Source organism: Lithobates pipiens, unplaced genomic scaffold (genome assembly GCF_037356315.1).
Source record: "Lithobates pipiens isolate NorthernLeopardFrog02 unplaced genomic scaffold, aLitPip1_a1.2 Scaffold_22, whole genome shotgun sequence".
Classification (NCBI taxonomy): Eukaryota; Metazoa; Chordata; class Amphibia; order Anura; family Ranidae; genus Lithobates; species Lithobates pipiens.
In genome coordinates this window covers 178,468,266-178,540,354 of record NW_027507784.1, presented here as the reverse complement: position 1 = coordinate 178,540,354, position 72,089 = coordinate 178,468,266, and the positions used below count along the sequence as shown (strand labels likewise).

The following is a 72,089-nucleotide window of genomic DNA, read 5'->3' as shown; positions in this document are numbered from 1 at the left end:
CTCAGGTACTCATATGGACTGTGACAGGTATTCAGAGATGAACTGTGACAGGTACTCAGGTACTCAGATGAACTGTGACAGGTACTCAGGTACTCAGATAAACTGTGACGGGTACTTAGATGAACTGTGACAGGTACTCGGGTACTCAGATGGACTGGGACAGGTACTCAGGTACTAAGATGAACTGTGACAGGTACTCAGGTACTCAGATGAACTGTGACAGGTACTCAGGTACTCAGATGAACTGTGACAGGTACTCGGGTACTCTGATGGCCTGGTGACAGGTACTAGGGTACTCTGATGGCCTGGTGACTGGTACTCTGATGGCTTGGTGACTGGTATTTGGGTACTCTGAAGGGCGGTGACAGGTACTCAGGTACTCATATGGACTGTGACAGGTATTCGGGTACTAAGATGAACTGTGACAGGTACTCAGGTACTCAGATGAACTGTGACGGGTACTCAGATGGACTGGGACAGGTACTCAGGTACTCAGATGAACTGTGACAGGTACTCGGGTACTCAGATGGGCTGTGACAGGTACTTGGGTACTTTGATGGGCTGTGACAGGTACTCGGGTACTCTGATGGACCGTGACAGATACTCGGGTACCATGATGGACCGTGACAGATACTCGGGTACCATGATGGACCGTGACAGGTACTCGGGTACCATGATGGACCGTGACAGGTACTCGGGTACCCTGATGGACCGTGACAGGTACTCGAGTACTCTGATGGATTGTGACAGGTACTCAGGTACTCAGATGGGCTGTGACAGGTACTCAGGTACTCTGATGGACTGTGACAGGTACTCGGGTACTCTGATATGCCATGACAGGTACTCGGGTACTCTGATGGGCTGTGACAGGTACTCGGGTCTTCTGATGGGCTGTGACAGGTACTCGGGTACTCTGATGGGCTGTGACAGATACTCAGATGGACTGTGACAGGTACTCGGGTCTTCTGATGGACTGTGACAGGTACTCGGGTACTCTGATGGGCTGTGACAGGTACTCTGATGGACTGTGACAGATACTCAAATACTCTGATGGACTGTGACAGGTACTCTGATGGACTGTGATTGACAGGTACTATGAGGGGTGGTGACAGGTCCTCTTTATTGGGGGAGGCAATCAGTGTGATTGGTGTACACTATAGGAGGTAACGAGATGTTACCGCAATCTCCTCCTCACACACGATCAGTGTGTGAGGGGGAGAACCCGGTAACATCTCGTTACCGCTGTTTGTTTACATTTTAGTGATCGGCTGTGAAAGGATCAACGCCGATCACGTGGGTAAACAGCCGGCCAATGGCTGTTTACTAGCGTCGGTGACGAGCAGTGTTCCCGGGGAACACGCCGCCACCCACGTGCACGCGCAGCGCGCTCACGCATGCGCCGTGCACAGTGGGGGTGTGACCATCTGTGATCACCCGTGACTTCATCACGGCCAATCACGTGGTAAACAATCATAACCAATGGCTGTTCACCCCCTTCGGTGGCGAGAGGTGTCTCCGTGACACGCCGCCACCGAAGAAACAGGGATGTGCGTGCACGATCGCGCGCATTCCCTGTTTAAACGGGAGGCCGCCTGGCCGTCATTTGACTGCCGGTGGTCAGAAAGTGGTTAAAGGATATTGCACCTTTCACTACAGCAGCAGTCTACTTTTCACATTGGTATGTATTCAGCTCAGTATAAAGATAAGTGACCGTAGGGTGGCACAGGAGGCAATATGACAGCAGATATGAGAGACTCAGGAAAAACTAGTCAAATATTTGTAGCGGTTGGTTACCACTAGTTACTAACATGCACCAAATCACCCTGCTGCCAGACCCCCATCTATCACCTTTGAGACAATAAGCAGTCATTTGCATAGTTTTGTTGCGTTTATTGTGGGATACAACTTGGTTGGGGTAAAGGAAGATATGGGATACCCATAGCACTTATTGAATTGTTGTCACATTTGTAGAACATTGATTAGAAGCTTTAGCCCTGAAAAATAATGCACTTCTAACATTCAAAGTCTATTTCCTCTACAGATCTCCACTGCAGACTATTGCTCCTCCTCCTCTGCACACACTCCTGCAGATTATCACTCCTCTAGATTCCTCTCTTCTTGTACAAATCCTCTACTGAAAAACTGTTAGATTCCTGTTGCTTCACTTCCAGTAAGACAAGAAGGGATCACTCTGAATAACCCCAGCTTGCTGGCTGTACTTTGTCACTGTACTAAAGTCCCTTAATGGTGTTGCTTGAGCAAATCAATAAGCCATAGGCATACAGTACCTCTCCCCGGTGGCTCAATGAATTTGGTAGCTACACAGTTTCTTGGAAGGTATTACCAGAATGCTTTACCAGGCAAGATATACTCGGTACCTCTCCCCGATGGCCTAGCACACGGTAATAAGCAGACTACTGTTCCCACCCAGTCCATAACTGCAAACGCTGCGTTCCCCGACCACAGAATTCTGCACTACTCTCAACAATTCTCCTTTTGCTTCTTTCCCACTGACCTTCTCCAAGGGGCAAGTTCTGTGTTCCTCGGTCATAGAACTTTGTTTTACTCTCCTCAGTCTTACTGTTGCTTCTTCCTCTCTGATCTTCTCCATAGTGCAAGTCCTGTGTTCCCCGGTCACAGTAACTTGACACTAATTCCATGATGAAGATCTTTATCCAGGAATACATCCTAGTAGCTCCTCCATCCCTCCTCCGTCAAAACCTCCCAGGCAGCATGTGACCCCCAGCTTATATGGGAGGCCTGCCCCCTGCCAGTACCGAATGGTAATTGGTCAGAGCTCCTCACATGAGCTGCCTGCCACTCAAACCTCAGGTCCAACCTCTATTCCAGAACAATCTTCCGAGTCAGAGCACAGGTGGTCACACCTACCACTACACTAAACACTCCCAATCTCAAATCAAAAACAAACAGGCCTAACCTAAAGCACAGGCCTGTCTAAATTTGCCTACACTGATATCCTAGACCCAGAAAAATCCTATTCTAGCACTTACCTTCTGGTAGAGGGTGCTACATATATAAATATGCTAACAAAATAGCAGTTATGGGGAAAATGTATAAATAAACTATTTGTCAAATCTTGTTTAACCTTACCTTTTTTTTTACTGTAATATATTATAAGAGAAGTATGGCCAACGTTTTATTGCCCATACTTCTCTTCTGGGTCACAGAAGTGCACTTATTTTTGCCCTTTTGTAATCCAAAATCAGCTGACAGCGGGCTAAAGCCCGCTATCAGCTGATGTCACAGAGTCGCTCCAGGCCCTAAAAGGATCCCAACCATTTTGGCAGCTGGTTAAGCCACTCTGTGCACTACTGAGAGCCTGGAGCCAGTTTCCCCTGACCCTCGCCGGTCCAATACTCTAGTGAGCACTGGAAGAGCAGAGCAGAAAGTGGAGATTGGCAGTCCCAGAACTCTAGTGAGCACTGGAAGGGCAGAGCAGAAAGTGGAGACTGACAGTCACCACTCTCTGCTCAGAGTGGACCAAGATCTGAGCAACCATTGATCATGTGATCACTTAGTTCTCGGGTTTGGAGGTAGCGGGGCAGTTGTCACATCACAGCGATGCTGCAGCATAGAGGTGAGAATGTTGGTTTTTTGTTTTGTTTTTCAAATCCCACACTTTCCTTTAACCACTTGAGATCCGCGCTATAGTCAATTGACGGCTACAGCGCGGATCTCCTTTTCCGGGACTACGTCTATTGACGTAGTCCCGTGTACGAGCGGCCTGCGCGCCCCCTGGGGGGTGCGCGCGGCGCGCTCTGTGATCGGCGAGTCCATGAGACTCGCCTGATCACCGATCCGTGCAAGGGGTCGATCCCGACCCCTTATCACGTGATCAGCTGTCAGCCAATGACAGCTGATCATGTGATATAACGGAGCCGGTAATCGGCTATTATTCCTCCTCGCGCTAACAGCGCGAGGAGAGAAAAAAAAAGCCGATCACCGGCGGCCGTGATCGGGACATCAGTCCCGATCACGGCCAGCCCTGATAGCGACCACCTGCCCCCTGCCAGTGCCCACCTGCCCCCTGCAGTGCCCCACTTATTAAAAGTAAGTGCCCCCCGTCAGTGCCACCCAGCAGTGCCCATAGTGCCACCCAGCACTGCCCACAGTGCCACCCACAGTGCCACCCAGCAGTGCCCACAATCTGCCTCAAAGGTGCTGCACCCCAGTGCCGCCCATCAGTGCCCAGCAGTGCCGCCCATCAGTGCCCAGCAGTGCCACCTATCAGAGCCACCTATCAGTGACACCTATCCGTGCCCATCAGTCCCATCTATCAGTGGTACCTATCAGTGCCCATCCGTGCCACCCATCCATGCCATCTTATCTGTGCCCATCTTTGCCCATCAGTGCCGCCTTATCTGTGCCTATCGGTGCCGCCTTATCTGTGCCTATTAGTGGCGCCTTAACTATGCCTATCAGTGCCCACCAGTGCAGCCTATCAGTGCCCACCAATGCAGCCCATCAGTGCCCACCAGTGCAGCCTATCAGTGCCGCCTAATCAGCGCACTTCAATGAAGGAGAAAAATGACCCGTTTGCAAAATTTTATAACAAACTATTAAAACATGATTTTTTTTTTTTGCATCTTTTTTTGTTTGTTTAGCAAAAAATAAAACTCCGAGCTGTAATTAAATACCACCAAAAGAAAGCTCTATTTGCGGGAAAAAAATGATAAAAATTTCATTTGGGTACAGTGTTGTATGCCCGCGCAATTGTCATTCAAAGTGCATCAGCGCTGAAAGCTGAAAATTGGTCTGGGACTGAGGGGGGTTTAAGTGCCCAGTAAGCAAGTGGTTAAATAATTCATATTCATTTTTAAAAGGCATCCCTAATTTAAAAAAAAAAGTAAAACGGTACTTTGCAACCAGTGCTGCTGGTGGATCACTAATATACACCAATAGACATGTAAGGAAATGTACATAAGACATCTGCACAGCAATTTTTTTTTAGAAATAGACCCCTTTGTTTGAAGGTTTCTGACAAACCATATTTGTACAAAAGTATATACCTTACCACACAAGTTACAACAGAATTGCATAGCCCTATCAATTCATGAACAGAGCTGAGGCCTGGACTATTGTATATTTTTCAGTATCCTCTATAAAGCGATGCAGAATATATTGATATTATATGTAGCACTAACCACAGAAGGAGTTGTTAGATTTGGGCTTACCGTTTCCTTCTGTTTTCCTTGTTGCACGTCTAGGGGTGTCCCGTGGTAAATGGCCCAGTAACTTGAGAGACCGACAACAGATCCACTTGCATGGATTTTATTTGCAAAACATAGACAATGAACAGTCTCTTAAATTGGGATCAGAGAGTTGGAAAGGAAATTCAAATACTCTTAGGCCGCGTACACACGGGCGGACTGTTCGCCCAACTTTGTCCGCTGAACAGTGTTTCAGCGGACAGTCCGCTCGTGTGTGGGGCTTCAGCGGACAGTTTCAGCGGACTGTTTGACGAACAAAGTCTTACGGAATTTCCGCAAAACGGTTCGCTGAAACTTGGTTTCAGTGGACAGTCCGCCCGTGTGTGGGCCAGTCCGCTGTACTTTCGAAATGAGCGGACTGTTCCCGCCCGGAGAAAAGTCTGCTCATTTCGAGCGCGTCTCCAGGTAGGCGGAGCCCGCGAAGGAGACGTCGCGGGCTCCGCCGCCTGGTATGGACTTAAAGGGGAACTCCAACGCCGAAAAAAATCGGCGTGGGGTCCCCCCAAAGTCCACAACAGACCCTTGTCCGAGCACGCTACCCGGCCGGCCAGGAAAGGGGGGCGAGCGAGCGCGCCCCCCCTCCTGAGCCGTACCAGGCCGCGTGCCCTCAACATGGGGGGTGCCTTGGGGAAGGGGGGGCCGCATGGTATATGTCACATGGGTTGGTCACATGGGTTGATGTCACATGGGGACTATGACATCGTAAGGGGGCGGGGTCACCATGTGACCAACCCATGTGACATATACCATGTGACACCGCCCCATTGTCACTATATAAGTGGCCGCGCAGCGCGGCTCTGGCATTCCGGCCGGAGAGAGCGACGTGTCAACATCTCCTGGAGAAGAAGAAGAAGAACGGAAGGCGACGGCGACAGCGCGACAGAAGACCGGGCCACCGCCTGCAAAAGAGCTATAAGAAGGCGCGGTGGCCCGGCAGAAGAACCAAAGAGGGGGACAAGACCCCCGAAGTCGGGAGAAGAGGCCGGCGGCGGGGAGGAAGAAAGCCGGACTCCTCCGCTAGCAAAAGAGCTACAAGAAGATAGCGGAGGAGTCCGGCGAGAAGACCCCCGAAGACGGAAGACCCCCGGAGCTGTGCAATAAAATATTTTATCTCGTGGGTTGTGTTTTTTTTTGGGTACTTTTATTTTACAGGTGAATGGGTAGGGGTACATTGTACCCCATACTCATTCACATAGGGTGGGGGGCCGGTATCCGGGGGCCCCCTTATTAAAGGGGGCTCCCGGATTCCGATAAGCCCCCTGCCCGCAGACCCCGACAACCAACGGCCAGGGTTGTCGGGAAGAGGCCCTTGTCCTCATCAACATGGGGACAAGGTGCTTTGGGGTGGGGGGGGCCGCGCGGCCCCCCCTTCCTCAAGGCACCCCCCATGTTGAGGGCACGCGGCCTGGTACGGCTCAGGAGGGGGGCGCGCTCGCTCGCCCCCCTTCCCTGGCCGGCCGGGTAGCGTGCTCGGACAAGGTTCTGTTGTGGACTTTGGGGGAACCCCCACGCCGAATTTTTTTTGGCGTTGGGGTTCCCCTTTAAGTCCATTCCAGGCGGCGGAGCCCGCGACGTCTCCGACGCGGGCCCCGCCTACCTTGACATGCGCTCGAAATGAGCGGACTGTCCTCCTCGTGTGTGGGCGAGTCCGTTCATTTCAAAAGTTGCGCGGACTTAGTACGACGAACTTAGTCCGCTCAAAAAGTGCCGTGTGTGGGCAAGTTCGTTCATTCAAAAGTTTGAGCGGACTGTTTGACGAACTTAGTTTCGGCAGACAGTCCGCCCGTGTGTACGCGGCCTTAGTGTCAAAGTCAAAATGTTGAAGAACTTGCTTACTTTGACTGCATCCAGAGAATAGCCATTTGCAACTGGATGATCACTCAGGTTGTACAGCCCCTCTCTCACAAGGCCCAGCAGCCAACAAGGTGCTTACTCAGGAACAAGTCTCTGCCACAGACGTTGTTGTAGAACGTACAAGATAATGTCTCTGCCACAGACGTTGTTGAACACGTAGGGAAACTAAGCTTGAAAACACTCGTAGGATACCTGGATCTTTCAGCCAGCTTGGCGATATCCACAAGACCGGATTCTCTCGGGTACTTCATGGTCTTCTTCTGAAGAGACCTCCCCTGGAATGCTTGAAGTCACTGGGTCACTCCCAAACTGGAGACAGCACCCAACCACCTCAGAATCCTTCTTTAGTTTTCTTGCCTCGGACTAGCCAGCCCTGAGACATCAAGATCAGGTGGATCCGCACCCCAGGCCATAGCCTTCCTGGGGGCTGGTCAGGAGGACCAGGACCATGAAGTCAGTACATCATTCTGGACCGGAACCCCAAACCGCGTGACATCCGCATCTTAAATACCCTTTCCCAGAAAGCACAGTGAGAGTGCCACTCCCACTGGGACGGGCTCCGAGAGAGAGTAACTTAAGCCCCTAACCAGACCATAGTTCCCTGCCTGCCAGAAGAGACAGCGCCCCCTGTGGCCAGGCTGAACGTCTCACAGTCCAGTCAGACTGATGCTGGAGTCTAAATTTAGACAATTGTACCCAAAGAAAACTGCAGTTTAGGCATAACTTTAATTTTGAAAAACGCATAGCTGGTGCTTTTCAGGAGCCGCCGCTACATATACAAATAAGAACTGGACAACTGCGCTGTAGTCGTCTTTCGACTATAGTGCGGTCAAGAAGTGGTTAAAGGTAAGTAATGTCCCTTGTGCTCATTTTGTATTTTAGTTTAAACTTAGGCTTTAACTGCATTATGGAACAATCGGGTCACCAGGCAGGGATGTACAAATCTGAAAGCTGCTGAAAGCTGCTCCTGTGGCAGATAAAACAGCTTCCAAATAGGTATTTTATCTTTGTATTTAGCTGCAGTTCAGCCTAAACCTTCCCTGACCTTCCTAAATCAAATTATCAGTGCTGGGTATGTGACTTGATTGCGGCAGGCAGAGCATTTTCAGTGATTTTAAGGTAATTGTGCAGGTCATCTCTTTCCCTCTTCCCTCTTCATACATAATAATTAGCTAATTACCTCACATATAGATTAATAGCTTGACCTGTATTGATATGAATGAGCTTATTGGGATATGCTCATTTATTTCCCTCTCAATCAGCCGCAAATAACCTAAATCACATAGAAGATTTTAATTGTTGAGTTAAATTAGATTTTGATTTTTTTAAATCCTTGAACAGAAATATGTGTTGTATATATTGGTTAGTAATAATGATCAAGGAAACAGATACATGTGTAGATAATATTTACTTCCAGTACGTCAGTGATAAAGAAATGAAACATTACCCCCTTATGGACATTCTTTGAACTGCTGTATCAATTCACCTATCCCTCCGGACCCTCCATCTCCCCTATAGAGCAGGGGATGTCAGTGGACACATTTCCGCTGATACCCGCCACCATCTGATCAGATACTGCCTGTAAAAAACAGAGGGATGGTGGTCCTATTTTCCATCTGTCCGGCAGATCAGATGGAAACAGACATACAGTCCGTTTCCATCCGACTTCCCCATAGAGGAGAGCGGGACTGTGTCCGTGTCCGCTCTGCACAGTGGACTCGTGAAGTGGAAACGAACCTGTCATCTGCCTGCTCAGGGAGGATCAGAGGAGCGATCCCCCATTGAGCAAGTGGAATCTGCTACATGGCAGCACCTGTGTGAAAGGGGCCTTAGACAAAAGGAATTTTTGACAAAAGGTACATTTTCATGGTACTATATAGGCACAATTAGCATTTCTAATTATTTCATAGAAAATGTGTGCTTTTTGGGTTCACATCCACTATACAGGGGATCTTGTATGAAAATTATTTTCTGCTAGCCTCCCACTCAAATAAAATCAAGCAATAAAAATGGCTAAAGCAAAAAAAAAAAATGTGAGATAAAGTAAAATATATGATTTAATTCCCTGTACTTTCTTGCATAATCCCTAGAATACAGAGGATCTCAAATTCCACAAGAATTTACTCCTGTATACCGCAGTAGATAATTAATTAATAATGTAGTTTGCAACAACTCATAGTAACCGCACAGCAATTCTAAATTAGCTGTGGACTCCTGTACACGATGCTATATTATATACGCTTGCTAAGTAATAATACTTTCCCATGCTTCATGAATGACTTTCACTACCTGAAAAGCCATAAGCCCCTTTAACCCTAGCCATTTATTCCTTTCAAATGAATTGTAGCTTATCTTTTAGACCTATATGTGATCAGCATAACTTTTATTCAAACAATTGCTTTGTCATTCTCTAATACAATACTTTTTGTCTTTTTCATTCTTTGTTTAATCTCAAAGCTACCCATCTTCTGCAGCCTATTTGTAGCCATAAAACCTGAACTGTAGCTGATAGCTGCCACTGAACTTCTTCCTTTGTTGTTGCTTATCTTTCTACAGTCTGGACAGGGTTAAACTGAATATTCATTAACCACTTAAGCCTCGGACCATTTTGCTGGCCAAAGACCAGCGCACTTTTTGGGATTTGGCACTGCGTCCCTTTAACTGACAATCACTTGGTCGTGCGATGTGGTTCCCACAAATGGAGCTTTCTTTTGGTGGTATTTGATCACCTCTACGGTTTTTATTTTTTGCGCTATATTCAAAAATAGAGCAACAATTTTGAAGAAAGATTCATTATTTTTTACTTTTTGCTATAATAAATATCCCCAAAAAACATATTAAAAAAATGATTTTTTTCCTCAATTTAAGCCGAGATGTATTCTTCTACATGTTTTTGGTAAAAAAAATCGCAATAATGACTATGGCAGACACTTTGGACAATTTTGACACATTTTTAGGACCATTGTCATTTTTACAGCGATCGGAGCTATAAAATTGCATTGATTACTGTAAAAATTACACTGGCAGTGAAGGGGTTAACTACTAGGGGGCTAGGAAAGGGTTAAGTGTGTCCTGGGGAGTGTTTCTAACTGTTAGGGGGATGCTCAATGGGGGATCGCTCCGCTATGAAAGACCCTTCACTGATCATAGCTCTCGATCACAGGGAGCTATGATCAGTGACAGTGTCACTAGGCAGAACGGGGAGATGCTTGCTTACATTAGCATCTCCCCGTTCTTCAGCTCTGAGACGATTGCGAGTATCGTGGGATCCGCGATCCGACTCACGGAGCTCCCGGCAGAGTGGCACGCACGTGACCATACGGCGGAAAATTCAAAGGGACGTACCTGTACGCCCATTTGCCCAGCCTTGCCATTCTGCCGACATAAATGTACATGCGGCGGTCGGCAAGTGGTTAATGCACAAATGCAACAGCCATCTTTAAGTAGACTGCTTGGCAATGCTTGTCTATGGAGTGGTGCATGGGGCAGCAATCTTGGCTGCATCTGGATTGATACTGAAGGACAGTGATTGGCTGATGCAACAAAGCAAGTTAAGTTAGGTCTAAAGGCTGCTGAGAGGAAGAGAGGGAGGACAATCTCAAAGTTGGAGAGGTGTGAAAAAAGACTGAACTGCTGGCTGAATGGAACTCTGCTATAGCTGACCACAATTGGGAAAGACTGCTCATTGTGCAGTGTGAGGTGTAATTTAGATGTCTGGCATGGCCAGACTGTGCTAGAGAGCACTACCACCAATTTTAAGGAAGGAAAAGAGGGACTGTCTCGACAGGATTGAAAGAGAGCGATCACAGCAACTCCTATCCCTGTCTTACTTATATTGACTTTTACTGAACCAGAGCATATGTCCAGAGACCCAGAAGATACCCTGGGTCTGGTAAGAGACTAGCATCATACAAGCTAATATCTTGTTGCTAGGTAAATGCTGTTCAGTTCTGTTAATTTTTGTTAAAGCAGCCATACATGTATTGAAATTCGACTAGTCCTGTGGGGACTGACCAAATTTCGATCCATGTAACCCTGGTTGTACAGAATTTGACTTTCTGAGCACAACAAAAAAAATTAATTGTCTACAGCAGCCCTCAAATTTTCCACTTGCCTGCTCACATTAGGCAATTGGAAATAAGCTGAGGACGAGTGTGGAGCCGCATGAAAGGGGGGGGGGGGGGGCGGGTGCCACCCAGGGTCGTCTTAATGCCCCTACCCTCACCCTGTCCTCTTGCATCTTGACCAAGTCAATTGGGTCAGCAGGCGGCTCTGTGACCCTCCCCTGTCATCCAATCAATCAATGTCTCCAAAGGGACAGTCAGAGTTGTGGGCGGGGCCAGGGTGAGGCTGACTCCTCCCAAAGACTCATTCACTCAAGCTGAGAAGAAGAGACCACAGCAGCCCCGGGGGTGTACATATCCAGCAATGCTGTAAGTGACTGAGCACATTGTCAGGGAATACAGCCCTAGCTGATACTATTTTACCCTATACTCTCCAAACCTGCCACTATACCACCCTATACTACCCAAACCTGCCACTATACTGCCCTATACTACTCACACCTGCCACTATACTGCCCTATACTACTATACTACTAAAACCTGCCACTATACCACCCCACCACTATACCACACTATACTACCCTAACCTGCCAATATAACGCCCTATACTACCCAAACATGCCACTATACCGCCCTATACTACCAAAACCACACTGCTACTTTACCACACTATACTAGCCAAACCTGCCACTATACCACCCTATACTACACAAACCTGCCACAGTACTACCCAAACCTGCCAAACAGTGCCTAAAGTAGCCAATCATATTGTAGCCTTATTTTATTTAGATCAATGAAATATGCTTTATGCTAATATAGTTAAAGTTGTTGTTTTAATTTTAGTTTTTCTAACTTAATTCTGCATAAAACATTTAACAGTGTCATTTCATGAGATAATTTACAAGGGCATGTTTAGGGGCGAAATTAGGGGCAGGGCAGGGTAGGGGTTGGGTGGGGTTACTGGTGGCGAGTAACACTTAAGGCCTGGCTAGTAGCTCAGGACTTGAAATTTTGAGACCTGGTCTATGGGCTGATTTAGTCAGAATTTTGAAGGTGATTACCATATCTATCAGAGTAATATTGTCCTATCAATAGCTTGTATAAATACACTAGCTAATCATCTCTTCTTTTAGGCTTCGCTTGGACTAATCATTTTCTTTGAAACCCCTCAAGGTATGTTGGTAGATGCTGGGTGAGCGACGTGTGTCCTCTTCATGTGTTCAAAGATATCATAAAACAATTCTGCAGCTCCTCTGGGGCTAGAGTCATTTCCTGTCATAATTCACTTCGGTGATGGCTGCATCACATTTCCCAGGGTAGGTTTCCTGATCTTGACAACAGTGGACCATGTTTCAGGAAAACAACACAGGAGAAAAATAAGGCATTGTCACCCTATAACAAGAAGCGCCTTTAACAAGGACTTTCATGGAAGGATGACATGCTGAGATGACATCAATCATCTCATCACATCAAACCAACAATGGTTTTCAAATTTATTTTTAAATAAATATGTGAAAAGTGTGGTGTACATTTGTATTCAGCCACCCTTAGTCAATACATTTTAGAAGCACCTTTCACTGCAATTTCAGTTGCAAGTCTTTTTGGGGATGTCTCTACCAGCTTTGCACATCTAGAGAGTGACATTTTTGCCCATTCTTCTTTGCAAAATAGCTCAAGCTCTGTCAGATTAGATGTAGAGCATCTGTGAACAGCAATTTTCAAGTCTTGCCAGAGATATTCAATTGGATTTAGGACTAGGCCATTCTAACACATGAATATGCTTTGCTCTAAACCATTACATTGTAGCTCTAGCTGTATGTTCAGGGTCGTTGTCCTGCTGGAAGGTGAACCTCCACCCCAGACTCAAGTCTTTTGCAGACTCTTATGCCGTGTACACACAAGCGTTTTCTCTCTGAAGTTTTCTCCGATGGAATTCCGACGGAATTCCACTCAAGCTGTCTTGCATACACACAGTCACACCAAAGTCCGACCATCAAGAACGCGGTGACATACGTCACGTATGACGGGACTATAAAAAGGAAGTTCAATAGCCAGTAGCCAACTAGCCAATAGCTTCTGTCTCGTACTGGCTTCAGAGCATGCATCGTTTTTGGTACGTCGGAACAGCATACAGACAAGCGGTTTTCCCGATAGGAATTTGTTCAGTCGGAAAAATTTAGAACATGTTCTCTTTCTAGGTCCATCAGAATTTTTGATGTAAAAAGTCAGATGGGGCATACACATGATCGGAATATATGATGAAAAGCTCCCGTCTGACTTTTTCTGACGGAAATTCCGCTCATGTGTACACGGCATAACAGATTTTCTTCTAAGATTGCCCTGTATTTGGCTCCATCCATCTGCTTATCAACTCTGACCATCTTTCCTGTTCCTGTTGAAGAAAATCATCCTCACAAAATGATACTGCCACCACCATGTTTCACGGTGGGGACGGTGTGTTCAGGGTGATGTGCAGTGTTAGTTTTCCGCCACACATAGTGTTTTGCTTTTAGGCCAGAAAGTTCCATTATGATCTTATCTGATCAGAACACCTTATTCCACGTTTGCTGCATCCCCCACATGGCTTCTCACAAATTGCAAACAGGACTTCTTATGACTTTCTTTCAACAATCGCTTTTTTCTTGCCACTCTACCATAAAGGACAGATTTGTGGAGTGCACAACCAATAGTTGTCTTGTGGACAGATTCTGCCATATGAGCTGTGGATCTCTGCAGCTCCTCCAGAGTTACCATGGGCCTCTTGGCTGCTTCTCTGATTAATGCTGTCCTTCCCAGGCCTGTCAGTTTAGGTTGACAGCCATGTCTTAGTAGGTTTGCAGTTGTGCGATACTCTTTCCATTTTTGTATGATGGAATGAGCAGTGCTCTGTGAGATGTTCAAAGCTTGGGATATTTTTTTATAACTGAACCCTGCTTTAAACCTTTCCACAACTTTATCCCTGACCTGTCTGGTGTGTTCCTTGGCCTTCATGATGCTGCTTGTTCACGAAGGTTCTCTAACAAACCCCCAGGGCTGTATTTATACCGAGATTAAATTACATACAGGTGGACTCTAATTACTAATTAGGTGACTTCTGAGGGCAATTGGTTCCACTAGATTTTAGTTAGGGGTCAGAGTAAAGGGGGCTGAATACAAATACATGTCACATTTTTCAGATATGTATTTGTAAAAAAATGAAAACAATTTATCATTTTCTTTTCACTTCACAATTACTGTATGTGCCATTTTGTGTTGTTCTATCACCTAAAATCCCAATAAAATACATTTTTATTTTTGGCTGTAACATGACAAAATGTCAAAAATGTAATTTTGAATACTTTTTCAAGGTACTGTATCTGCACATGGGCTATAATCATGGTGCCAGTGAGGGGCAGAGCCAGAAAAACAGGGGCTGAAATAGCTTTTTAACAAAATAGCTTTTTAACAAAAGTCTATTGTACAGGGCCTAATAATGTATTTTAACTCATTTTGGGGAGGGAGGTAAAGCTTTTCCTTTTACAACGCTGGAAAAGGTGCACTAGAATGGCCTCTCTAATGTCTACAAAACAAAAATAGGTGAAGACTACGGCTGAGCCAATAGTTCAGTCTGAACCAAACAATGCTGTTCAGGCGCTCAGATATCACCTCTATGTTAACCCATTAATCCGCCTGTTCGGTGGGAGCCTAACAATATATACAGAAGTAGAATTTTTACTGCTTCTATCTATGGCTGCATCTCTAAGTCAATGGTTCCGAAGGAAGCAGCAAATGCTTGCACCCGCTGAGCTGCTAGCAACTGTCTGTGTCATCGGCACCTTGACATACATGGCCAGGGGTACATTTGGATAATGATGTCATCACTATCCCCACCCCTTCACTTATATACAATAGCTATTGACAGCTCATTTGGTGGGGATTATCCTCGGGATCAGTTAGTGCACAGGGATTTTTTCTTTTTTTCTTCTTAAGATGGCAGGTGGTGGCATCATGATTGATAATGGATTTACAATAAGGTACTATTTTGGGATTTTATTTTTTTAAATAAAAAACTTGTCAAATGTTTGGGTGTTTATATTTATAGTTGAAATGTTTTAATCTTGTGAACGGGTACTCGTTTACGTGGGGGGGTACAGAGTCTGGGTTCCCTTATTTTTAAAGGGGGTTTTCAGATTATGATAGGCTGCCAGCCCACAGACCTCCACAACAACTGGGTGAGGGTTATGAGGAAGAGTCCTTTTGTCCTTTTCAACATTAGGTCAAGGTGCTCTGCCAGGGGGCTGGCCATATAAGCAAAAAAGCTAGGAATAGTTGTGTCAGGGCTTTCCTATAATTCATACCAGTCTCTTCAAGTTTGGCATTAAATTTAAGGGGAAACCTCATGTAAAAATCAAGAAAAAAAAGTGGGGTCCCTCCTAAAAATATTGTTTGCTGTAGTAGGTTGTATACATTGCACAGATGCACTGCTTCACATGCAGAATCATCCTCCAGCTATGTTACTTAATTCGTTTTTGCTTTTTACTAATGTTTTATTTTAATCATTACTAAAATTGCTACTCCTTGCTAAATGGAATTTTTTTTAACAGAAGAGATTTTATTAGAAAAACAAAGACAGTACAAACATATCCAGGACAACAAACAAAAGCCTGGCATAACATTACAAATCATGAAAATATAAATATTGACAGGGAGAAGGGGGAGTAAGGAAGAAAAATAAAAAAAGGAATAAAAGAACCTTCACATAAAAAGACTTCAGAAAAAATGTGGGTTCAATTGGACTTTTTAGGCATAAAGAAAGTTGTGAACACAACCAGTATATTCAAAAAGAATTATTTCTATTTATTTAAAAAAAATAAAAGAAAGACAATTTAAAAAGAACAGGGAAAAATTCAATTTCCTTTTTACACAAAGAGGGAAAATGTTTCCTCCTTAAAACTACACATTTAAGACCTAATTGACATCCTATCAAACATAGTAAAATCCATTTCAAATTTCCAAAAGGGAAAGAGAAAAACAAAATATATATCTATACAAATGAGGGATCAAGGATATCAATAATACAGTCAACGATTACATATATTTTTGGTGCTCTACATGTTTCGTGTCTACGATGACACTTCTTCAGGAGCTGATAATAATGTTCTAAATTCTAAGGAGAGAATATAAATAAGTAAAAGAAAAAAAAAAGTATAACTCGCTACAAAATCCAACTTCTAAACATTCTCAATGGAGGATATGAACAAGGCCTGATAGATCAGGATACGTATAAATATCTTAATAATGTACATCCACGAGAAGCAACTTTTTACGCTCTCCCAAAAGTACATAAAGGAGTCACACCCCCCCCCCCCCCGGACGTCCCATCATTTCAGGGATTGGGTCTTTAACTGAAAACACCAGCAGACTCATAGATGCTACCTTAATGCCACACGTCATAAGTCTCTCCTCATATACTAGGGACACTCTTGATCTTCTGAAAAAATTGGAGGGTTTGGTGGTTCCTCCCGACGCCCTTCTCGTGACTCTTGATGTGGAAGCTCTATATTCCAGCATCCCTCACGAGAAGGGCGTCGAGACGATACGCACCTTCCTCCATGAGGAACCACACACCAATTGGAAATATAATGATTTCATCCTCACCCTTCTTGATTTTGTCTTGACAGACAATTGGTTCAGTTTCAACGGGTCCCACTACCTCCAGGTGCAGGGTGTCGCCATGGGTACGTGCTGTGCACCGTCCTATGCGAACCTGTACCTGGGGGGGTGGGAGCGGGAAATTTTCTCAAATGAATCTTTGTCAATATTTACCGATTGTGTGATGTCGTGGATGCGTTATATCGACGATATTTTTGTAATCTGGACGGGAACAACTAGGAGTCTGATAGACTTCATTAAATCCCTTAACATCAACACATACAATTTGAAATTTACCCTAAATATGGATCTTCAAAAAATAACGTTCCTAGACTTAACAATCTTTAAAGACAAAAACAACTGTCTAGCTACAAAACTATATCGCAAGGAAACTGCAGGAAATACTTTACTTCACGCAGCAAGTGCTCACCCCAGTTCATTGGTAAAAAATATTCCTTATGCACAATATGTCAGAATACGTAGAAATTGCACTCATGATAATGACTTTCATAAAGAAGCAGATCTCCTCCGTATACGGCTACTAGCTAGAGGGTATAGTAAATCTCAACTACGAAGGGCGTACAATCGTGCGTACAGAAAACCTAGGAACACTTTATTATACTCAAAGAAAGAATGTAACCCTGAAATACAAACCAATACAAGATTGATAACACGCTTTTCATCTCAACATGAAGAGGTCCGTAATATTCTTACAAACCATTGGCATATTTTACACCAAGATTCGGTAATCAAAAAATACATAGGGAAAAGACCCCAATTGACATTTAGACGCACTACCTCGCTGAGAGATCATTTGGTATCAAGCTTTTATTTACCTAAAGGACGAGATATCAAAAATGGCAGGGGTTTGTACAAATGTGGAACCTGCGATTTCTGCCCCTGGGTCAAACAAGGTGCAGAAGTCGCACTTCCTAATGGTGAATTTGTCTATTTAAAATCCAGGGCAGACTGCAAAACACAGGGTGTCATTTATTTAATGACATGCACATGCGGAGCTTTCTATGTCGGAAAGACTATGAGATGTCTTTGGCAACGCATCAAGGACCATGTATATGTATCCTCTAATGGGAAAATGTTAACAACAGTGAGTAGACACATTGATTTATGTCATGCTTTTGATGCAACATGTGTCCTTTTCAGTATTTTAGAGATTATTCCAAAGGATCCACGTGGAGGAAATTGGGCATTTTATTGGGCATTTTACAATGTGAAACGATTTGGATTGAGAAACTCAATGCTACCCAAGCCCCTGGCCTAAATGAGACTCAATCATACAAGTCTTTTTTGTAGAGTACATTTGTCCCCCCTCCTCCCTTCCCCCCCCCCTTTTTTTTTTTTTTTTCTCTCCTTTCCCGTCTCTCGCTTATATACACAACAACCCAATGCGGAATGTAAATACTTTTTGAATATATGGATGTTTTTTTTTGTTTGTTTTGAATTTTATACATACCGCATTTGGATGTAATTAATAACTAATGATCTGGCTGATCAACCCAAATTTGATCTGCCTCTTTGTAACAGTCTAATTTGCTTATAAAGAATTATGTATATTTAGAGTTCACTGTAATTATTACTTCATCAACGCTTGGGTGTTTTTTTTTTTTTCCTTGACCACAATGTGCGACCACGCGAGCGCGACCCCTAATTACCCCATTTGGGATATGGGGTTTGGCGCTCCACCATAGGGATTTGTGGGTTGTTCTCACAGTCCCTTCTGGTACTGTCCCCATTCGCTGCATCGGAACGAGGCCCCTCATTCTACCTTCGCAGATCGGGGAGGAACCTTTTAGGTGCTCCTCCCCTATCTGGTGCACGTCTGTTCGTTATGGTGGCCAGACGTAAGTGTTTTCTTTGGCCTTACGAACGTACACACGTGCTCTATGCGAGGACGTTGCACGTTCGTGTGTAGCGCCGGTATCAACCGAACGCATCGTAGGAGACGTTGGTCGGGTAGATGAACGTCACTTCCGTCGAGTGCGGAGTGGCGTCACTACCGGGACGGATGTATATAAAAGGACACACGTGGCTAGTGTCCATGAATGGCGGCCATCCTTTACACACAAAAAACAATATTATAGGGGTGAATGGGCCGATTAGTCTGCCTCTTTGATTCCCCCTTTACTTTCCTTCTTTACCCATTGGGAACTTGATCCGTTTTTTGCAACCTGAGGTAATTGGTCTACACAATTTTATATATGCTTTTATTTGATATATCTTTTTCATCTCTTTTAAATCCATTATGGTGTAGGCACTATCAATAGCTTGGCTTTAGCATACACTGCACAATTCTTCTTTGTTGGCTCTCTTTCTTTCTTTGCTGTTTAAATAATTGATGTTTCACCTATATAGTGAGTCCATATATATATATTTTTTCTTATCCTTATGGATATATTTCTTTATGTTTTTGGATATTATCTATATATTCTAAAAATCCCTACTTTTTTATGTTTTTTTCTCTATCTCTTAATTATACAGCTCAGGGGATACTAAAGAGTATCCATCACGGACTTACTTGTGTTCACTTACGCCTCAAGAATTTTTACTAAAAACACTGAAGATTTAAACTTTATGAGGTGAATACACCTTTATAGTGATTCCACTAAGTTCAAAAAATATATTTCTTTATTCAATTTTTGTTTATATACTTGCTCAACAATTGTTTTTCTTTTTTCTTCCTCTCTCCCTCTTTCTCTTCCTTTTTTGTTTCCCTTTGTGGAGAAAAGTTTTGTGTAATCAATCGTACCAATTTCCTCCTTTGGAAACGGTGATCTCCCTATTTGGGACACACTTTTACGAAGGAATGTAAGTATCGAGTGGTTGATACTATATGGTATTAAATAGGAATGTTATATCCGCCCCCACATTGTGGTCTCAGGAAAAATCCCCCCCCCCTTTTTTTTTTTTTTTTTTTTTTTTTTACACCTTAGTACCTTGATGGGTGATATAACGAAATATGTTATATATACTTGGATATATGTATTTTATTTATACGAATGTTTATAGATGTATGTTTTTTTTTTTCTTTCTAGTATTTTATACATATATATGTTTTTTTTTCTTTTACTTATTTATATTCTCTCCTTAGAATTTAGAACATTATTATCAGCTCCTGAAGAAGTGTCATCGTAGACACGAAACATGTAGAGCACCAAAAATATATGTAATCGTTGACTGTATGATTGATATCCTTGATCCCTCATTTGTATAGATATATATTTTGTTTTTCTCTTTCCCTTTTGGAAATTTGAAATGGATTTTACTATGTTTGATAGGATGTCAATTAGGTCTTAAATGTGTAGTTTTAAGGAGGAAACATTTTCCCTCTTTGTGTAAAAAGGAAATTGAATTTTTCCCTGTTCTTTTTAAATTGTCTTTCTTTTTTTTTTTTTAAATAAATAGAAATAATTCTTTTTGAATATACTGGTTGTGTTCACAACTTTCTTTATGCCTAAAAAGTCCAATTGAACCCACATTTTTTCTGAGGTCTTTTTATGTGAAGGTTCTTTTATTCCTTTTTTTATTTTTCTTCCTTACTCCCCCTTCTCCCTGTCAATATTTATATTCACAAAGTGATAATTAGGACGCGGCATTTTTTCTATCAGTGTATCCCCAGACACCACCCTGTGATAGATACACACTTGTTCAATTTTTAAAAATCAAATCATGAAAATAGCACAGAGGCAAAATCACCACTCAGGTCAAAAGTCATACACAAAGCAGAATCATGCTATGGTATATAATGCAAAAGATATAAAGAACTAATGAGTAGGGACATTGAGCTGATAAGTAACACCAAGAGATATGGGGGGGGGGGGGGGAGTCAGGACGGGGGGGGGGAAGGTTAGAGGTTAGCAAGCAGGGAGGTAGAGTGTAGGGAGTAAGAAGGAAAGAGGTAGGACTAGAGTTTGCCTTAGGGGAAGATGGGGGGAGGGGGGAAAAGGAAGGAGGGGAGGGGGGGACCAGGAAGCATATATCCGAAACATGGCACTGGGAGGTAGGGTCGCATATATGTTATCGGGAATCATCCACAGGCACAATCTAATTCGACCAGACCTTATCAAACCTCCCTGGGCAAATTCTACTCTCATACGTGATCCGGTAGAGCAGCAACACATTGTTAATTGTCTTCTGCCATGATTTTTTTGAAGGAACTTCCTTCAGTTTCCACCTCAGCAAGATTTCCCTCCTAGCATAAAATAGAATGTAAGTGACACATAACTTGGCATAACGATCACCTTCAATGCCATGCAAATAGCTCAGTAATAAAATCAAAGGTTCCAGAGGTATGTCTATGCCCCAGATATCACCTAGGGTGTTCACCACCACCATTCAGTATGGACGAAGCTTGGGAGAGGAGCAGACCCTATGAAAAAAAGTTTCCAGTTCAAGGGAACATCTAGTGCACAGCAGATTAAGGTTTGGATAAATGCTAGCTAGTCTTTGCGGGGTGTAGAATGCTCTATGAAAGAATTGTATCTGGATGAACCTGTCTTTGGCCTCGATCATAGAGGAAATAAATGTTGAGATACAGTCTTCCCATTCCTCATCTTCCAGAGAGGGAATATCCACTCCATCTATTCAAGGATTGATTAAGCTCAACATCATATGCCACTGTCAAATACAAGGGTTTGCGTATCACTCCAGAGGTCAGGAGGTGCTCAATCGAGTCAGGCTTTGACTGGAATTGAGTCGGGATAGGAAACTGGGCCCTAAGGGCCTGTCTCAGCTGCCTATATCGGAATTGAAAGGATCCGGGAAGTCGATGAGTCCGTCGCAGCTCCTAAAATGAAACAATTTCACCTATCGGCATCACATGCCTGAGGGTAATGAGTCCTCTTGTAGCCCACAAGGTCAGGGATTTTTTAGAGGAGAGGAAGCAGAGGATTACCCCAGGGCGGTGTATACAGGGAAATACAAGATGGTTTCAGGAATGCTGCCCTAAAACACCACCATACACGGATTATGGTTTTCATGGGGCCCGTCACAGAGGGGTGAGCCTTAAAACCCCGGCAGACCAGATTAGACAGCACCGCATAAGAACCCAGAAGAGTAACCATGGGGTTTGCCTGGGTTGGGAAAACCACCACCGCACAGTGACAAGTACCGCCGCCCAATAGTATAATAAGAAAATTGGGACGTGATAAGCTGCCACCAGATAATTGAAGGTAAAGTATATGTTTTGCCACCCTCGGGGGCCTGCCAGCCCAAAAGAAGGATATCACGACACTTTCCAATCATCGTAAAAAAGACTTAAGAATAGGGGTCGTCCTAAAAAAAAAATACAAAAGTTTTGGCAGGTATATCATTTTAAGGAGATTCCCTCAACCAATCGGAGTCACAGGGAGTTTTCGCCCATCTGAGTGAGTTGCACTAACACTGGGTACACATTCCTGTCCAGATAACCAACCACTGCGCCACCCACCCACACTCCCAAGTAAGTAAATTTGTCCACCCAACGTAAAGGCCTGTGTGCGTCTATGAGGGCCAGCGACGGCTGAAGTGGGTATAGCACAGATTTGTTCCAGTTTATTCGGATACTGGAGTATCCGCTAAATTGGTCAAAAAGGGTTATGGTGTCAGGAAGTATTTCCCTTTGCAAGGACTTGGTCAGTAGTGATTGGAGCTTAGGGGCCAGGTACCCTGTGTACATCTTATAAAACTTCAACAGGGATGCCATCTGGGCCAGGTGTCTTGCCCGACTGCATCATTTGTAGTGCTTTCTGAATCTCCTCTACTCTAATGGGGGCATCCAGCTTATCTCCATAAGTTTAAGTAAGGACCGGGATATCTATGGCTTCTAAATAAGCCCTCAAGTTACTAAGCTCATAATTAACCCGGAAGATGTGAAGTGTTTAGTAGTAGGAAGTAAAGCATTGGTTGATCTCCGCTGAGGCAGAAAAGAGGGTACCATCAGTACCAAGAATCAGTCCAATGTACATTCCTCCCGATTACTCCCTGGAGAGACAGGCCAGCAGACGCCCAGTTTTTTCCCCCTGATCAAATATACGTTGGGTCTGATGGAGTAATTTGTTCTACGTAAAGGCCGTCCTTATGAGGAAGATCTCCGCCAAATGGAATTTTAATTTTTCTTTTGCTTTGGTGCATGTCCTCCAGGGCAGTGCCGAGGCTTCATGCCATTTGTTTGACAATCCCTTACCTATTAGCCTAGAAAATAGTCATAACTGATGTTTAACATATGGCTCCTATTGACTTCAATTGAGTCTGGATTCAGCAGCTGAACTTTACAGTAAAACCTTGGTTTGAGAGTACCTTGGTTTGAGAGCTTTTTCCAAGACAAGCTAAATTTTTTTAATAAATTTTGACTTGATATACAAGTAGCGTCATGTTACAACTACATATAAAAGAGAAGAGAGGCGCCTGTAATGCCCTGTACACACGGTCGGAAATTCCGACAGAAAAGGTCCGATTGGGTTATATTGTCGGAAAATCCGATCGTGTGTGGCCTCTATCTGACTTTTTCCGTCAGAAATTCTGACGGAAAAAATTTGAGAGCAGGATCTAAAATTTTCCAACAAAAAAATACGGACTTTTCCCGATCTTTTGTAGAGAATTCCGATGGACAAAGTGCCACGCATGCTTAGATCAAATTACGAGACCAAAGCTACTGGCTACTAGCCTCAACATAGTCCCGTTGTATGCAACAAGCGTCACCACGTTCTGAACGATCGGATTTTCTGACAACTTTGTCCGACCATGTGTATGCAACACCAGTTTCAGACAAAATCCATCTGAAAAAATCAGACAGATTTTGTGGTCGGAATGTCCGACCGTGTATAAGTTTAGCAATGTGGTTACATTTAAAGCGGGAGTCCGCGTTTTTTTTTAAAAGCCAGCAGCTACAAACACTGCAGTTGCTGACTTTTAAAATAGTGACACTTACCTGTCCAGCGCGCCCGCGATGTCGGCACCCGAAGCCGATCTCTCGATCGTCTCTCGGGTGCTGCCGCCGCCATCTTGGGTATGGGAATCAGGAAGTGGAGCCTTTCGGCTTAATTTTCCGGTTCCCTACTGCGCATGCGCGAGTCGCGCTGCGCAATAACGATGGACCCGCTGCCTCTGGGATCTGTGTGTTTCCCAGCAGGCAGCGGGGGACTTTCGGAAAGGGGCGTAATCTACGCCCCTTTCTGCAGAGAGCTATCCCGGAAGTGGATGCAGATACCTGTACTGTACAGGTACCTGCACCCCCCTCCCCCCTGAAAGGTGCCAATTGTGGCGCCGGAGGGGGGAGGATTCCAATGAGCGGACGGTCCACTTTAGGGTGGACCTCCGCTTTAATGAAGGTACGTTTAGCAAAATATTGCTACACTTAGAGGCGCTTCTCTTTTCTTTTATACTCTGTAGCTCCTGCTGGATTTGCTTATAATCCCCTTGTGGAGGTTGCAATTTGTGGATGGACATTTTATGGTTACACAAACTATCACACTGCTACTGTATAATCTTTTTAAATGGGCTATAAACTGAAGGACCTATGAATAAATGGTTGTGGAACGAATCATTTGAGTTTCCATTATTTCTTATGGGGAAATTCATTTTGATATACAAGTGCTTTGGATTACAAGCATGTTTCTGGAATGAATTATGCTCGCAATCCAAGGTTTTACAGTACTTACGTTTGCCAAACCACTGCTCAAACCAGACCCAGGTGTTTTTGGCTCTTTACTAGTAAAAAATGTTGCCAAAAGTAAAATGCTGCTCATAAAGTCTAATTTGAAGGGCACTGACACCCATACTGTGTGCAAGAGGCATTTTTTGGTGCCTGCATCTGCCTTCAGCTGTGTGCAGACAGTCTATGGAGGTGCAAAGCAGAAATTCAGCTGGCAAATCAATAACTCCTTAGTATTATCCTTTATTTGGCTATATCATATACACAGGATCAATGCTGACATGTTTCGGCCATTACAGCCTATGAGTAAAGCTGTAATGGCCGAAACCTGTCAGCCTTGATCCTGTGTAGTGATGTAGCCAAATAAAGAATAATACTAAGGAGTTATAAAGTTTACAGATGAATTTCTGTTTGGATGTTTGTTTAGGGGAGTGGGTATCGCCCCCAGCCTGAGCACCGAATCTCAGCAAGTATATCTCAGTTGTGCGGTTGAGCTTGGTCATTTTCTGCTTGTATAAGCCTATGGAGGTGGATAGAGACTCAGCGGCTGTACAGGCCCAGCTGCCTGTCAAAATCTAACAGGTGTCCAGGAATGGGTGAACAGTCCCGAATGCAGACCGTGTGCATTCCGGAATGTGCACCTGCTCCCACATGCCTGTCAAATTGTAAATGTCTGTACACATGCAGCATCCAGAATTGAAGGGGGTGTGATTTACATGCATATTGACACAAATAAATCTAACATACTAACCTGTAACACAGATTTTTTTTTTTTTACTGATCTGAACTTGGTGCTAGTTTACCTAATCAGCCCAATTAAATATTCTTTGCTTATCCACAATTAAAGTGATATTAATACTTCAGTTTAAAAAAAAAAACAAAGATGTTATACTTACCTGCTCTGTGCAATCCTCTTCTCGGGTCCCCTGCCGGTGCTCCTCCCCCTTTGACAAGTGCCCCAATAGCAAGCAGCTTGCTATGTGGTCACTAGTGCCTGCTCGCTCCTGAGCTCTGCTCTATGCATCCATAAAACACTTAGCGCCATGGTTCGGGCCCGTCCTTGCTCTCTCCTTATTGGCTCACTCGCTGTGATTGACACTGGCTCCTGCTGCTGTGTCAGCCAATGAGGAGAGAGAGATCCAGGACAGCCAATGCTCTTGTGCACATCGCTGGATCGGGTGGGGTCTCAGGTGAGTATTGGGGGAGGCTGTAGTGGGAGCAACACACAGAAGGTTTTTTACCTTCATGCATAAAATGCATGAAGGTAAAAAATCTTCAGCCTTTACATCCTCTTTAACTCCTCAGGATGAGCTGTTCATAAACTGATTGGGTCTGAAAGTAAAGTGAAAATCTAAAATTCTGAGTTTTCACTGGAAGCCTGCATAGCATGAATCTATCCACAACCACCACGGCCACATCCGTTTTTTTTGAAGCACCTGATCAGAGTCATAGGCTCTGATAGGCTTCAAAATAGAGTAGACTCCAGGAGGATTGGTTTGGATGCCTAGGAGGAGGAGGAGGGGATGCATGGCAGAAGGCGCCGTGATCCACACCACAGGAGGAGGAAGAAAGTCGCCAGACACGCTGCCCGCCCACTTTCTAGATGGGTTAAGTCCGGGGCTTTGATGTCCCGACTGTCTACCAGGGGGGGTTGCTGCCGCTGACCATCCAGGGGGGGAGTGGGTGGCTGTTTGCGGCCCCCCCAAAATAAAAAAAACACCAGCCCCGCCACTGGCTTTAGCTATACTTTAACCACTTCAGCCCGGTAGGATTTGCCCCCTTAATGACTAGGCCATTTTTTGCGATACGGCACTGCGTCGATTTAACTGACAATTGCGCGGTCATGCAACACTGTACCCAAACTAAATTGATGTCCTTTTTTACCCACAAATAGAGCTTTCTTTTGGTGGTATTTGATCGCCTCTGCGGTTTTTATTTTTTGCACTATAAAAAAAAGGGCAACAATTTTGAAAAAAAAAATTTTTTTTACTTTTTCTATAATGCATATCCAAAAAATATATACAAAAAAATGAATTTATTCATCAGTTTAGGCTGATATATATTTTTCTACATAATTTTGTTAAAAAAAATGCAATAGGTGCATATTGATTGGTTTCCGCAAAAATTATCATGTCTACAAACTACGGGATAGATTTAGGGATTTTATTGTTTATTGTTTTTACTGGTAATGGCGGCAATCTGCAATTTTTAGCAGGACTACGACATTACGGCAGACAAACCTGACCCCAAATTACACTTTTTGGGGACCAGTGGCATTATTACATTGATCAGTGCTATAAAAATGCACTGATCAATATAAAAATAACACTGGCGGGGAAGTGGTTAACACTAGGGGGCGATCAAGGGGTTAAGTGTGTTCCCTCAGCGTGTTCTAACTGTTGGGGGGATGGACTGCCAGGGACAAGACAGAGATCACTGTTCCTGATCACTGGGAACAGAAGATCTCTGTCATGTTATTAGGCAAAATAAGCAGTTTCCCGTTCTGTCTGTGTACAAGGCGATGGTGGGCCGCCGGCAGACATTGATTCTGTGGGACTTCCTTGTACGAACTGACGTACAGGTACATCAGTTTGCGCAGGAGAGCCGACCTGCCATAGTATATCTGTGTGAACAGGTTGGAAAGTGGTTAATACTACCTCCCAGTGGCCCCTTAAGTGGGCTTTGTTGCCCCGTAGGCTACACAGATTCTGTATCGGGGGACCAGTATGATTGGCTCTCACAGAGATCTTATGATCTGGAGCCTGTCCCGCTGGCTCCCGTTTAGTAGTCTTGACTGACAGCGACAGTTTGTTTTCAGTGTGCTGTGAGTACACAGTGAGCGTGGTCTCAGCACGCAACTTCATGGCGCTGAGGGTGCATATGTGCGGCGTCCAAACATTAAAGCCTACCTTTCTTGCCATTGCATACAACCATGGCTAAAAGTTTTTAGAATGACACAAATATTCATTTTCACAAAGTCTGTTGCTTCAGTGTTTTTAGATCTTTCTGTCAGATGTTACTATGGTATTACTATGGTGTTACTATGGTATACTGTGGTATACGATGGTATACTGAAGTATAATTACAAGCATTTTATAAGTGTCAAAGGCTTTTATTGACAATTACATTAAGTTTATGCAGAGAGTCAATATTTGCAGTGCAGTGTTCATTTCGTTGACTAAAATATTTTTTTCGCCTAAATTAATACTATTTTAACAATTCACCAACTAAAAAGTGAGTGCCATAAGATGGTATCTGTATATAATATATACTGAAATAACAATAAAATAAATAAAAATAATGTGGACTATTAAAAACAGAAAATGAAAAGTAATAGCCAATGATTCAAGTCCAACTAGTCCATGAATAGGTAAGAATCACAATTTGACTCTGATCAACAGGGAAAAAAGGCAGCAGGTGGTGACTGGACAGGATACATACAAACCGGTTTTCTGGCGAGAAAGGTCCCCCCATCGGATAGTGTCCTATACTGCACAGGTGCAGCGTTTGCGCAGTACCGAGGACAAAGGAAATGCCAAAAGTCTCCGAAGATGAACAGCTGATTATCAGCTCTACAACGTGCCTGCACACTTAATAGTACATTCTGTCACACGCTCCCGATGTTGTAAGACACCACTTTGTAACAGGGACCCCTCGCGGGCTCGCTTAGTTTGGCATGCTTCGGGCACGGCCTCGCTTCGCTCGCCATATTTATATTCTAGCTCTATGTCCACTTGGATGGTGGGGCTTGAACCTGGACTCAGGACAGAATGTAGTATTAAGTGTGCAGGCACCATGTAGAGCTGACGATAGGACAGACACTATATGGACAGGACACCAATAGCTCCTTATTGAGGTCTAGGATTCCCTCGGAAACAGAGCTAAAAAGGAGAACAGGGCACTGGGTCATTGTAAGTAAAACCATCAATGCTTTAGTCCAATATTATTAAAAATGGTGTTGCGCTCCCAGCATGAAAATGTAAATAGTTCATATAAAGTGATAAATAAATAAATAAAAAGCCAATAATTCATGTGATAAATAAATAAATGAGACAAATCTCAAATATAAAGTGAAAAGGTGCTATCCATAGAAATGCTACTATACTAATAATAGCCCCAATATACATAAAGTGCTAGTGTGCTATAATCTTCACAGTGATCCACAGGTAATAATCACACTTAAAAATATAAAAACAAACAATAAATACACGTGAAGAAAAATTAATAAAAAAGCTGTGATATATAAAATCGCATATATCCCGATCCAAAATAGCAAGTGTCACTCAAGTGAAAGTCTATATATATAGTGAATTAAATCCTCCAAACGACAGTGAGAGAAGCATCACACATATGTGGAAAATGGTGTCCAGCAATACTAGTGATTCTCAGGTGTTCATCAAGCCCGTGAGTGTACCAGGTAATTACCTTACAGCTGTAAGGTGAACAGCACAAATGTAAAATCCTGAAAAGGGGGGGCTTCAGTATCTCACTTCTCCTCCTGTCCAGACAACTTCTTATTTCCAAATAAATACCGAGGGTAACTTAAAAGAGATGCTCAGAAACAAATGTGGAGCCTGCCATAGTGTAGTAGTTCGTATATTAAAACATTTTATTAAAAGTACAGACTACTCACATTGTTTTCCAAAAAACACTGCACAGTACACAGAGGCCCTCTCGTGTGTGAACGTTACTTCCGGTGTCTGTCTGCTGTCCTACGCGTTACGTCACTATCACGTGACTTTGACTGGGACTTATTCCAATATTCCCTTACATCTAAGAAGCTTTCAAATTGCATGTAGAGCTGCTGTGGTATCGTGTGTGATGATCCACGATGGTGGACAGGGTGGACTGGAGGGCTACTGTGAGTATCCGGACTCGCTGGTACAGACAGTTGAGGCTGACAGCGTCAGCAAACTCCAAAAGACTCAATCGAAAAGCCGAAGGTGAACACACCCGATGAAGGAACCTCCGCCCACACTAGTGGGGACCCGCCACATAGGAGAGCAGAAGCCCGGCGACGTCACATTCGGCTACTCATCACATTCGGCTACCCGCTGGAGTGCGCATGTGCGCTGCCACCATATGCGTTCCAACACAGGGCCCCTCACGGGCCTGATTCGCTCGCCATGCTTCGGGCACGACCTCGCTTCGCTCGGCATTATTATAATGTATTATAAACTCTATGTCTACTTAGATGGTGGGGCTTGAACATGGACTCAGGTGTGGAACGCACAGAAGAGCTGGGGATCGGATAGCGATCCAGACAGAGCATGTGTGCATGAGGGGGGGGGGGGGGTGGAGATCTCAAAGGGAATAATTTAGGATTGATAAAAATTATATATGTAAAAAGGAACAAGAAATAGGTTGGACTTGCATAGTACCCCAATCCCCCCATGTCTCGTATCTAAAAAAAAAAAAAAAATATATATATATATATATACATATATATATATATATATATATATATATATATATACACAAGACATAGCATGTGGACGCCAACAGACATTAGTTATCATATGACTATATTGGTGTGAGTGTATATAAAAACCACACACATGCACCCATATGTATATAGAAAAAAAGTGCACATACAATAGTAATAATAAGCGTGATACATAAAAGCTGTTTTAGTAAAATGTAGCAAATAATCGCATAATTAACATACATGTAGCATATTACTCTTAAGATAAATACACAAAAAGGAAAGTGATGGGGAAAAAAAAGGACTTTACAAGATGGTATTGAGCTCTATTTCCTCATTTAACCCTCTAGGTGCCAAAGAATTGGGGGTGAAAATCCAAAAAGTCTCTCTGTGACACAATTTCTGAAATCGCTCAGCTAGAGAGTCACAGGGGGGAATAGTTTCAATCACCGAAACTCGCAGCCCCTTAGTGGACTGACTGCGATGAGAAAGGAAATGCCTGGGGACACTGTAGTCCTCAGACCCCTTCTCAATCAGCCTACTGTGGTCTCCCAAAAAGGGCCCGCACAATGCGGCCCACGTATAGGAGAGACAGTACACCACAAACTCTGTGGAGCAACTGTAAAATAGTTTGAAGCCATAAATCTACCCTGAATGATCTAGAAAGCTTTTTTGGCGATGCTGGACAAAAGGGCACATTTTGCAGTTGATTTTTATGCATTGATGCATACCAACCAAATTGCAAAAGGTGACCAAAGAATTGCACAAAATGGTAGCGGAGTGGGTGATTCTACTGGGGGCTACAATATTCCTTACATTTCTAGATTTCCTATAAATGATCAGAAGTCTCTCTGCCGGTACTGGGGCTATTTTGGGATCCTGTAAAAGGATACCACAGTGACTCTTGATAATTTTTTTTCATCTTTCTATGCGAATAGTGGTATTGTGTTATGAACCTAGCCTCACCATAAGTGGATGGGCCAGTTCTGTAGGCTTAGAAAGAACTGCTCCTTGGACCATGATTACATTGCGTAAGGATAGATCTTGACCGAAAAATTTTATGGTTTTAAGATATCAAACTGAGGAAACGGCCTCGGAGACCGGGCCCATAAAAAGAAAAGTACAAAGGTTGAAGAAAGATGGGGAAACACAGACAGAAGGGACAGAAAAAAGGGGGGGTTGGGGAGTAAGGAAGGGAAGGATTAGGCAAGCCCTCCTGACCAGATCACTCTCCAGTGGTTGTGAAGCCAGTAGCGTCTGGTCTCTGTAGACAAAATATGGAGTCCAGATTTTCCAATTTTTGTCCGCTTGCTCCTTCAAAGTCGATCACCTGCTTCTTGAGGATTGACCACAAGTCCTTAATGGGATTAAGGTCTGTGGAGTTTCCTGTCCATGGATCCAAAATTTTGATGTTTTATTCCCCAAGCCACTTAGTTATCACTTTTGCTTTATGGCAAGGTGCTCCATCATGCTGGAAAAAGCATTGTTCATCACAAAACTGCTCTTGGATGGTTGGGAGAAGTTGCTCTCGGAGGATGTTTTTGTACCATTCTTTATTCATGGCTGTGTTCTTGGGCAAAATTGTGAGTGAGCCCACTCCCTTGGCAGAGACCCCACACATGAATGGTCTCAGGATGCTTTACTGTTGGCATGACCAAGGACTGATGGTAGCACTCACCTTTTCAAGTTTTTTTTTTGGATGCCCCAAACAATTAGAAAAGAGATTCCTCAGAGAAAATGTCTTTACCCCAGTCCTCTCACTTGTACCTGCCTGCTGCCATTCCTGAGCAGGCTCTGTACGGGTGGTGCCTCGATCCAGCAGCTGAATCAACTGTAGGAGATGGTCCTGGTACATACTGGACTTTCTTGGTTGGCCTGAAGCCTTCTTCACAAATGCAATGCAAAAGTTTTTTTTATAAATTATTTTCATAGCAAAGAAGGACTTTGCAAGACTTTGCAATTAATTGCAATTTATCTGATCACTCTTCATATCGTTGTGGAGTATATGCAAATTGCAATCATAAAAACGGAGGCAGCAGACTTTATCAAAATGTATATAAGTGTCATTCTCAAAACTTTTGACCACAGCTGTATGTTACACAGCCAACAGGCGGTTCATTGTAGAAAGTAGAATGATACATTTATGTGTGTGAATCATTTTTAGTCATACCTATATAATCTAACATGCATTATCAGGAGTACCTTCTTAGCCATAGCACTTTGAAACAGGAAAAGTATTAGCAATGTGAAGTTTAACCACTAGGTGGCTCTATGTAACTTCTGATCTGACCACATCACAGCCCTGAAATTTTCAACCTTATCAGTGTTTACTGTGCAAGATGTGGCTTCTCAGGGAAATGAATTCAGTCAGCTCTATCAGTTCTGGCAAGAGAGCAAAGCAGATGCGTTTGGTTACACCTCTGAAGGTAATCCAGTGAACACATTTATTGTTTGTTAGCCATGCCAAGCAGGATCTGCAGAAGAAAAGCACAGGTGCAAGAACAGGAAGAACTGCTAGAAGAAGCTCAGCTCATTCTTCAAGTTCAAGCTTTGTACTCTCTCCTTTCTACAATCAAAAAGATTGCTTGACCAGAACACCTTAAAGGAAGCCAAGTGACCGGTGGCACCGCCGCTCCCCAAATGTGTGTGGGCCTGCTGGCCCAGCTGTAGAAGAAGACAGACCGATGCAGACGGGGAGTTTCCTGCCACAAAGCAGACCAGGTTTCGTCCCCAGGTGAGAGATTCCAAATATGGAACATATATACTTGTTGGGGGGTTTCCTAGGACCCCACGATGCTGGGATTGTTAGAATTGTAACTTTTGGAAAACAAAACATATACAATCGTAAGTTACTTTTCAAAACTCTCTTTAGCTATAGTAACAGTTTGCTTTTATTTTTTTATGTGTTTTCTTTTTCAGTGACAGTGCAAGGAAGAAGGGGGATATATTGTAGATTCATAGAAAGCTTTGGGGCAAAGTGTATAGGCCTGATATTACACAGTTCTCTTGTGTGGGTGCAGGTGTGTGCCCCAAATTCAAATATTGTGGATTCAGGGACACACGGATGCCAAATTGGGTGTCCGTTCAGCCGCTGCATCCAATTTGACATGAATGGGACAGAATGCACAGAACACCTAGGCATCCCCTGCAGGGAAAACACAGCCCTCACATGGGTGTATGATTAAAGGGTGACTCCACTTTCGTGGGGGTAAAAAAAAAACAAATAAAGAAAAAATAATATAGCACCTATAATTACAACACTAATCATATTGTAATTAAATGTTATTAAAAATGACCTTTCGTTTTCAATCTGCAGTCAATGTAATTTCCTGAGAATGCATTGCAATATGGCTACATGGAGTTGTTCTGTACACAGAGTATGTACTGACCACTCCCCAGAAACATAATTTCCTGCTTGTATGATTGGCTCACCAATTTTCCCAGACGCCTGCCTAAGGTACAAGTCAGATTTCCTGCATCCCTTGCAACAAAAATGTAATTTTTGGAGAAATACTTTTAATAGGAGCACGTCTAAAGGTATGCAGGCGCAGCAGATTTCCTCATTAGTGCCCTGCAGCTGCACACCTAACAGTTAATTATGAAACCACTCCCATTAGACCCACTCAGTACAGAGGCACAGACAAACACAGGGATTTCTTCAGAATAACAAAAGGTAGGAATCTGTAACAACGTTTGTTATAATCATTGCAATGCACATAGATCACACAGGGGGGAAAGTTTTTTTCCCCACAAAAGGGGAGTTACGCTTTAAAGCTGGGTTCATACTAATTCAAATTGGATGCGCTTAGCAGGAGATTGTGACCGTCTCCCAATGGAGCCAGTTTGCACATCTCCAGAGCGGCCCCGGTGCGAATTGCACAAGAGTCCTGTGCGTCTTTTGGTTCATTACATGTACGAATTCTGCCCAAAATTCGGGCTAAAATCACACCTGAGCCGGTGAATGGGAGTCGCTTTGTGCCCTAGTGTGAACCCAGACTAAGTATGCCCTTGTGAGCAAGGCATAATGACTAAATGAGAAAAAGCTGATTATTGTGGGCAACATCTCAAGCTGGGCAGTGACAACAGTAGTGTGCACTGCTCAAAGCTTCCAGAAGCAGGTGTTGGCCAATGTTAGACCACATCTAACCCCAAAACCGGAGGCTTGCAGCCGGGCAGCCAGCAGTGACGCTGAAAGTTAGAATGTCGGCACCAGGAACTTATAGGTTAGTGAAAAACTAGCTCAGGTAAGGATGGCGCTGTATTGTTGGACAGGTAAGTGTCCATTTATTAAAGGTCAGAAGATAGGGGATTTGTAACTACCGACTTTTACAGGCAAGAAAACCACTTTAAGCTGCACTCCAATGTACAGCACTCAAAAATGACTTTATTGCATTTTGTAAGGTCCCACCCTGCTAGACCCCCCCCCCCAAAACCTAAAGCTTAGAGTCAGGATATTATAAACCCCTCCCACCACCCCCTTTAATTAACTGTGGTCTTTCTCTCTCTCCCCGTGCCCCCTGAACATTTCCCATCATCTTCTTTTTTTTTTCTTTTGTACACATATTGTTCCCCTTTCCCTTGTTTCTGCCCTCTTTTCTGACTTTTGTTTAAACTCTGAAAAAGATTTGGGCACCTTGGCAATCTAGTACATACAGTATATGTGATGATATTGTCCTCATTTTTTGCAGAATGAATGCTTTCTCTTGCCAATCCTCAGGAGTGTAATTTGTTTTTGGCCAATGTGTGGTTGGATTATTAGCCCTTGAACACACGGTCGGAGATTCCGACGGAATGTGTCCTATCGGACCATCTTGTCGGATAATCCGACTGTGTGTTGTCTCCATCAGACTGTTTCCGTTGGAGTATCCGACGGACCAAGTTTTCCAACTTGTTCGTAAAATTTTCCGACAAAATGCTCCGATCGGACATACTCCGATCATGTGTAGCCTACTCCGACAAAGTGCCACGCATGCGCAGATCAAATTCCTAGACCAAAGCTATTGGCTACTAGCCTGAACGTAGTCCCGTCATAACACAATAACGTCATAACGTTATGTACAATCGGATTTTCCGAAAACTTTGTCCGACCGTGTGCAACAGTTTCGGACAAAATCCGTCAGACAAAATCCAACGGATTTGGTTGTCAGAATGTCCGACCGTGTGTACAAGGGCTAAGTTTGCTGTCACTAGATTTACACTGTAATCTGGTCAAAGTATAAAGTATATATAAAAAAAATAAAAAAATAACCATGCTATGAAAAAAAATTATTCAATTACCGATTTTACTTATCTGAAGCCACAGTCACGTAACAATCCTTCTCTCTTCTCATTTAGTTTGGTCCTGGGGTCCTTCTTAAGGTGTCCACATCACTGCCTGTATGATGTGGACACCTCCTATAGGTGGAGGAAACCCCTCCAGTGACCAGGTCCTCTTTCATAGGCTTCGGAGGCATAAGAACTCATGGGGGCAGTGAGGAGACCAGTGCCTATGGAGATAACTAGCAGAGAAAAGTGTCTGGTCCTCGGGGCTGGATATTAGTTTGGCTTATAAAGGAAACTATGACTCTGATCCACTACACTGTAGGTTGGCATTGGAAAAGGTGTTTACCTGGAGTTTGGCTTTAACCAATTCAGATTTTATACTCTTCCTGACCAGAGCACGTTTTGCGATTTGGCACTGTGTCGCTTTAACTGACAATTGCGCGGTCATGCAACGTGGCTCCCAAACAAAATTGGCGTCCTTTTTTTCCCACAAATAGAGCTTTCATTTGGTGGTATTTGATCACCTCTTCGGTTTTTATTTTTTGCGCTATAAACAAAAAAATAGCGACAATTTTGAAAAAAAAAGCAATATTTTTTACATTTTGCTATAATAAATATCCCCAAAAAATATGTAATATTTTTTTTTCTCAGTTTAGGCCGATATGTATTCCTCTACATATTTTTGGTTAAAAAAACAAAACGCAAGAAGCATATATTGATTGGTTTGCGCAAAATTTGTGGGATAGATTTATAGCATTTTTATTACTTATTATTTTTTTATTAGTACTGGCGGCGATCTGCGATTTTTATCAGGACTGTGACATTATGGCGGACAGATCGGAACACTTTTGACACTATTTTGGGGCCATTTGTGTTAGGATTATTCTTCTCTTGTGATTAGTCAAACTCCAGGTGTATTGAAAAGCAGACAATTTATTTGTGATGTGTCACACAAAAGGGAGAAGCTTACATGGCAAAAAATCCAGTAAGACTCACACAAAGGAATGTATATTCCCCCTTCTAATACCTACAATAATACAGCCTCTACGCTTCTATTGGCTGAGGAAACTTAGATAGCGTGCCTGGTACACGGTGGTACTTTATTTTGGCTAATTAATGTTTCCTGTACAATCTTATGCTACCATATATAGTTAAGCCTAATCATCCTACAACTTACTATGGAGTTAGTTAAAACAAAACGATACAGCAAGTTAATACAACAACGTGCTCAGAAGTCATTTTAAAAATCAGTCTCAGAGTTATTGTTTTTTTAATAGTCACACAATAAACATTTAAAACTTTTCTAACAATTTGTCATTTATACAGCGATCAGTGCTATAAAAATGCATTGATTACTGTGTAAATGACACTGGCAGTGAAGGGGTTAAGTGTGTCCTAGGGAGTGATTCTAACTGTGGGGGAGGGGCTATACAGCGATCACTACTCTCTCTTGATGACAGAGAGCAGTGATCTCTGTCCTTTCACTAGGCAGAACAGGGAAATGCTTTGTTTACAAAAAAATCTCTCCATTCTACCTCTCCGTGACACGATCGCGGGCACCCAGTGGACATAGAGTCCATGGGACCCACGGTCACGGAGACCGCGGTGGAAGTGCGAGCGTGCCACCGGCTGCGCGCGCGTGCCGGAAGCACCGATTCTTAAAGGGGACGTACCTGTCCCCCCTTTTGCCCACCAGTGCCATTCTGCCAACATAAAGCGGCGTGCGTTGGTCCGCAAGCGGTTAATCATAGAGACATATCTGCAGAGAAATACATATTTGTAATTCTATGAAGGTTCAATATGAAATGCTACTAGGGACAATGTTAAAGGTTATGGCTCTCCTTGAGGTAATATTAGCATTGGGTTTCCAAACTTTCCATTAAAGTTCAACATGTTGCTGGCCACTTAACCAGCTGCTCATATGCCTATACACCTCGTACAGTTTGCACCTTCATTATTATTATTATTATACAGGATTTATATAGTGCCAACAGTTTGTGCCAGCAGGAGGTCTTGGGAGGAATGAAGACGATTAGGTTGGTATTTTGAGCCTAGGTTAGTAACATAGCTGGCGGCCGAGTTGTGGATGTTACTGTTGTACTTCATCCTTCTTCCTTTTATAGGGCAGCAAATGACATCTGTGACTGAACAATGGAAAGAAGCTGGCACCACTGTCCCTAAACAACTTTACACTGCCAAGAATCTCAGCAGACAACTACTTTCCTATTTGTTGGCCTCATTTTTACTGTATTGAATGGCCACGTTCCTTTCTAGGAAGGGTCTGAAAAGTTAGCATTTAGAAAATAAATCTGGATAAAATTAGGGTGTATATAGTTTGGAAAACTGTAGAAAAATTATATGCAAGCAATTAATATTGTGTACTGTAGGAATTGTCTTTAAGACAGAGGTTAGAGAGGCAGTGAGGCCGTTAGACGTTTTGTTATGGGATCCCATCGTACATACAGTAGTTATGGCCCTGAGACATGCCAACGAGGAAGCACTTAGGGCCGGTTCACACAGCGGGCGATGCGAGGCGACACGACTCGCCTCGCTCCCACAAGTCGCCCCCGTTCTGTACAATGGAACCGTTCTGAGAGGAGCGACTCGAGTCGCTCCGACTCAGAAAAAAGGTTCCTGTACTACTTTTGGGCGACCTCGGGGCGACTTGCATTGACTTCTATACAGAAGTCATCTGCAAGTCGCCTCTGAGGTCGCCGCAGGTCGCGGCGAGGCAAGTCGGAGACGCCTCGCCTGCTGTGTGAACCGGCCCTTAGCGTTAAAAAGTGAGCACACATCCATAACTGTATATTGATAGAGGTGGTAAAGCTGAAGTATAGGTATTTTTTTCTTCCACAGTTACATTGGTCTAGCTTTGACCAAGGTAATTATGCATATCTAATACCTGAGTGATCAATGGGGAAGATTCAATTCACTGTAGAGGTCGCCATGTTTGCAGTAATAGCAGCCTTCCATGTCCAATGCCTACCGGCTGACCTTCTTTTCCATAAATACTGGGGTGTGGACATTTTAAAAAAAACTACTTGTCCAATGGACTAATCAGGGTCCCAATCTACTTGTCCCGATTAAAAAAATATGAAAGGTTGATGTTTTTTATTAGGCAGAGGTGCTTTTAAGAAATTCTGGGGTTTTTAAGAACGAAAGGGAATTTATGGTGACTTAAACTTTTAATGTTTTGCGCTCTTTTATCTCCTACTCAACTCCATGCCTGTCTCCAACACTGTCCCCGAGGACTAACAGGGAGGGGAGAGACCTTGCAGTGGGACAAGCACTGATTGGGTGCTCGTCAGGAAAGGGGAGTGTCGGGCTTTCTTAATGCTCGGAGGCGCCGGCCTCAATGAGAAAAAAAACTATTCCTTTAAGTTACCCTCGCACACGGAAACACTTGGGGGCTCAGTACAGGCACACTCTGAGCAGCCAAATCAAGCTCTGGTGTCTGTTCCGTTCCCTGTTCACACCTGGGCATTTTGGGATCACAGCAGAATCGCTGTGATTCTACCCACAATCCTAAACCGCACTACAATTACAAAACACAGGCTCAGGTGTCATTACTTTCAATGGCACTTAAAACGCATTTGGGGCAAATCGCATCTCGTGAAACTTGTCACCCAAAAAGGGACGGGAGTTTCTTTTGGATTACAAGCTTCAAGCAATGCAATTTGCCATACGATAAAGCGTGCAACAATCTCGGCAAAACCGCCCCATGATTTAGGTACCATAATGAACATAATGGCACCTGAACCAGCCTTTTTGCAACCGCGAGCAGAATTGTAGCGATTATGCTGCGATCCCAAAACGCCTGGTGTGAATGGAGCCTAAGCCCCAGGTCACTCATGTGATTCAGGATGCGTTTTCAAATTTACAGATTCGCAAGACAGGTTAGATATTATGTGTTTCTATCGAGCTGGTTCACATTGATATGATCCACACGTATTGCATTTTCAGAGTGATAGAGTATAGTGGCATGCAGAGATAAGTGTTCACATAGGCTTATTATTGACAGGCATTTTTGCTTTGAAGTTAATGGGAGACATTTTTGTATAATAGTCAGTGGGAGGCGATTTTGCATTGACGTCATTGGGAGGCAGTTGTGGAGAGAAAGAGACCTGTACGGAAATCACACAGAAACCGGAATGGTAGTCACAAAGAAATGCATGTCTGAATTGCATTATGATTTAAACATGCATATGTGAGAACCCAGGATACAGTTCCTTGAAAAAGTATTCATACCCCTTGAAATATTCCACATTTTGACATGTTACAACCAAAAACATAAATGTATTTTATTGGAAGTTTATGTGATACACCAACACAAAATGGTACATAATTGTGAAGTTGAGGGAAATGATAAACGATTTTCAATTTTTTTTACAAATAAATATGTGAAAAGTGTGGTATGCATCTGTATTCATCCCCCCTGAGTCATACTTTGTAGAACCTCCTTTTGCTGCAATTAAAGCTGCAAGTCTTTTTTTTTGTTTATGTCTCTACCAGTTTTGTACATCTGGAGAGTGAAATTTTTGCCCATTCTTTTTTGCAAAATAGCTCAAGCTCTGTCAGATTGAATGGAGAGCGTCTGTGAGCAGCAAATTTAAGTCTTACCACAGATTCTCAATTGGATTTAGGTCTGGACTTTGACTGGGCCATTCTAACACATAAATATGCTTTAATCTAAACAATTCCATTGTAGCTCTGGCTGTATGTTTAGGACCATTGTCCTTTTGGAAGGTGAACCTCTGCCCCAGTCTCAAGTCTTTTGCAGACTATAACAAGCTTTCTTCTAAGATTGCCCTGTATTTGGCCACATCCATCCATCCATCTTCCCCATCAACTCTGAGCAGCTTCTCTGTCCCTACTGAAGAAAATCATCCCCACAACATGATGCTGCCACCACCATGTTTCACGGTGGGGATGGTGTGTTCAAGATGATGTACAGTGTTAGTTTTCCACCACACAGGCCAAAAAGTTCAATTTGACCAGAATACTTTCTTTAACATGTTTGTTGTGTCCCCCACATGGCTTCTGGTAATCTGCAAATGGGACTTCTTATGGCTTTCTTTCAACAATGACTTTCTTCTTGCCACTCTTCCATAAAGGTCAGATTTGTGGAGTGCACAACGAATAGTTGTCCTGTGGACAGATTCTCCCACCTTAACAGTGGATCTCTGCAGCTCCTGCAGAGTTACCATGGGCCTCTTAGCTGCTTCTCTGATGAATGCTCTCCTTGCCTGGCCTGTCAGTTTAGGTGGACAGCCATGTCTTGGTAGGTTTGCAGTTGTGCCATACTCTTTCCATTTTCTGATGATGGATTGAACAGTGCTCCATGAGATGGTCAAAGCTTGGGATATTTTTTATATCCTAACCCTGCTTTAAACTTCTCCATAACTTTATCCCTGATCTAATGTGTTCCTTTGCCTTCATGATGCTGTTTGCTCACTAAGGTTCTCTTAACAAACATCTGAGGGCTTCACAGAACAGCTGTATTTATACTGAAATTAAATTACATGCACGTGGACTATTTACTAATTAGGTGAATTCTGAAGGCAATTGGTTCTACTACCCTGTTTCCCCTAAAATAAGACCTAGCGTGATTGTCGATGATGGCTGCAATATAAGCCCTACCCCCAAATAAGCCCTAGTTAAAGTCCTTCTATGTCTTATTCTCAGGGTAGGGCTTATTTTTGGGGAAAGAGGGTGGGGTTTATTTGGGGGTAGGGCTTATATTGCAGCCATCACCGACACTCATGCTAGGTCTTATTTTAGGGGAAACAGGGTAGGTTTTTAATTAGGAGTATCAAGGGGGCTGAATACAAATGCATGCCACACTTTTCAGATACTTATTTGTAAAAAAAATTGAAAACCATTTATCATTTTCCTTCCACTTCACAATTACGTGGCACTTTGTGTTGGTCCATCACATAAAATCCCAATAAAATACATTTACCTTTTTGGATGTAACATAACAAAATGTGGAAAATTTCAAGGGGTATGAATGCTTTTTCAAGGCACTGTAAACTGCCTGCTTGCCTGCAGCAGGGCTAAATGTAAAAAAAAACATACCTATCTGGCACCCGGAACTGCATGTCCTGGGTTTCGAGCGATATGATTTGCGCATCCCTGAAATATAATGTGCCCTCTGATTGTACAATCAGATTGTATAGTGTATGGTCATCTTAAGAGCAGGAGGTAGATGAATAGGATTTATCAAGCACAGATGTTTTTCTAACTTAATTTAAAAGAAAACACACTTTTGCTTATTCACATTAAGGCTCCATTCACAATAGTGTGATTTCATATGCGACTTGAAATGCACAGACTCACATGACAATGAAAATCACATTGTTTTCAAGTGTTCCTGTTCACATCGATGAAACTCAGCATGGGACAATTTTGGAAAAGGTTCCTGTACTACTTTGGTGTGATTCTAGCCCGATTTTGGCCCCAAAGAACATGCAAACTGCATCCAAGTTACATTACATCACTCAGTCACACTGGAAATCAGATCAAAATCAGATCACAGCAGTGTAAACCTAGCTTAATAAGCAATGCACAAATTTCATAGAATTCCACTAAATCCTATTAGTCTGCAAGGCAAAGAGCTATTTACAGAGATTGGTTTCTTTTCTAGGCAGAACAGAAATATAGCATAATCCCACTATTTTAGAGGAACCTGTCAGTTTTCCTATAAAACACACTTATTTGGTGACAAGCTGGATATACTAATCATAGAGCCTGAGATTTGAACTTTAGATTCTGTTTATTGCTTTGTCTGCGTCTGAGGGCGTACATCCTGGATGCATTCCTAAATACACAAAATCGAACTGCACGTTAACATTTATAGGTTTATCATCAGTGATTGGTGATCCAGGGAACATTCAATTGCTCTCTGGGGTTCAGGAAAGAATTTATTTTTCCCTGCTGGAGCAAATTGTACTGTTCTTTGTTCGTTTTTTCTTTTTGCCTTCTTCTAGATCAACTGTGGGTATAGGATGTATATTGTATATTGACGTTTTTTGAACAAGGCGGACCTGTCTTCAACTTGACTTGTAATATAACTATGTATACAGTTGTGCTCTTAAGTTTACATACCCTGCCAGAATTTATGATTTCTTGGCCATTTTTCAGAGAATATGAATGATAACACAAAAACGTTTCTTTCACTCATAGTTAGTGTTTGGCTGAAGCCATTTATTATCAATCAACTATGTTTTTACTCCTTTTAAATCATAATCACAACAGAAACAACCCAGATGACCCTGATCAAAAGTTTACATACCGCAGTTGTTAATACCGTGTATTGCCCACTTTTACATCAATGACAGCTTGAAGTCTTTTGTAGTATTTGTGAATGAGGCACTTTATCTTCTCAGATGGTAAAGCTGCCCATTCCTCTTGGCAAAAAGCCTCCAGTTCCTATAAATTCTTGGGCTGTCTTGTATGAACTGCACGTTTGGGATCTCCCCAGAGTGGATCAATGATATTGAGGTCAGGAGACAGATGGCCACTCCAGAACCTTCACTTTATTCTGCTGTAGCCAATGACAGGTCGACTTGGCCTTGTGTTTTGGATCATTGTCATGTTGGAATGTCCAAGTACGTCCCATGTGCAGCTTCCTTTTAGTTGGTCTACCTGACCGTGGTTTGGTTTCAACAAAACCCCTCATTTTCCACTTCTTGATTAGAGTTTGAACACTACTAATTTGCGTTCCTTGGATATCTTTTTATATCCCTTTTCTGTTTTATACAGTTCAACAACCTTTTCCCGCAGATACTTTGACAATTCTTTTGCTTTCCCCTATGACTCAGAATCCAGAAATGTCAGTGCAACACTGGATGAAAGATGCAAGGGTCTGTCAGGAGTCCAAAAACTCATTGACCTTTTATACACACACACCAATTGCAAGCAAACAGACCACAGATGAGGATGGTTACCTTTTAATAGCCATTCAAACCCCTTTGCGTCAACTTGTGTGCATGTTATCAAGCCAAAATCAGCAGGGGAAAAAAAACTTTTGATCAGGTTCATATGGGTATTTTCTGTTGTGATTATGATTTAAAAAGAGTAAACACAGTTTATTGATAATAAATGACTTCAGCCATACACTAACCATGAGTGAAAGAAAAGTTTTTGTGTTATCATTCATATTCTCTGAACAATGGCCAAGCAATCATAAATTCTGCCAGCATATGTAAACTTATGAGCACAACTGTATATCAGATCTGCATTTACGAGTGTACAACTACATCCTGTGGTTGATTTGTACAGGTGGTTGTAGGAAACACTTATCGCTAGATAAATAATGCTGGTTCTTACCCTGTGCAAAGTCAGTTCATTTCTAACAGCTTAGAAATACCTTATATTATAGGGCTTGCAGCCTGCAAAGATCTGTTTTTAAAGACAATAAGCTGTACCTCTGCGATGACATTTAAAAATAATTTTCTCCACAATGCTTATAGATACAGAGTTGAATGAGGGCTCGTGCTTTTACTGCTTTTTCAGAATACTATTTGGCACATTTCCGTGCATGATCAGGGCACAAGTTCATCTAATGCCGCATACACACGATCAAACAATCCGGTGGAAAAGTCCGCCCGTGTTTAGGCTCCGGCGGACTTTTTTTTACCCAAAAGTCCGGCGGACTAAGATTGGAGTTTTGCACACTAATCTGTCCGCCGGACTCTCATTTCGGCGGACAGTATGGCCGTGTGTGTGCCAGTCCGCCGTACTTTTGAAATGAACAGACTTTTCCCGCCCGGAGAAAAGTCTGCTCATTTTGAACGCGTCTCCAGGTAGCCGGGACCAGCAAAGGAGGCGTCGCTGGCCCCGTCACCTGGTATGGACTTACAGGGGAATCCCTATGCCTAAAAAACGATGTGGGGTCCCCCCCTAGGTCCATATCAGACCCTTATCCGAGCACGCTACCCGGCCGGCCAGGAAAGGGGGTGGGGACGAGCGAGCGCCCCCCCTTCCTGAGCCGTACCAGGCCGCGTGCCCTCAACATGGGGGGGTGCTGCGCGGCCCCCCCACCCCAAAGCACCTTGTCCCCATGTTGATGAGGACAATGGCCTCTTTCCGACAACCCTGGCCGTTGGTTGTCAGGATCTGCGGGTGGGGGGCTTATCGGAATCCGTGAGCACCCTTTAATAAGGGGGCCCCTGGATACCGGTCCCCTACCCTATGTAAATGAGTATGGGGGACAATGTACCCCTACCCATTCACCTGTGAAAAAAATGTAAAAAAAAACACAACACACAAGGGTTAAAATAGTTTATTGCACAGCTCCGGGGGTCTTCTTCCGTCTTCGGGGATCTTCTCGCCGGACTCCTCCGCTATCTTCTGCTAGCTCTTTTACTAGCGGAGGAGCCCGGCTTTCTTCTTCGCCGCCGCCCTCTTCTTCCGACTTCGGGGGTCTTGTCCCCCTCTTTGGGGGTCTTGTCCCCCTCTTCGGTTCGTCTGGGACTGTGACATCATAACGGGCGGGGACATCATCCGGTGATGTCCCTATATAAGTCGCCGCACGCCGCGTGTCCTGTCATAGTGACCGGAGACAGCGACGAGGCAACATCTCCAGAAGAGAAGAACAGAAGACGGCGACAGCGGCGACAGAAGACCGGGCCACCGCTAGTAAAAGAGCTAGCAGAAGATAGCGGAGGAGTCCGGTGAGAAGACCCCCTTAGACAGAAAAAGACCCCCGGAGCTGAGCAATAAACTATTTTAACCCTTGTGTGTTGTGTTTTTTTTTACATTTTTTCCACAGGTGAATGGGTAGGGGTACATTGTACCCCATACTCATTCACATAGGGTGGGGGGCCGGGATCCAGGGGCCCCCTTATTAAAGGGGCTCACGGATTCTGATAAGCCCCCCGCCCGCAGACCCCAACAACCAACGGCCAGGGTTGTCGGGAAGAGGTCCTTGTCCTCATCAACATGGGGACAAGGTGCTTTGGGGTGGGGTGGTACGGCTCAGGAGGGGGGGTGGCGCTCGCTCGTCCCCATCCCCTTTCCTGGCCGGCCGGGTAGCATGCTCGGATAATGGTCTGATTTGGACCTGGGGGGAACCCCACACCATTTTTTTGGCGTAGGGATTCCCCTTTAAGTCCATACCAGGTGACGGGGCCAGTGATGCCTCCTTCGCTGGTTCCGGCTACCTGGAGCCATGCTCAAAATTAACGGACTTTCCCCCCGTGTGTGTGGGCGAGTCCGTTCATTTTAAAAGTACGGCGGATAGTCCGCCGGACTTAGCCCGCCGGACCTAGTCCGCCAAAAAAGTACCGTGTGTGGGCAGGTAGCTCGTTTGGAAAGTCCGGCGGACAGTACAGCGGTTTGTCCGCCAGACTAAGTCCGCCGGATAATCTGATACGTGTGTATGCGGCATTAGAATTTGTGAATGTTAAACCAAAGAAATAAACTTAAATCCCAGTGCTCACTACTGCAACCAAATGGTGCCAAGAAGCACCAAAAACCTGTGCTGCATGAATAGCAAAATGTACACTGAAAAATGTTCAAGCAAAAAAAAAACACGGGCATCACAGGTAACAGTGACGATAACACATAAACAAGTGCTGTCAAAGTATATAAATATATTGTGAATATGAAGGAGTCCCAAACAATATGCAGAGGTCTGAAACAGTAATTTCACTAATCCATGAAACCTCCAATAGACCAAAGAGCACTTCACAAGCACTGTATCAATCTGGCTCTCTAGCACAGTGGTCTTCAAACTGTGGCCCGGGGGCCAAATGTGGCCCTTTGCTTGCCTTTTCCCAGCCCTTGGGCCAGTTTTCCTTCCACTGATGCAAGACACTATTCCTCCCACTGACACAAACAATGGGGTATAATTCCTGTTGCTGACATTAACAACAGGGCACTATTTCTCAGATTGACACCAAAACTGGGGCACTATTCCTCCCCTAGTTCTAAAGATCTACTGTTTACTCCCACTGACTCCACTACTCCCAATACTATATGGGGGGGTTATTCTCCTGCGCTATCAACTGGTAACTAGACTGACTGCTCACCGCATCCTTGTTACATAGTTACATTATATCTAGTTTATGCTGTAACCTTACAGCAGTAAGGTGAGGGGTTAGTGCACATTTAGGTGCCACCACAGTGGATTGGCCAGGCATCGGCCGTTTTTTATTTCACGGTTTATGGTGAAGGGAACATCACAGACCTATCAGCTTTTGGACTGTTTTATTTTTATTTTTATATTTATTTGTCACTGAAGTAGCAGCATTCATTCACAGTTTGGGACTGTTGTTCATCCACCACCTGAGCCCTGGAATGGCTCATTGGATATTTTATTCACATCCATATTAATGTTTCTCATCACCACCATGTGCCAATTGTTTTAATCTTGTGTTGCACAGTATTTGCACTTTATCACTTTTGTTTGCATCATATGTCATTTTTTTATACATAGGTAATTTGGATTTATATTTTATATTTGACTTTGTTCCTTAAATGTTTGAGATTTACACTGTAATTCCTTGAATTTGCACTTTATTCTAGTTTATGTTTTAGCACCCATTCTTGAGTTCACAGCGCAGCACCATTGTTATCCATACTACTGCCAATAGACATAGTCTGGCTCCCCTAAAGTCTAAAGAAGAGTAAATTGGCCCTTTGTTTAGAAAGTTTGGAGACCCCTGCTCTAGCGCATCATTTCTTCTTTATTTTTACCTGGTTATCCTGTCAGGAAACACTGTTGTCCCAGAATAACAATTGTAGCGCTGGTACTCCTAACCAGTACACGCTATATGTTTAAATTTAGTTTTTGCTCAAAACTGTAATGAGTTTTGGGACTAATTGTGCTAAATTGTACTTTGGCATCAGTTTGGCTGGGCTGTATAGAAGTTCTGCCTGGTCATAGGTCGGGTTGTACACCTGTGGGAGGCTATAGAACGCAGTCTGGTTGGACGCATTGGGTACCAATCTCTATCTCGGAACCAATCAGTGGGCGTGTTTGTCTCACTGCGTAATTTGGGAAGGGGTACTTAAGGTGCCAAAGTCACGTGGTTCTGGGTTTCGGTCCAGAAGTTGCTGCTGACTTTGTGGTCCTGGTCCTCCTGAACAGCCCCCAGGGGCCCTCATGGCCTAGGGTGCGGATCCATCTGTTTCCGAGCCTCAGAACTGGCTAGTTCGAGGAGCAGTAACTTAAAGGAGGATTCTAAGGTGTTCCTGTGCCGTCTCGGGTTTGGAGAGGCCCAGCAACTCTACATGCGACCAGGGGAGGACTCTTCAGTGAGAGAGCCACGCACAAGGCTGGCTGCTCGGTAAGAGCCTAGAAGCTGAACTGCCTTGGACATTGACTGAATCCACAATTCTTACAGTATCGCTGGACCGGCTGAAAGATTCTGGTACAGTAAGAAAAGTTCCTACTTCTACCCTTCCAGTTGTAACTAAGTTTCCAACCAAGTCGGTGTGGGAGACTTTGAATGCTAGAATTACCCGTTGGCTGCTAAACCCAAACTTAAGGATTTATCCAACAGTTAAAGAATCCAGTTGCGAGTGGCCTGGATTGTGTACATAGAGAGAGACTTTTATTGAAGCCAGCAGTTCCAAGCACCTGAGCTAAACTGTACCCTGATACTCTCTATTCCCAATTTAGAAACTGAGTTTGTTCAACCGTTTTATGCAAAATAAAAATCCTAAAAAGGAATTCAAGTGTCGGTCTCTACAGTTACTGGGTTATCAGCCCTGGGAACCCCTAGACAAGGACAACGAGTACGAGCTTGGTGAGGTAATCCGTAAGCCCAGAAAAATTCAGCAGCTCCTTCGGGGGTTAGTGCTACACAATCATAGTGCACCTTAGAAAGGGAGTGTATTAGGACTGTATAACACATCCCCCTCTCCATAACATAGGGGGAGGTGTTTTGTAGTTAACAGAAAGAGCTGGGAATAATAACTGATGACTGTCTACAGAAGAAAAGAGTACAGCAAGTTGTCAGCTCATGCGATTTCTGGTTGAACAGATAAAACAAAATGCTTTCAATGGCATATTTAACAGATCATAAAGGAGCAAATAAGATAAATATATTGTTGGTGTTTACAATTAATTTATTGACAATTTGAAGCCTGCTTACCTGTGCTGCGACAATTAAAATGTAACTCCTGAACAGATCTCTAAAGACTTACAGTGCCTTGAATAAGTATTCATATCCATTGAAAATGTCCACATTTTGTCATGTTACAACCAAAAATGTAAAAGTATTTTAATGAAATTCAGTGGCAGCTGGCGCTCAAAATTTTTAGGGGGCACAAACAAACTGAAAAATTAACCTGTTAATAATGCAGGACTGTAAATAGCCATTTATCCAGTGAATATGTATCAATACTGCTAGATAAAACGGTGCCCATCATAAGCAGCCTTACTGTGCCCATCAAATGCAACCTCACTGTGCCCATCACAGTAGCCCAATCACATCCACATTTCGAGTAAAAGAAAAAAAACACTTATCATAAGGTGTCCTCAACAAAGTGCTCTTTTACATTAGTTTTTCCAATCAGAGTCCCCCTTTACAACAGGTGTCCCCATCAGCATTCCCTTTACATCAGGTGTCCCCATCAGGGTCCCCCTATACATCAGGTGTCCCCATCAGAGTCCCCTATACATCAGGTGTCCCGATCAGAGTCCCCCTATACATCAGGTGTCCCCATCAGAGTCTCCCTGTACATCAGGTGTCCCAATCAGAGCCCCCCTTTACAACAGGTGTCCCCATCAGCATTCCCTTTACATCAGGTGTCCCGATCAGGGTCCCCCTATACATCAGATGTCCCCATCAGAGTCCCCCTATACATCAGGTGTCCCTATCAGAGTCCCCCTATACATCAGGTGTCCCAATCAGAGCCCCTCTTTACCATAGGTGTCCCCATCAGTCCATAGAAATTAGGCCTAAAAGCCATATCCTGCAGCACTGTTTACAGGCAAGAATCATTAGTGGCATCTGCAAAGTGACATCTTATAGCACGTGTCAAACACGGTGCCCATGAGCCGAATCCAGCCTACCAGGCTATTTCATGTGGCCCTCACACCCAGGGTTTTTTTTCAGCCAAATCCATTCCGCCAAACCCTAATGTCACCCTCCATTCACCCCCAACACTGTGTTTAAAAGGCCAGATTTCCTCTTGGCGGCTCCCACAAATCCCTGTTTGCCCTGCACTTATGTTGGGACAAGGGAAATGCAGATGCAGTGTGGGATAGGGCATCACGTGGAAAGCTACACTGTAATCTCCATACAGATACCGGCCAATGATCTCCCTGCAAGTGAGAGAGAGGCAGAGCTGTCTACATGCTGGGAGGTACTAGAGCCGGGCCAGGTGGGTGAGATGTGAGGAAGCTTTTGGGGGGAGAGAGAGATGAGAGCTGTGGAGGGACATGTCCTGAGGTCAGAGCCAAGGAGGGGTGGAAGTGAGATGTGGACAGCCTGTGAAAGAGAGCTGAACCCTGCGCACCTCACATAGCACACTCCTAAACCCTGCACTCTGTATATAGCGCACTACTTAACCCTGCCCTCTGTACACAGCGTACCCCTGATACTGCACTCTGTACATAACGCATACCTGAACTCAACACATAATGCACTCCTGGTTTGTATTGCCCCTTTAGTGCAATTTGACCACACCCACCATTTGATTTGTTTCAGTGGGGTAGGGTGGCATGGTTGATTTCCTGCACCTATTCTCTGAGAAAAAAGCCCTGGATACATTTATATAGTCCTACGGATACTGGCCCTTTGAGGGCAACAATAATGCAGCCCACAATGAAATTGAGTGAGTTTGACACCCTTTTAGACTTCTATGGGGCCAGCTCCATAGGCTGAAGATGCTGGGGAGATGGTCTCATAGAAGTTGTGAGGAGTCAGTGTGCAGGAGCAGTCAATGACAATCAAGATTCAGCTTAATAAAAGGTAACCACCTCAGCTCCAGAGGTTTTACCTCCTTCATGACCAGGGCATTTTTTGCTATTCTGCACACTTTAACCGCATGCCGACCAGCCGCTGCAGTTGTACTGAGGCAGCATGGCTCGGCTGCGCGAATCGCCGTTATGCTATGTCGGTAGCATAAACGGGCACTGGGGTGCTTGCGCGCCACCGGAGTTGTGCGCGCCCCCCACTCGCTCCCCGAGCCGATGCAAGTGCCCGGCGGTCTGGATCGCTGCCGGGCTCCCGTGATCGCTCGGGGCACACAGAGAACCGGCAGCTGTTTCCGGTTCTCTGAGCAAGGAACTGACAGATCGTCTGTCCATACAGAGTATGGACAGCGAACTGTTAGTTTCTGTGCAAAGTCCCCATCCCCCTTCAGTTAGAACACAAAATAGGATACATATTAACCCCTCCCCTGCCCCCTAGTGTTAACCCCTTCACTGCCAGTGACATTTTTACAGTAATCAATGCAATTTTAATCACACTTATCGCTGTATTAATGCCAATGGTCCAAAAAATTTGTCAAAATTGTCCGACGTGTCCGCCATAATGTCGCAGGCACGATAAAAATCACTGATCGCCGCCATTACTAGTAAAAAAAAAAAAATTTTTATAAAAATTCCATAAATCTATCACCTATTTTATAGACACTTATAACTTTTGCGCAAACCAATCAATATACGCTAATTGCGTTGTTTTTTTACCAAAAATATGTAGAAGAATACGAAGCGGCCTAAATTTTTTGATATTTTTGGGGGATATTTATTATAGCAAAAAGTTAAAAATGTGTTTTTTTCAAAATTTACGCTCTTTTTTTGTTTATAGCGGCAAAAATAAAAACCGCAGGGGTGATCAAATACCACCAAAAGAAAGCTCTATTTGTGGGGAAAAAAAGGACGTCAATTTTGTTTGGGAGCCACATCGCACGACTGTGCAATTGTCAGTTAAAGCGACGCAGTGCCGAATTGCAAAAAGTGGTCTGGTCTTTGGCCAGCCAAATGGTCTGGGGCTTAAAGAGGAAGTAAACCCTGATGGGTTTACTTCCTCTTTCATTCCCTGCAAAGCTAAAGCATAATGGACTACTATGCATCGCATAGTAGTCCATTATGTGTCACTTACCTGACACAGGAGCCAGCGAAGTCAACGCTGTCCCCTGTAGTTCCGAGCGTCCATCTTCTTGGTGGGTCTGTGATTCGCCGGAGCAGCGATGACGTCACTCCCGCGCATGCGCACGGGAGCCGACACTCGCGGCATATCGCCGCGATCTGCGGCTTGCCCAGTGCGCCTGCGTGCCGCTGTCTACGGCGCATGCGCCGTAGACAGTGGTGGCTGTCTTCAGGTAAATATCTACTAAACCCTATATATTTAGGAGATATTTCTTGGACCTACAGGTAAGCCTTAATCTAGGCTTACCTGTAGGTCAAAGTGGTTTGTAAGGGTTTACAACCACTTTAAGTGGTAAACTGGCAATTGCGTCATCATGCAGCACTGTACCCAAATTAAATTTACACTATTTTCTTTTACACAAATAGAGCTTTCTTTTGGAGGTATTTGATCACCACTTTTTTTTTATTTTTTATTATTATATAAATGAAAAAAGACTGAAAATTTGGGGGAAAAAACACTTCATAAGTTTAAGTCAAAATGTATTCTGCTACATGCCTTTGGTAAAAAAAAAATCGCTATGTGTATTTTAGTTGGTTTGTATGAACATTATAGCATCTACAAACTATGGAATATAGTGCACATCTCCCCTTTAGCCCCAGCAGGCACAATGATGTACATGTATATGATGGGCCTGTACGTGACACCCTGCCGCAGTATATATACTGTGACGAGTGAGCAAGTGGTTAACATTGTGGCAGCGTTCATGTGATCACACAGTTCTTGGTGTTAAGAGTCCACAGGGGACTGCTGCAGCATTAGACTGATGCTGCAGCATGAAGGTGAGTATGCAAGTTTTTTGAAAACCCCAAACTTCTCCTTTAATTCATTCACGCACTCAAGCTCTGCCAAGAATGTATACTGAGCTACACATGCCCAGCTTAGTCTACATTCATGAGAAAGATTGCTGGCTCTGTGTGTCTCCTCTCCATTAAAAGCCTAATTGCTAACAATGTTTTGTTAAAAGACATTAGTTCCACTTTAATGATATTTTTCTAAAATACTCTTCATCGTTCTGCTTTTCAGCATGACAATTACCGGTATACACCAAAGTATGCCACTTTAGCCATGCATTTGGTTTACAAATAGGACATATTCAGCAAGCCAGCAGCCTTAAGAGGCATTACACGCAGCCGAATATCGGGAGGCATTGGCTGGTTCAATAGAAACTGGTCGACATTTGGCCTGATCTGACAGAAGCCAGCCATTTGGCCAACTTCTGTTGAAGGGGCATGACCAAAAAAGGTCTGCCGATTGGCATCCACTCATTGGCCGAGAGCACTGTCACAAGTGTCTCTGCATGCTGACAGTTTTGAGCTTAGCAAATCTTCCCCTTCAAAGCAGGCATGCTCGCTAAGTTTCGTCCTCTGACTAAGCCATAGTTATAGTCAAAGTTATAGTAAAACTCCTCAGGACATTGCCTGTGTGTCAGGCAGATCATCTACAACGTCTTCAGGTTCTTCATTATTTCCAGGGTGTGAATGTCTATCGTTTCTAATATTAGTGTTGGTCATAAAAAGTTTTAATATGTCTCAGACACCCCCCTTTCATGTATAAAGCACCTCTAAAAATCCTTTTTTTATATAAAAATTTCAAATGAAAAATAGGAAGAACTTCAATCTTTAGAATAGGCCCTAACACCAAACATTGCCATGTCTGACGTACTATATGATACATTTCCAAGCTCACAACCAAAACAACATTACCAAGACACCAGAAGGACATTGCGTGCTCATAAATAGAAGCTGAAAAATCTGTGCTGCTTCATGCCCAATATGTTACTTGCCAATATATTACATAGTTCACACAAAGCTTTAACAGGACCTTAATTAGCAATATCTCTAAATATGAAGTGTGAATTTCAGCTTTGGTAGTGGTATTGCATTTGACACCTTGTCTCACAACTTTTTTTCTGGGTTTTTATACCACAGGAACTGATAAAAGAGACCTGGATATGCCCAGTTTTTCAGTTACAGAAGGCCAAGTGACAGAAGCAACTGTCTTGAAAGATGGTAAAATGGACATCCTATCTATATGTTTGTTTATAAATAATATGTTCCCCATATCCTGATATCTCACCATACAGCACAATCTAACATATTTATAGTGGGACATACAATTTACACAGATATTCTCTTTAAAGCATGCTTGTCACAGGCCAGTGTGGAAAAAAACAAATGTTTAATGAGTAAATATATAAGCAGAGGATACTTCCAATAAAAAAAAAACATGCCAAAATAGAATGCATATCCAGAGATACAGACAACTGATATATGTAAATCATTTCTAGTCTCCGATCCATGTGATTGGGTGCCTCATTGACCAGTAGGAAAGGATCAGAAGGGATCGTTGTCACCCTCAACTTACTTTTATAGGAACAGACAGGGTTTGCATCAGCTGCCTTTAGAATTCCTAGACCTACTGATCGTTCTGAGATGGGATTTTCATAGTAGGTAATCTCTGCTTATGTATTTTTTCCATATGTTTAGTTTGAATATCATGCATTTATGAAGCTCATTGCAAACAACTACAGGCAATATCAGTTACTAATAATGACTTAAAACAAAACCAATTTTTTTTTTTACAAACTAATCTATTTTGTAAAAAGACTGGCAAAATACTAATTTTAATTAGTATTAAAGTTTTAATTAATATTAAAACTCCAGTCCACAGTACAAATTAATAAAACGTCCATAGGATCTTCTGTTTTCTTTGTCCCTCACTGTGTGCAGGGCTAAATTTGAAGCTTGTAGCCCAGGAATAAATGAATCCCATAGATATAAATTTTTTTAGATAATTTGTATTGAATTTTTAATTCATCATAGTAGCTAGAGTATGGCATATCTATATTTCCAATAAATTTCCACAGTGGCAGTGCGTCCATTAAGGGTGCACGAGCACCACCCCCTCTGTCACACCATCCCCCTATATGACTAATGGATAGATTGATTGATTGCATGAATCTATCCATGGCTACCGCTGCCATATACAGGCATCCAGACCCTTTTCGAATGCCAGGCACCTCAATTACAGTGACGGAGGTGTTTTTTTAAGCACCTGATTAGAGCCATAGGCTATAATAGGCTTAAAAAAAGGTGGACTCGGAGCGCAGAGCATTGCGTTTGGAGCCTACCCAGGTGTGTTGGTAAAGAAAATTAATATTTGCTTTTCTAACACTGAACCGCCTCTACGCCAATCAGAAAGCATAGGTTTAATACCCATCATCTGATTGGCTGAAGGCAGAGGCGATCCTATTGGACACCTGGCAGAACGGAAGAAGAGACACAGCGAGGCATGTTGGACAGCATGGAGGACCCAATGCTCATCCCACACAGCTCGCTGCCATCACCCACTGCCTGACCCACCACCAAGTGCCGGGCAGACAGCGGGGTAGGCGGGGGTCACAAGTGGCTGCATATGATGGGCACAAGTGGCTGCATATGATGGGGCACAAGTGGCTGCATATGATGGGCACATGTGGCTGCATATGATGGGGCACAAGTGGCTGCATATGATCGGGCACAAGTGGCTGCATTTGATGGGGCACAGTGGCTACAATTGATGGCATAGTGGCTGTAATTGCTGGGGCACAAGTGGCTGCATTTGATGGGGCACAGTGGCTGGATATGATGGGGCACAGTGGCTGCATATGATGAGGATTTTTTTCAGTATTTTTCTATTTGCGCCCCCACCTAAAAAATTTGGAGAACCAGCCGCCACTGGATTTCCATGTTGCTTGTCCTGTCTGTTCCATAACATATACACATTTAGAGTATAAACATGTTGGTTTAGCGATTGGTACTCATGCTTTGCAGTGCCAAGGCCCTTGGTTTGATTTCAACTGGAGTTGGTATAGTCTATTTGTGGTATAGTGAGGTTTTTTCCTCACAATCGAAAAATATACAGCTGTTCTCTACCCCTTAGATTGTGTGAATGACTGCAGTAAGGAATTATAGCCTCAATTATACTCTGTAGAATATGGCAGTGCTATAGAAATGTATTAAACTATCATTATTCATCAAGTACCTATTTTATGAAACAGCGATCTCAGCTTATATATTCTATGTCAAAACAAACCTTTCCCATTGAGCCTAAATGATGCATAATAATTTCTCATAGTCATGAATTTGAGGAAGTAATAGAAAGATATGAATTTACTACCCTATAAATCGTAGATCTCCTTTCTAAATAGATCTGTGAGTTAAGTGGAATGCCTATGCCTCCACTCACTTTACCAGCCATTCCCATGCTGCATTAGAATGCACAAAAGGTGAAAAGGGATACATTGCATTCATTGAACTATTTTTTTTTTCTGAGCAAAATTACATCTAGTGGACATTTTTTTAACTACAGCCCCTAATTAGGGCTGTATTTATATTCCTTCACTGTAGGCCAACTGTCTTGTGGTTTAATCACCTCTGTTGGTTGCCCAGCTTTAGTACAACAACAGTGGGAACAGATATCAAAGCACGCATGGCAAGCCATAGCTTGGGTCATAGAGGTTAGAAGAGACAGTGACCACTCAAATCAATACAAATATGACTAGATGAGTAGGGGGAAATATTTCTGTGTTCTGCAAGTAGATTGTAGTGGATTCTAAGTCTATACACCAATTCAGCTATATGATGCGTGGATAACTAGATGGATGTGCCACTCACAGCAGCCTGCCACCTTAGACTACTGTCTGTATTGGGATATACCCCCAAACTATTTATTGAAAGCAGCACCAGTTTTCCTGTAAAGCTTGGTAAGAAGTAATCTTTCAATGTGCTACCTCCTAACCCCCTAACATTTAACACTTGAACCTTAACTTTTGACTAACGCTTAACCATTAACATTTATCCTGACCTCTGTCCAAAATCAGAACTAAGACTCAAGCCATCTTTCAAATGTTAGATGTCTATAGGGAGGTAAAGATAATACACAATTGAAAGTAAAGGGGCAATGTTTAGCTTGGAGTGAATGCAGGGTTAGAATAGACTTGGACAGGAGTTGTGTTTAGCCTGGACCTGGAATCCCGTGGTGATGGGACTACAGGGACACAGAAATTGATCTTGGGGCTAACTAAGGTATCTACAGCTATCTTTATTGCAAATTGGAACCCTTCTAATTGGTCATGAGCTGGCCTGCTCTCGCACATTGTTTTATTGGCAAGTAAGGCAGCATTTAATAGTGACAGGATTGTACTTGAATGGAGCCATATATCAGCACTGAGGGTGCATGTATACAGCCCCTTTAGAACCTAGGGAGACTCTTTCACACTGAGGTTGTAAACACTGGATTGGACTGCAACTGTGCAACAAAGTACAGTCATGTAAAAAAATTAAGTATAACCCATGTAAATTATTTGCTTTTTCAACATATGTAAACAGACAAACATTGGATCTTTATTCAAACATTGCCTGCAGATAAAAGAGATATACTTGAAAATTAAAATTATGTAATAGTGTACTGAGCAAAAAGTAAGGATATCCTTGGCTTCAGAAGCTGGTAACGCCTCCTTTAGTAGAAATTACTTGTTATAGGTATTGTATCTAGCTGTCCACCAATCTTTAACATCAAGTTACATTTTGAACCACTTTTCCATGTAAAATTCCTTCAGTTTCAAGTAATTTGTTGGCCTCCTTTACATAAACTGCATGTTTTAGGATCCTTGTACAAACTATTAATGGGAATCAAATCGGAGCTTTAACTCGGGCTGTCCATAACCTCTGTTTTCTTTGCTTTGAGACATTCTTTGGTGGATTAGCTAGTGTGATTTCGATCATTCTGAAAGAATAATTTCCAGTTCAACTTTAACTTTTGGACAGACGGCCTCACATTCCCACCAAGCACACTTTGCCATGATGCATGATGCACACAGCAACTCCAAACAATATTTCCACCACCATGCTTCACAGGCGCTTGAGATTCTCCTGAAATTGAAAATGAAAAGTCTTCGGTTTTTGGCAACCATGTCTACTGCTACTTTGACCAAACAACTAAATGTCTTTGATTAATCTTCAATACCAGTTCAATACCAGTTCAATACCAGTCTTCAATTTCAGGAGGCCTGTTTTTTGTCAATATGTTCCAAACAGAGTGCTGTTTTAAAAGTCCTAATCCCATGCCCCATACTTACTGGACATCATATCAAATAAGCATGTAGACTATGGATGCAATAAGTATACTAAATAGCTACTTAACTTGGGCCCTGCATTGATGGAATCTTCTTCACGGTTCTTTGCTCAGAGTCCAACCAAAAAAACAACTCTGTCTGTTTCAAAAGTACTAATCCCCTCCCCCATACTTCCTGTACATCATATCCTGTAAAGAGCTTCCTCTGCTGAGCTCATAAACTATTCTGACTGGTTAATTTGCATATCAATAGAGGAGGCTTAGCTTCTAAAACAGCACATGGTCTTAAAATCTAACAATTAACCACTTGCCTACTGGGCGCTTAAACCCCCCTCCTGCTCAGACCAATTTTCAGCTTTCAGTTCTCTCACACTTTGAATTAAAATTACTCAGTCATGCAGAACTGTACCCAAATACATCTTTTGTCCCTTTTTCATACAAATAGAGCTTTCTTTTGGTGGTATTTGATCACCTCTGTGTATTTTATTTTTTGCGCTATAAATGAAAAAAGACTGAAAATTAAAAAAAAAAAAGTTTTTTCTTCGTTTCTGGGATAAAATTTAGCAAATTAGTAATTTTTCTTAATAAATTTTGGCCACAATTTATACTGCTACATATCTTTGGTAAAAAACAAAAAAACAAATTAGTGGTCTGTGTGAAAGTTAGAGAGTCTACAAGCTGTGGTCCAAATCAAAAAAAAATCGATCACACCTGATGTACTGGCAGCCTATCTGATTTCTTAAAACCCTAACAAGCCAGGAAAGTACAAATGCCACCCAAATTACCCCTTTTTTGGAAATTAGACATTCCAAGGTATTTAGAAGGCGGCATGGTGAGTTTTTTGAAGTTGTAAGTTTTTTTCAGAATTCTTTGCAAAATGAAGAATTTTTTAAACAAAATTGTCATTGTAATAGGTTATTTCTTTCACATGGCATGTGGATACCCCAAATGACACCCCAAAATCGATTTTATGGCGATACCACATGTGTGGGACTTTTTCACAACCTAGCCACATAGAGAGGCCCAACATGCAGGGAGCACCATCAGGTGTCCTAGGAGCATAAATTACACAGACCCTGGAACACCAGGACAATGAAACCCCCCACAAATTGACCCCATTTTGGAAAGCAACCAATGTATAACCTATGCGGCATAATGAGTCTTTTGAACAGTTCCTTTTTTTCAAGAAGTTTTTGGAAAATATGGGAAAAAAATTAAAACGCAGTTTTCCACTGTCCATTTACAAGATATTTCCAACACATTGCAAAAATTACACCCTAAAATACATTCTGCTACTCCTCCTGAGTATGGCGATACCACATATGAGAGACTTTTACACAGCCTGGCCACATACAGAGGCCCAACATGCAAGGAACACCACCAGGTGTTCTAGGGACACATAGCATGCACATACCAAGAATTATACCCCAAAATATATTCTGCTGAGCAAAGGTTAAACAAAAGATTACCTGTGGTTTTAGTAGTGCAGTTGTACACAGGAGGATAGCACTGGTCCAGGCAGCAGGCAGGAACTTGGTCAGCTACAGCGAACGCAATTGTCCAGGCAAAAGGCAGGAATGCTGTCCATAGTCAGTACAGGCAGCAGGCAGGGATACTGTCCATATACAGTCCGGGGTCAGTATAGGCAGAGATATTATCAGCAGTGCCAAAATATTGGTCCTGGTAGTAGGCGAGAACATGGTCCATAGTACAGGTAAGAGGCAGAGGTGTGGTCAGTTCATGTGACAGGCACTTCCAAATGTGTAGCAGGCCAGGAAGGGGACATCAGACTCTACCCGGGAGAATTGATACTGCCATATGGTTTATATGGAGATGGATGCGGTGGGAGTTTCTGGGGTCTTTTGTGTTTCCCTTTTTTTTCTAAATCCTTCCTAGAGCGCTTTTGTCTTTCCCCAGGAGTTGCAAGCCCATTTTTACCATGCAGCCCTTAGGTTGTCACTTTGGTGGTTTCACCCATGGTGTCCCCCATGTACTGCGTGATATTTACATCCCCTTCTGCTTCCGCCGCAGGGGACAGATGCGGAGGAGCTTGGCATCACCTACAGCTTTTGGTTCCGGTTTTTGCATCTTAGCCAGGACCCCTTTGACCTCGTGACACTGCTGTGAGCTGCGTGTGTGCAGGAGTTTGGCATTACGCTCACCGTGAGACTTGGGATCTGGTGGAGTGGATGTGATGCGGCTACCTGGTGGCACCGTCCCATCCCTGGCCTGTATGTCATTCTCATTGGCCGTGTCGTTTAGGCGGTGGCACTTGCTTTCCATCTGCAGCTGGGAGTGGACAGTACATGTGTGGCTCCAGCCTTGATCACAGCTCTCCATTAGGTATGGCCTTTTTTCATTTGTCATGCATTAGGGCACTTAATTTGTTTTGTATTGATTTCTGGGCTTTTTTGTCTGGATTTTTTTTATCCATATGCACACCTGTATTGTTTGCACAATTTATTTTGGTGCAGTGGGTCTTATTAACTCAGTGATATCAACATCCCTCACTATGGGCTGACACACACCAGCCCTCAATAAGTATGCTTCTTTTTGTGCGCCACTAAGTCTTCATTATCAACAGCACTAGTCACTTTGTTTTCATAATAAACATATTTTGTTGTTTTGGAGTCTAAGCATAGCATATTTGTCTTACTTTAGGAATATATAATTGCACCAGTAATCAATTGGTTTATTTGTACATTCACTAGATCATTTTTGATGTGACGGTTTGGAGTTTTTGTCTCTTCATTGTGATCGGTTGGGACTCCTGGAGATCCACATATTGGGCACCAGTTCTTTCCATATTCCTCGCCTCTCTGCAACTCCTGGGTAGATTCTGATGTGCATCTGGGAGGGCCACCTTCTACCCTTGTACACATTTGGGAGTTTTAGTTATTGGAATTTTTAATTATAAGTTAATTATATTACCTGATGCTGGCTGCTGGGTAGGTATATAACCCCTCCCTTGACTTTCATCAGTGTTTCAGTGTTTTGCCTTGCCTGTTAGCCATATGCTTGCTTGTCTGATTTATTCTGATCCTGATTTCTGCCATGGTCCTGTTCCTGCCCAGTACCTGCATCCCGTACCCTGTTTCTCCTTTGTATAAATGTTATTATAGTTAGTTTGTTAGGTTTTCTGCTATTTAGTTCACTGTTCACATATAGTTTAAAGTTTGCCTTGTTTACTGTTTTCTGTTGTTGGATGGGGTTTTGCTTCAGTATTAATAAATCTTACTTAAATCATACTTTGCCAGATTCCTGCTGTCACCCGCCAATTTGGTTATCACTGTTGTCGCTGGATTCCTGCACTCAGTATCTCTTGCACTTGGACTGCATTATCAGCCAAATTAAAAGACTTTCTTTTAATGTCTTTGGGAACCTTAAGACTGCTTTCACACTGAAAGAGCGCTAATAATAGAGCCTGCATAGTGCCTGTAAAGAGCCTCTTCTCTCACTCCAGTGTGAAGTGCTTTCACATTGGAATGGTGCACTTGCAGGACAGTAAAAAAAAAGTCCTGCAAGCAGCATCTTTACAGTGCTGTAGGAGCAGTGTACACACTACTCCTAATGAGCCACTGCCCATTGAAATCAATGGGCAGCAGCTCTTTGCGGGTGATTTTAACCATTTTCGGCCGCTAGCGGGGGTTAAAATCACCCTGCTAGCGGCCAAATAGTGACGCTTTCCCGCCGACGCCCACAACACCCCATTGTGAAAGGAGATGGAACGGGAATAAAGCACATTAAAAAAAAAATGTCATGCTATTTAATTATTTGTGTCTTGGCCTAAAATACTCGCCTACATGGGTGAGAAAGTCGCACAGTGAAGAAAACAAAAGCTTTAATGTAGTAAATGTCTGAAATGAAAAATGAACAAAGCATATCCCTCTATAGTGTGTATTTCAATCTATAGCACCTAGTGTGAATCCTGGCTGTTCTCACTCTCCTCTGCTGCCTGCATGAATCACATTTGGCAACTTATGCCAACACCAACAATCCAGCGGGAAACTGCCTTGCACCCCCTCCAGCACACAGCAGGTGATTGACAGCTTCAGCTGCGAATGTTTCCCTATGAGACTGTGTAGATAATGGAGTGTTAATTTCCTCCACTCATGTCTCAGTTTACACTCAGCTCTCCTCTCTGTGTGACAACAGATCCCTGCCCACTTCAGCTCAGAAATGCTGTGTAAACTGTGCAATTTGAATGGCTGTAGAGAAGAGAGGGCTGAAGATAACTTATGTAGGTCGATTGATTTCATCTGTTTGTATGAGGCTTGTCCCTTCAGTGGGTATTTGTAAGGCCGCGTACACACGCGGGGACTGTTCGCCCAACTTTGTCCGTCAAACAGTTTCGGCAAACAGTCCGCTCAAAATTAGCATGGACGGACATGGCCACACACGACGGACGAACAGTTTGCTGAAACCGTGCGCGATGACGTGAACGGCACGTACGACGGGACGAAAAATACGACGTCCTATACACTGCATTATAACTTTCGGCGTGAAAATCCTTTCTGAGCATGCGCGCAACTTTGTTTGACGAACAAGCCTACACACGAGCGGACTGTTCGCTGAAACAAGGTTTCAGCGGACAGTTTTTCGGAAATTCCGAAAAACCTTGTCCGTCAAACTGTCCGCTGAAACTGTCCGCTGAAAGCCCACACACGAGCGGACTGTCCGCCCAAACACTGTTCAGCGGACAAAGTTGGGCGAACAGTCCGCCCGTGTGTACGCGGCCTAAGGGTTTACAACCACTTTGTCTTTTTTAGCTGTAAAGCTGGATGAGAATTGTACAAATTCCCTGCCATTAAGAACCACCATAATGGATACTTATGCATATAAAACCTGAATACTTATCATAAGCACAATTTTTACATAAACATACCAGAGAGCCCTAGCACTGTGAAGCACATAAAATCAATTGCAATAGGTAATTATAACTACTTACACTCATAGTATGCAATGCACATAAACTACTGAAATAGAAAAATTCCCACTGTTTCATTAGCAAACCCAATCTCTATCTGTGTGATCATGTTATACACCTAGCACTAGATAAGTGTGTGTCCTGAGCTGACACATTTCATGGGGCATGTCCTCTTCCCCAGAGCTGTATTCATGACCAGCAAGGTTTTCAGGAGTCATTCACTCTAGGTCTAATTTATCCATACAAAAAGAGAAAACTGGTCATTGTAGTCCTATAGTGATATAGGTGGAGTGTCCTCTAACCTCCAATACAGTATCCAAAAAGAAGTATGGGTTCCCATAGACAGGTACCCCTAAGAAAAGCGAGGATCACTGAGGAACACCAACAACAAAAATTAGCCAATTCAAACAAATTATTTATTTTGTACCAAAATTACACTATCTGGCATTCCAAAATACAAGTTTAATAAATATATCACTCAGACACATAGAGCAAACTGCGTAAAGGGGTAATTTCATGTAGTACCTATAAAACGTGTATATCCGTGATTAGGAAATTACTCTCCAACCATGGTATGCACTAACCTAGGGACGGAACATAAATACACAAAAACAGCTTGTGTTAACAGACAACATATAACATATGAACAACATCCGGATGCCGGTGGGATCTGACCGTGACCCTAAGACTGCAAAAATAATAAAAAATATTATTGTGACATAATTACACCAACGAAGCTTAAAAAAAACCAGCATAAAACTATTAATAAAGCAATATGGGGTCAATGTCGGATCCCCCGGTAGATAATGTGTTTGAATTGGCTAATTTTTGGTGTTGGTGTTCCTCAGTGATCCTCGCTTTTCTTAGGGGTACCTGTCTATGGGAACCCATACTTCTTTTTGGCTAATTTATCCATAGAAGGGTTTAAATCTTGCAATGTGTATCCTTTTTATACAAAGCGCTGAATAAGTGTTATTCTTGCACAATTTATTAAACCTACACTGAACACTTAATGAGAGGATTAGGTCCCTTGGAAAATATAATATTGGCTTGAAAAACCAAAAGGTAAGAGGAATGAGTAGACTAGAAACTAGACTCAATTGTGAAGGCAGTGGGGACTATCCCTTTATGCTGCGTACACACGACAGGTTTTCCCGTCGGAATAAACTCTGAAGGTTTTTCCGTCAGAGTTCCGCTGAAACTGTCTTGCGTACACACAATCACACCAAAGTCCGATCGTCAAGAATGTGGTGACGTACAGCGCGTATGACGGGACTAGAAAAAGGAAGTTCAATAGCCAGTAGCCAATAGCCTCCGTCTCATACTTGCTTCAGAGCATGCGTCGTTTTTGGTCCGTCGAAACAGCATACAGATGAGCGGTTTTCACGATAGGAATTGGTTCCGTTGGAAATATTTAAAACGTTCTATTTCCAATTTTTGGAAAAAAAAGTCTGATGAGGCCCACACGCGATCAGAATATACGATGAAAAGATTCCGTCTGACTTCTTCTGTCGGACATTCCGCTCGTGTGTACGCGGCATAACTCTGCATAAAAAACTACTGACAGCGGTTCAAAGAACAGGTGTAACTCAACTTTACAACCGTATTCTGTTATCCCAGAGTCTAAGGTTGAATGAAAGAAATTGAATCGATCCCCCCCCATTCACACATTCAAGGTGCATGGGGTTATTCCACTAGCAGAGCTAGTGTATTATCCCGAATACACTCATCACCACTGCCGCCTATAGCCAGCAACACTGATTGTACAACTTTTTTTCAACAGGCTGGTTGTACAGAAGTCAATCAAGATGACTGACTTCTGTACAACCAGCCTGCCCATATAGATGGATCAAAATTCAGCCAGTCCCTCCTGAACCAGCCAAATTTTGATCCATCTATGTCTGGCTTAAAATAGTAGTAGTAGTATAATTGCTACACTTACCTGTTCTGGAGCCACTCTAGTCCGATCCAAGGCTGAGCTGTTAGCAGGGGCTTCAGTGTGTGGGAGTGTGCAGGAGAGGCAGTGAACAATACTGCAGCAGGTTGGCTCCCTTGCGCGAACCGTCCTAGCTATATGTTGGATCGCGGGGTCAGGATAGTGAGAACAGCGGGGGTGCTGGGGCTCGTGGCTAAGGGTCGCGATGACCGCTGGGCACGAGCGATCGTGAGCAGGAGAGACAGAACAGGGATGAGTGTGTGTATACACACACTTCCTTGTTCTGTTCTGTTCTGACAGGAGTGACAGATCGTATGTTCCTATTAGCTAGGAACCACAATCCGTCACTTCCTCCAGTCAGTCCCCTCCCCCTTCAGTTAGAATCGCCTCCCAAGGAACACAGTTAATCCCTTGAGCACCCCCTAGTGTTAACCCGTTCACTGCCAGTGACATTTTTACAGTAATCAATGCAATTTTATAGCATTGATGGCTTTAAAAATATGTAGATTAACACATATCGGATTAAACTGAGGAAAAAAATAGTTTTTTTAAATATATTTTTGGGGGATATTTATTATAGCAAAAAGTAAAAAATAACGTGTTTTTTCCAAAATTGTCGCTCTTTTTTTGTTTATATTGCAAAAAATAAAAACTGCAGAGGCGATCAAATACCACCAAAAGAAAGCTCTATTTATGGAAAAAAAAGGACGTCAATTTTGTTTGGGTACAACATTGCACGGCCACGCAATTGTCAGTTAAAGCGATGCAGTGCTGAATCGCAAAAATGGCTCTGGTCAGGAAGGGGGTAAATTCTTTTGGGGCTGAAGTGGTCTCAAATGATGGATGAGGTTTTCAAGCTTTATTCCACGTAGGAGAACACAAGATTCACATTTCCTGTGCTACATTTTCAAAACCATAAGTAGATGAGACCTGGCCAGGAATGATTTTAACAACAAAAGTGCTCTAAGCTTTGTCTTCCCTACAGTATATGTTTTTTTTAAGGACACATATGCTTCTTCTCAATTTATCCAAATGACTGTATTGCGGAACTGTTTTTAAAAACACATTTAAGGGGAAATAGCAATTGTTCAGACGCTTGTTTTAATTTTTAAACTGCACAATTTGTATGTTATAGGACAGCCTTTCTCACCCTTTTCATCACAGTGGAACCCTTAAAATAACTTTCCGGTCCCAGGGAACCCCTACTAAAAGGTACTAGCTCTACAACTAATGATACATTATTGTGCTGGTCAGGGGGAAGAATGCTCCTTTCATTTGTGTGCAGTGGGAAGAATTACCCCCTTACAGATAGCTAAAAAGATCCATGGTGTCAGTGGGAACTTATCTGAGAGACAGAAATTGCTCATTAATCAAGGAACCCCTAACAACCTTTGGAGGAACCCTGGTTGAGAAACCATGCTATAGGCTGTTGTGATTTTTATAGCATGATTTTGATCTTTTTTATTGGTATCTACCTGGGTGACATATTTGTAAACATCTGGTAATAAATTAAAACATGCATCTTACAGCTGAATTTCAGGGAAGTAGCCAAACACAAAAATGAAATACTTGTATTTCCCAAGAAAAGACTAATTTGGCTGTTCAGCCAGTCTTTTGACCCAGGCACCCCTGCCAGGTGGCATAGCTAGGTCCCATAACAGGATGGTAATGTGAGTTTGTCAGCACTGTGCAGTGATGTAGAGCCTGAATGGTTAAGAGTACTGACTTTTGCTCCCAGAGTCTTGAGTCCTGTGGCACAGAGAGTTACAGGAGGCTAAAAAAAAGACAGATATAAGTACTTCTATTAGCTTTACTGTAAATAGTTTTGAATGAGCTGAGCTTTAAGATCTATGATTAAGCCCTGTGGGTGGGGAAAAATGCATCAGGGTGAGTGGTTCGGTATAGACATGTAGGTGGCGGCCGTTCCTTATCTTTTATTCACCTGGGTGGGTCAGAAATAGCGGCGATCCTTTCCTCTTTACCGATATGTGTACTTATATTAGTTTTGAATTATTTCTAAGAAATACTTAACTGATCCTTTAAATTGGCCTGAAGCTGAGCTTTAAGATTTATGACTAAGCCCCAGTGGGCAGGGCAAAATGCATTAGGGTGTGTTAATTGGTGGAGACACAGACACCCGCCTTTACACTCAAATGAACTTTAATGGCATCCCAGTCTTAGTCTGTAGAGTTCAATATTGAGTTGGCTATAACAGCTTCAACTCTTCTGGGAAGGCTGTCCACAAGGTTTAGGAGTGTGTCTATGGGAATGTTTGACTATTATTCCAGAAACTCATTTGTGAGGTCAGGCACAGATGTTGGACTAGAAGGCCTGGCTCACAGTCTCTGCTCTAATTCATCCCAAAGGTCTTCTATCGGGTTGAGGGTAGGACTTTGGGCAGGCCAGTCAAGTTCTTTCACCCCAAACTCGCTCATCCATGTCTTTATGGACCCTGCTTTGTGCACTGGTCCAAATCATTTGGTAGAGGGGGGATTATGAAGTGGAATAGTTTTTTAGGGGTTGGGCTTGGCCTCTTAAATACAGTGAAGGGAACTCCTAAGGTGTCAGCATACCAAAACATTTTGGACAATTTCATGCTCCCAACTTTATGGGAACAGTTTAGGGATCACCCCTTTCCGTTCCAACATGACTGAGCACCAGTGCGCAAACAAGGTCCATAAAGACATGGACGAGCGAGTTTGGGGTTAAGAAACTTGACTGACCTGCATAGAGTCCTGACCTTAACCTGATATAAGACCATTGGAGTAAATTAGAGCGGAGACTGCGAGCCAGGACCTCACAAATCCGCTTCTGGTCAAATATTCCCATAGACACACTCCTAAACCTTGTGGACAGCCTTTCCAGAAGAATTGAAGCTGTTATAGCCGCAAAGGGTGAGCCAACACAATATTGAACCCTACAGACTAAGACTCTGATGCCATTAAAGTTCATGTAAAGATAGGTGTCCCAATACATTTGGTATTATAGTGTATGTAAGCTGAGGCCACTCCTTATCTTTTATTCACCTGGGTTGGTCCAGGGTAGCAGCGATCTTTGTTCTTTATGGATATGGGTACTTATATTTGCTGTATTGTAAACAGTTTTGAATAATTTCTAAGAAATACTTAACTGGTCCTCTAAATTGGTCTGAAGCTGAGCTTTAAGATCTGTCTAAACATTGCTAATTCACAGGAGTGCTTGTAACAATCGACAAGCTATTAGAGCACACAAAGTACCCGTCTGGCCAGGGGGGCCATTAACAACAACAAGAGCTTAAGAACCACAGTATGTCAGCTCTGCCACGGGAATATATGTTTACAGAGCAAATGTTTCACTGATTCTTAGTCTGTGTTAAATAATACATATCTTGTACATCAAAGAATTGAACGGCATTAGTCCCTGTAGGCTTTCACTGTATAAGGCCACCCGCACTCTAAGAATTTGCCTTCCTACTTTTTGTAGCATGATGTGATGTGTGTCAGATTGGCACACCTGGATTTCACAAAATGAAATGAGAGGGAGTGCCCACCCACATGTGATGACATAGTGTGTTGCATTTAAATGTGGGTGTGGCTTACTTGGAGTGGGTTGGGTTAACTAGACTTTGACAACAGTAGTGACTTTTTTCTAGTAGGCAAAGAAATGCAGGGACAGTTTGAGGAAAATATTTTGTTTTAACCCAGAAGTTTCCATTTATTCTTTCAGCCAGTGACAGGATAGCTGACTCTACCTGCCACCCTCTGTTATTGATCACATGTTACAAGAGACTGATAGACTGCATGTATGTTAGAAAAGCCTGTCAGACTGCTTGCATATAACAAAAGCCTACTTCTAGGTCATAAAGTACTGTTTTTGACTGACTACTCAAAGACTTTCAGATACTGCTTGCATTTTACAAAAGAAGATGGCAAACATGTTCTTTAAAAAAGGGGATCCCATGTCCCTGAAAATCTCATATTGAACTTAACCACTTTCAGACCGGACCATTTTGCTGGCTTAAGACCAGACGAATTTTTGCTATTCGGCACTGCGTCGCTTTAACTGCGCGGTCGTGCGACGTGGCTCCCAAACAAAATTTACGTCCTTTTTTTCCCACAAATAGAGCTTTCTTTTGGTGGTATTTGATCACCCCTGCGTTTTTTATTTTTTGCGCTATAAACAAAAATAGAGTGACAATTTTGAAAAAAAACGCATTCTTTTTTACTTTTTGTTATAATAAATATCCCCCAAAAATATATAAAAAAAAACATGTTTTCCCTCAGTTTAGGCCGATACGTATTCTTCTACATATTTTTGGTAAAAAAATCGCAATAAGCGATTATTGATTGGTTTGCGCAAAAGTTATAGCGTTTACAAAATAGGGGATAGTTTTATGGCATTTTTACTAGTAATGGCGGCGATCAGTGATTTTTATTGTGACTGCGACATTATGGCGGACACATCGGACATTTTTGACACATTTGTGGGACCATTGTCATTTTACAGCAATCACTGCTATACAAATGCAGTGATTCCTGTGTAAATGACACTGGCAGTGAAGGGGTTAACCAGTGGGTGGCAGTATAGGGGTTAAGTGTTCCTAGGGGTGTGTTACTAACTGTGGGGGGCTGGGCTTTGTTTTAGTGAACACTGATTTCTGCTCCATGGAGCAGAGATCAGCGTCGCTTGTTGCTAGGCAGAGCGGGGAGATGCTGTTTACAATGACATCTCCTCATTCAACCGCCCCATGAGACGATCGCGGGTATGCCTGCGGCGATCGAGTTCGCGGGACCCGCGACCGGACTCACTGGGGGTCCCGACCGGCACATGAGCAGGGCAGGGCGGCATTTAAAACTGGACGTATCTGTACGCCAGTATGCCTGCCCATGCCATTCTGCTGACGTACATCGGCGTGCGCCGGTCGGGAAGTGGTTAAATTGACACTAAATAATATCCTTATTCTCCAAAAAATAATCCTTACACATCTGCTACCTAAAGAATATGTTACCCCAACATTTCATATTCCTGATATGTGTCTGTTGTACCATGTAAACCGGTAAAGGAATATGTGTGCTGCTCAGGCTACAAGAAAAAGCAACCCTGTGTCCGCCACTGCGAGTGCAGGCCAGGGAAGGAGCTCAGCTCGGCTCCAAACAGCTGTTGAGCAAATGATGGATCCCATGAAGCTGAACATCAATGCATTCAATGCAATATTCCTAATGCACACATGCCTGTAAAGATGGCTGTATTTAGAAATGGGTGCTGAAGCGATCACCGGCTGGAACTCTGTATAGTCAAAGAAAGTAATGTCACCAGCACACCAGGAGCTCCAAAAATGGGTCCAGAACTTTAATCAGTGATCACATAATTACAGCAGAAAGCGATGCTTTGGAGCCATGCAGGACCCCTGATGTCACATGCCTGATGAAGAGGTCCTGTGTGGCTCTGAAACGTCTCTATCTACTGTAATTATTTGATCGCTGATTAAAGTTCTGGACCTATTTTTGGAGATCCTGGTGTGCTGGTGACATTACTTTCTTTGAACATCAATGCAGACCCACTGGTATTGGAATGAATGGCAGTCTCAGCCTGGGCTCCCACCAGGCCACACATACTTGCATTAAAAAGTATCCTACACTTTTTACATTGCTTTCTTTTGTGTTCTTGCATGCCCCCTTGCTTTCCTATTTCAAACTGACCATGCTAGGCCTGCCCTTCAATGGTCAGACTTGTGCGGACCCTGCCCGCTGCACATCCATTCACTAGGAAGATCAGTATTCTGCTATTTCTCTACCCCCCAACTCTCTAAGCACATTATGCAGCTGAGAACAGAGATTATAAGAAAGAAAGAAAGTATTTTAATTCGCAGGAGCCTGCCAATCATTGCAGCTGGCATCAGTGGATCGTCATTGCAATGTCAGACTCCTGCACGCTCTGCCTCCAGCTTTCAGCATGTATCTATGTACAGACTTTCAGTTAGAAAAATGAAGGAAGTGTCACTGGATTACAACGGTGCTAATCGGTGCACTCATAGCAAATTGATAACTACAAATCCGTCTGCCGCAGTAGCAGACAGGACTTGTTTATTTATTCACAGACCTCTGTGAATGAATGATTCAGCTGTGCAGCCAGAGCCCCACACAGGCCAACCAATTTTAAATGTGACAGTGGTTGTGGGGGAGAGGATCCCCCATCTGCTGTCACAGTGGATGGGGCTTTGGGGGTGATGTGAGAGTGCTTAGAAACATGTTATACTGTATACATATTGACAGAGGTTTTAATCCTTCTCTACTACAGTTTCGGCTGGAGATATAGTTTAAATGTGCTGGAGTGTATATGTTTGGATGTCACATGCTATTAGCCCTCTCCAAAATAATAATTGTGTAATAATGCATTTTATGTCTTTTATTCCAGGGATACTTGGGATGGGAGAAAGAATGGTCATAAACTACTGCTGGGATCTCTCTGCTTTGTATAAGGCATGACAGGCAGACTGACTTTACTAGAGCGGCTCCTGGAATTACAGTTCAGTTTGTTGCTATTATTATGGGATGCATAAAGTCGAAACATGATTACACTGTAAAGAACACCATCCATTTGCAGGACAACCACAATAATGACAATCACGCAGGGGAAAATATTGCTTTGGTTCAAGCCTATGAAGAGGACAGTAAGGAAGATTTCCCCCCTGCCAATCCAGTGCTCTTGGAATATGCTGAACGCTTATCAGAGGAAATTGTAACTAAAGCTGTAAAGCAATGGGCAGAAGTGGACAGCAAATACAGCGATATACCATATATTGAGAGCGACTTTCCTTAACATCCAGCCAGAGACAGTACTTTTTCACAATTTGCTGGCTCGTCAAGCGCACTGCAAATCATTTGTGGGAGGAAGGTGTTAAAATGTTAAATAAAAAATGATTTATTTTAACTGTTATCTGAACTTACTAATATATCTTTCTGCAGCCCACGGATAGTTTCCAACAAAGAGTTAGGGAAAGCTGTAATACATTGGAGTTTTTTTTATTATAGCAAGATATAAATGCTAACATGAATAAGCACAACAAATTACTACTCCCTTTGCATTTCAGCTTTACCATTTTTTCTAACAAAAAATCCATTAACTGCAAACAAAGATAAGAAAAGGAAGCCAGACAGTACACAGCAGTGTCCTATGATTACATCCGCTGAATCATTAAGACATCCCATGTGTGAAAATGCTTCACACAAAATGTGCAAATAGCAAGTTTGTCTTTTATATTTAGCTATTTTCAGAAGGGTTAATACAGTGTTCTGTTAACACTTTTAAGTTATGGGGGAAAACCAGAGGTAAATGTCGGAAGAATGAAATGTTTTACTTTTATGTTTATTCTGCCTCTTTTCTGCTCAGGAGAAAGCATTGATAGGAAAGGCTGGTGGGCCGATGGGACCAGTTCAATAAGCATTATAATTTTATCACCAAAATGGTAAATTTACAAACATCAATATTGCATGGGTGTGCAATCATTATGTTTATTTTCATGAAATACTTATTTAACCATTGACTTTTTTAATCTCATGAATTGGTATTTTAGCTCATATTCTTCATTTTTGTAGTTTTTTCTTTATAAATAAAGATAATCTAGAATATATATTATAACATGGTTACATTTTACAAGACAGTACAATGTCAGTCTAAATAAGAACATGGTTAATGTTTTCCCGTATCCAGTCATAGCGACTGTATCTCGTCATATGAAAACATAAGGTTAGACTATGGCCATATTTAACCTTAAAAACTGATATGTTTTTAGGTTTGTGTCCATGTGGGTGCCGGGCAGAGCGGTAAAGGGTACATTCAATCACCTTACTTTTTTTTGTTTAATTTTCTCAAATGAAGATTGATCTCCATAGGTAGGTAATCATAGGGA

At 43.0% G+C, this 72,089-nt stretch overlaps 1 long non-coding RNA gene across 1 annotated transcript; it reads left to right on the top strand.

The window, feature by feature from the left end:
* Positions 1-32,162: 32,162 nt before the first annotated feature.
* On the top strand, positions 32,163-70,731 carry LOC143924383 (uncharacterized). The gene is made up of 3 exons (XR_013261858.1): positions 32,163-32,584; positions 53,153-53,233; positions 70,595-70,731. It is a non-coding gene; the product is annotated as an uncharacterized LOC143924383 (long non-coding RNA).
* The last annotated feature ends 1,358 nt before the right edge of the window (positions 70,732-72,089 follow it).